Source organism: Hyaena hyaena, unplaced genomic scaffold, assembly GCF_003009895.1.
Source record: "Hyaena hyaena isolate Hyena2069 unplaced genomic scaffold, ASM300989v1 scaffold_317, whole genome shotgun sequence".
NCBI lineage: Eukaryota > Metazoa > Chordata > Mammalia > Carnivora > Hyaenidae > Hyaena > Hyaena hyaena.
In genome coordinates this window covers 1,225,568-1,297,387 of record NW_024080950.1, presented here as the reverse complement: position 1 = coordinate 1,297,387, position 71,820 = coordinate 1,225,568, and the positions used below count along the sequence as shown (strand labels likewise).

Here is a 71,820-nt window from a genome sequence, read left to right as displayed (position 1 = left end):
TGCCCCCAATGACCTCATTCAGCCTTAATTATCTTCCCAAAGACCCTGTCTCCAAATATAGTCACATTGGAGGTAAGACTTTAATATATGGGGGGAGGAGGACACAGTTCAGTCTATTGCATATATCAGTGTTCATAGCATTAGTTTGAATAGTCAAAATGTAGAAATAATCTAAATGTCTATTAATTGATGAATAGACAATCAAAATGTAGTATATACCTACAATGGGATATTATTTAGCCTTAAAAAGGAAGGAAATTCTGACACATGCTACAACATGGATGACATTATACTGAGTGGAATAAGCCAGACACAAAAGGACAAATATTATGATTCCACTTATATGAACTCCTAATATAGTCAAATTCATAAAAAAGAAAGTAGGATGGTTATTGCTAAGGGCTGGCAGGAGTGAAGAATTAAGAGTTCCTGTTTAAATGGCTAAGGAGTTTTAGTCTGAGAAGATGAAAAAGTTCTACAGGTGGGTAGAAGTTGCACAGGTGGTAATAGTTGCACAACAATGTGAATATATTTATTACCACTGAACAGTATGCTTAAAAATGTTTCAAATGGTAGTGGCACTTGGGTGGTTCAGTTGGTTAAGTGTCCGAGGTCGGCTCAGCTCATGATCTCACCATTTGTGGGTTTGAGCCCCACGTTGGGCTCTGTGCTGATAGCTTGGAGCCTGGAGCCTGCTTTGGATTCTGTGTCTCCTTCTCTCTGTCCCTCTCCTGCTTGTGCTTTGTCTCTCTGTCTCTGTCTTTCTCTCTCAAAAATAAACATTAAAATAAAGTGTTTACAATGGTATATTTTATGCTGTCTCTATTTTCACGCCCATACACCAAAGTAACTTGTAAAAGCAGAGACAATAAAAATCAGTGTAGATTTTTTTTAAGTTTAAAAAAATCCCTATAGACTCCTTTGAGAATCTAATGAAATCTTTGAATATTTCCCTACTGCAAACTGCAATTACAAATAAATATACAATTTAAAAAAATCATTTCAGAGGGTTTTATGGTTAAGCGAAATAGCAATGATAGGTTACTAATGTTAGCATTAAACATTTGAGTAGGTAAGCCAAAGATTGTACAACTGGGTTTTTAAATTTAATTTAAAGTTTTAAATTTTAGTTTATTTATATTTAAGAGAGAGAGAGAGAGTAAATTGGGGAGTAGCAGAGAGAGAGGGAGAGAGAGAATCCCAAGCAGGCTCCACACTGTCAGCAAATAGCCCAATGTGGGGCAAGAGTTGGATGCTTGAGCCACCCAGGCACCTCACAACTGGGTTTTTAAGATATATTTGTTTTATTGAAAATGTTGAAGAAATTTGGAAACAAAAATAAATGTAGACAATCCTCCTATCCTAATGGTTGAGATAGTTTTATATTCACATTTTAATCTTTTCTGCTGATGTTTTCTAATTATCATCCCCAAACGTTTGTTACAGGTCTTTTCTATTTTACATTCCTTATTCATTATGGGTGCATTATGATGATTTACATTTGTAGTTTTCTGATTTTTTTTTATTTTTTAAAGAAGGTCCCACACCCAGCATAGAGCCCAAGGCTGGGCTTGAACTCATGACCCTGAGATGTAGCCCCCAGCTGAGATCAAGAGTTTGACACTTAACTGATTGAGCCACCCAGGCTCAGTTTTTGTATTGTGTAAAACCTCCGTTTTGAAAGCAAACTTCACCTTTGTAATTTTGATGTCTTCCTCAGTGACTGGAAGAGTTGCTTATGTTCCTTAAAAGTATTTTTTGGTGAAGAAATAGTAAATGCTGCCTGAAGTTCAATACTTATTGTGATATATTACTGTCTACATAGCATGAGATATTAAAAAATAGGAAATAATTTATTAGTAAGAAATATTTTGCCAAGTGTTTTTTAGTAAGTTACAGATATACAGAGAAAGGAGCGACAAAGTGAAGTCTACTCTCAAAAATATAAAATGAGACTTTTAATGGTGCATTCATGGACAGTTGGTCCAAAGTTATTTCTGAGTGAATTTCCCTAAAATACTTTACTTCAAGGCAGTTATTATAGGATGAAATATTATACACACTCAACAAAAAAATATTATTTCAATGTTTTTTTTTTTTTTAAATCTAAAGGCATTTAATTACTAGGAGACCTGTGTTCAAATCCCATAAGTAAAGGAAAAATTTTGTGGTATAAAACCTGTAATATTTTAACTAGTTCTTTTCCATATTTTATCATTTAGTCTTAGAATTATTTTTTATTCTTAATTAATGTAAATCTTTGCATTTGTTTCCTTTTTAGGTCCTTGTCTATACTGATGGTCAACATATCTTCTTTAATATCACAACGTTTTCAAGACCAATTAGTGAAGAAAACAGAACATCTTTTTGATGCCATAGATTCTTCCCAGGTCAACGTTGCAAGAAGAATAGTACAATTTCTTCGAAATATTAAATATAGTTATTACCCACTATTAGAAAGGTGTAATACGGTGTTTTTAAGCAATATGAATGACCTTGATTTGGATTCCATCAGTAAAATACTTAGTCTATACTACTCTCTACAGTTTCATAGTTTTGAATTTATCAAAATGGCTAAAAAGAGGCTAACTGAAATGATTCCTCTGTCCGATCACCCTGATAGCTTTGTAAAACTGTTTGTAGCATTGGGACCCATGGCAGGACCTGAAGAAAAGAAACAGTAAGTTCAGCTAAAAATGCTTTATTTTTCTTGTTGAGACCCTATGAGATCTTGCAAGCTTAGACCTCCTTGCAGTCTGGAAGGCACAGGTGTCATCCCATACAGTCCTGGAATGGAGATATCTCTTATATCTGCTCCTTGATTCTTTCTCTTGTTATTGTAATTTACATCTCTAATTCTTAGTCTTACTGCCACATTCTGAGAAAGGACCAATAACTTCCTGGTGGTGGCCAACACAAAGGATGAGGGCAATGGATATTCTCTGTGGAGAATACCATTTAAGTGCTTTTATTCTCCCTTCCTGGGCCATATGATAGGCTTTACACACAGGTATAAGACTCTCCCACCCCGGGTGTGGAATATTCAGAATTATATTAGTGCTAACAGCGGACCATTCTCTGGTTTGTGGTCCTCATATTTGTTATCAAAGGCATTTTTTAAGCACCTTGGTAAATGTTCCCTTGTCAGGTTGGAATGAATTTTATCTGTCTCCTATCTTTTAAGAATTTCCAGTTTTGCCTGATGCTGATGTAGGTAGGACTATTTGGAATATAAAGATGAGCAAACAGTAAGTTAATGCATGATTACTAGGTATGAGCAAAGAGATAAGTATGATTAGTAGGTTCAGTTAAGCAGGGGTTCTAGGAGTTGCATAATAGAGGTATCTACATCATTACTCTGTTAGCAAAGGATACAGGGAGAGTTTTAATTTTAAGAGTCCTTTGAGTTATATGAAAACATTTAAGGATACATTTTAAGAGACTGTATGAAGATGGGAACAAGGTGATTACTTAAATAGCTTTTATTGGAATTTTATTATTTATTTATTTAATTTTTGGTCACTAAGTACTATTGGAATCTCATATTCTAAAGCAGTACAGAAGTTGAATTTAACTGAGTCTCTGCCTTCAAGGAGTTTATATTCCAATTGGGAGGCTAGAAATGTGTATACAATTTAATTGCATAAATACCATGACAGCGCAATATAGTTATGAATAAGTACTCAAATTAGTGATAAAGATAGTAGACAGGAAAATGAGAGAAAAATGTGGACATAAATGGCTGGGAAAAGCTTTGAGGGGAAGTTGGGTTTGAAAATGTTTGAAACGGTTGATGAAAAGGATGGCGTAGAGCTATCCAATATGAATAATTCTAAATTATTCTAAAAGATACAGTTATAAATAGGTAGTTGTATTAGTGCACAATTTTGGATGGTTTCAAAATGGATCATCTTTGTAAATTTTCAGTTTATAATGTCACAGTAAGTATTTGGTGGGTAAGATTTCTGTTAATATGCAGGTATAGTGACTTCCTGCTCAAATCTTACTCAATTAATGGCGATATTGTTAAAATGTCAGTTTTTAGTTCTTTAGCTCTGTAGTCCTGAATAATTTCACTGATTTGTTATGTTTTATAATGATTGTAACTTTATCTTATTTGAAAATCAATTTAAAAACCTTTGTCTGTTTTTTAAGAGACAGTTTAAGATTAGATTGAACTGAAGCCTTAATTCCTTTGATGAAAACAATGTATTTTTCTTTATTCAATAATATTTATGTTATCCCCCATTATGTGGGGAGAAAATTGGAATTATGTATAGAATTCAGTTTTTGTTTCTATTTCTTTCTATTCATTACCTAAGAACTGTTATTAAAAAAAAAAACAGTAAGTTCATAGGGTAATCATCAGTTATTCAACATAAATATATTTCTCTTTGCTTCTAGACTTAAATCAACTATATTATTGATGTCAGAGGAGCTAACCAGTCAGCAAGCCTTGGCAGTGGTGGGAACAATGGAAGAGATGGCAAGCAGAAATTCACATCTGAATAAAAAGTAGTCTTTCCTGAAATTCATGGCATTATGTCTAGTTGTCATTCATAAGTAACTTTTATTTTAAGGATGCCTTATATTTCTTTCTATAATTAAGCTGTTGGTTTTGAAGAAATAAGGATTTAACACGTAAGACATTGTTAAACAGCTTGTTTTTTTTTTTTTAAATAGCTTGTTTTTTAAAGTAGATATTTTTAAATTGTCTATAGTATTTTTCATTTCATCTGCTACTATTGTTATTCTCAAGCCAGACCATTATAGTCTAGGAAAGTGGAGGGCATCTGTGTGAACTTGAATTGTTTCACACCACAGTTGTTACCTTGAAATCATATCTCCATATATTGTCTTTTTTTTACTTGAAAAGTAAGAAGAAAAAAAACCACATAGTTCAGACTGTATATACTTAATGTTTTATTATCAATTATATGTTCCTTTAAAAATATTTTTATTTATTTTTGAGAGAGACAGTGAGAGATAGAGAGAGAGAGAGAGTGACAGAGCATGAGTGAAGAAGGGGCAGAGAGAGAGAGGGAGACACAGAATCTGAAGCAGGCTCCAGGCTCCGAGCTGTTAGCCCAGAGCCTGATGCAGGGCTTGAACTAACAAGCTGTGAGATCATGACCTAAGCCAAAGTCAGACGTTTAACTGACTGAGTCACCCAAGCACCCCTGTATGTTCCTTTTTAAAGTATTTCTTCTGCCCCATTTCTTGGGGCATTTCTCATTGCTTTTAATCAGTTCCATTAGAGGACCAGTGGATTTAAGGTAGAAAATTAAATCAGTTTTGCTAATTGTTAGTAAATATTGGTAAAGATTTCTTTGTGGGATAGATGTGGAATTTGATGGCTGTTTTGTGTTTTTTTATTTAGAAAGTGAAACTTTATGCTTTTCCCTCCATTATTTGTAAAATGTTTATTTATTTAATTTTAGAGGAGAGAGAGAGAGAGAGAGAGAGAATATTCCCACACAAGTGGGGAAAAGGCAGAGAGAGAGGGAGAGAATCCCAAGCAGACTGCCCTGTCTGTCAGTGTAGAGCCTGACATGGGGCTCAAACTTACAAACCATAAGATCATGACTAGAGCCAAAATTAAGAGTTGAACACTTAACTGATTAAGCCACCGAGGTGCCCCCCTCCTCTTAATATTAATAATTAAATATTATTTTATTCACACTTCATTGATAGCTCTTATATCATTCTATTTTATTGTTTACATTTCTTTTTTTTTTGAAATATTTTATTTATTTTTGAGAGAGAAATGGAGACAGCAGGGGAGGGTCAGAGAGAGAGGGAGACACAAAATCCAAAGACAGGCTCGAGGCTCGGAGCTAGCTTTAGCACAAGGCCCAATGGGGGGCTCGAACACATGAACCATGAGATCGTGACCTGAGCTGAAGTCAGACACTTAACCGACTGAGCCACCCAGGTGCCCCTATTGTTTACATTTCTATCACCTTGAGACAGCTGTGCAAGAATAGAAAACCTTATTTCACTCATTGCTCTCTTTAGCACAGTGTGTGCCTGGTATGAAAGAGCTTCTCAGTAAATGTTTAATAAATAAATGAATGAATTGATTATACATTTTATCATTCATTTTAGGATTGCTTCAATTCTGCATAAACATTTGGATAACTATAAACCAGTAGAGTTATTGAAGATAACTCGAGCACTGGTTTTTCTCCATTTTCAAAGTAAAGAGCTGTTTGTGAAACTCAGAGAATTACTGCGTAGGTAAGGTTAAAATCAAAGTGTTTATTTATTTTACAATCTAGACTCAACATTTGTTTTGCTTGATTATGTAGAGAATTGTTGGAACTTTTGGAGGCAGAATAAAGTGGCTTATTATTTAAAACATTAACACACTTGTTTCCTCCAATGCCCATTTTGCAAATGCTCATGCTTGGTATATTTTGAATGGAAGCCAGTAGGATGAGGGTTTCCCTTGGGCATGAATAACAGCAAAAGCTGAGGCGTTTTCCTTTTATGCAGGAGTGGAATAACTAGGAAAAATTGGAGTTGCCCATCAAGGCAAAACTTTATATTTAGGGGCCTTCAGTCTACTTACTTGCCTATTTTACTGCATGTTAGATTTTTTTTTTTGTAATGTTTTATTTATTTTTGAGAGAGAGAGACAACGTGAGCAGGGGAGGGTCAGAGAGAGAGAGGGAGACACAGAATCTGAAGCAGTCTCCAGGCTCTGAGCTAGCTGTCAGCACAGAGCCTGACACGGGGCTCGAACCCACAAACCATGAGATCATGGCCTGAGCCGAAGTCGGACGCTTAACTGACTGAGCTACCCAGGCGCCCCGCATGTTAGATTGTTTTAAGGCATATTAAATGTTTTAATTTCTAATTTTTAAAATAAGATATTAAGAGTAATGTTACCTAAGAAAGCATTTTTGTATTGCACTTTAACACTTTCTGCTTTTCTATGGATATCACATTAATATTTCAAGTAGGAAGTTAATCAGTTTTCCATTGATGTTTATGGAAATGGACTCAAAATGGAATTTTCCATTAAAATTTTTTTTTATTTTACCATTCAGAATAATGTCTTGAGTGAAACTAAAACTAGATTAATCTTTTCTGTACTATTTGATTTAGTTTGGGATTCCTGGAAGACCAGACATGGGATTCTATGCCATAATCAAAATTTTATTATAATAAAGGGATATGCCATTAAGGTTAAGAAGGATTTAAACTGAAGAATAGAAGGTGGCACTTTATCAGGTGAAAATTTAGCTTATTAGGTATGTTAGTAGAAAGTTCAGTCTTCTCTTGAAGAAATAACTTCCTTCTTATCAAGGTATTTATATGCAGGATTATTGTTTCCTCACCCTTTTGATATTTAGCATGGACTTTTATATAACCTCTGAATGAAGAATTTTATGTTCTAAATTATCATAAACTGGCCCAGGGACATGATTTGGTCTGCACAGTGTTTTTTAAACAGTTAAATTACACAATAGTGTTTGCCTATAGGTATGTTAACAGAAAAATAAGAGCGTAAGTGGGAACGTACAAGGGAATTCTACTTTACCTGTGATGTTTTATTTCCTTTATTGAATGACTTAAAGCAGATATGACAGTGTTAAAATTTAGTAATTCTGAGTAGGGATGGCTCTGTGTTTAAAATTTTATCAAAAACTTAATAGGGGGATGTTGTATGGAAATCACAGGTGCTCACTTTCCCCTATTTCAGTGCAAGCAATGTCAAGTAGCTATTAGAAGGAACACAATTTAATTAAACTGTTCACATAAATGTTTATATAAATAGCTCCTGAAACCATTCAGGGAACACAGGGAATTCATATACTAAAATAATATGGGTTTTTGGTGGTTTTTTTAAAACTATATTGAAATGTAATATACATTCCTCCTCATTACTCTGCTTCCCCTGTTCCCCAAGTTAATTACTACACTTAGTTGTAACTGCATGGATTAGTTTTGCCTATTTTGTGTCTGGCTTCTTTTAGCTCAGTATTCTGTTTATGAGATTTACCTATGCTTTTGTTGTATGGTATTCTCTTTGTAAGAATATAACCATATATATATATATATTTAATTTATAACCATATATATAAATATATATATATTTAATTTATTTCTGAGAGAGAGAGAGAGACCGCGTGAGAAGGGGAGGGTCAGAGAGAGAGGGAGACACAGAATCTGAAACAGGCTCCAGGCTCCGAGCTAGCCATAGCAGAGCCCGATGCAGGGCTTGAACCCACTAACTGTGAGATCATGACCTGAGCCGAAGTTGGCTGCCTAACCGACAGAGCCACCCAGGCGCCCCAAAAATATTTTTATTCATTCTGCATGTGATGGATGTTTTGTTTCCAGTTTGGGGCTGTTATGAATAGTGCTGTTATGGGGTGCCTAGGTGGCTCAGTTGGTTAAGCGGTTAGGCGTCCGACTTCGGCTCAGGTCATGATCTCATGGTTTGTGGGTTCGAGCCCCATGTTGGGTTCTGTACTGACAGCTAGCTCAGAGCCTGGAGACTGCTTCTGATTCTGTGTTTCCCTCTCTCTCTGACCCTCCCCTGCTCATGCTGTCTGTCTCTCTCTCGAAGAAATAAATTTAAAAAAAATATATAAAAAAAGAGTAGTACTGTTATGAATATCCTCATACATATCTTTTAGTAGACATATATATGCACTTCTGTAGATATTTACCAAGGAGTATAATTGTTGGTTCATAGATTAAATATATTTTCATCCTCAGTAGATCCTGTAAACGGTTTTCTAGAGTGGCTGTACCAGTTTATATTCCCACCAGCAGAATATGAGCATTCCTATTCCAGGTCCTGCCAACCCTTGTATATTTTTATTTTCTAATTTCAACCATACTGGTGGGTATGTGGTGGTATTGTAAGTGAACATGCATGCGCATGTAAGTTTTAGAATTTGAGGTAATCTTTCCAGGAAAAATGTCAAGTGGAGGTTGAAGAGATTGTATCTGTTGGGAGTTTACTTTTAGTCAAGTATCACAAGATTGGAAAATATTGAGAGTTATCTCCCAGGTCAGTTCTGCCAACAGATACAGCTTTGGGGGCTTTCTTTCTTTACATAAAAGGGTGTATTTATTTTTCATGGTTATAAGAATAAAATATTCATTTAGTACTAATTAAATACCTACTTTGTGTCAGGAACTGGGCCAAACATTATCTAACAATTATTTTGGAAATTTTGGAAAATAGAAAAAAGTATAAAGAAGAAAATAAAAATCATTCCTAAACTCATTCAGCCACTGACAACAGTTTTGTTTATTATTTGTGATATATACTTATGTGTGTGTGTATAAAAGTTTTTTTCCCTCTTAGTTGAGAATGCAGTTTTGTACTTTTTCCCCCACTTAGCCTTACCCACTTAGCATTTTCTCACATCATTTAGAACTAGTCATAAATCTTTTTTATGACTGGAGATTATATGATTGCACCATAATTCACTTAAGTGTTCTCTCATTGAATATTTAGTTTTCAAAATTTAGGCGTGTAAAAATATAATGAATTAATGTAACACAAATCTTTGCTAGCATCTTGTTTATTTTTCTTTCATAATCCTATATATTTAAAAAATTTTTTAAATGTAATGTTTATTTATTGAGACAGAGACAGAGACAGAGATAGAGAATGAGTGGGCGAGGGGCAGAAAGAGAGGGAGACACAGAATCCAAAGCAGGCTCCAGGCTCTGAGCTGTCAGCACAGAGCTCTAACACAGCACAGGGCTCTAACCCATGAACTGTGAGATCATGACCTGAGCTGAAATGACTGAACCACTCAGGCACTCCTACAAAAAATTTTTTTTAAATTGAAGTATAGTTGACATTGCCCACATTTTAGATTATTTTTTTAGTCTAGTTTCCTAGACTATCATTGACCATGTCAAACGATATAATTGCTTTTTAGGTTTAAAATGCTTGTGTCGATGCACCCTTGCTAGCATTGACTATTATGATTATTTTAATATGCTAATTTAATACTATAAAAAGTAGCTCAACAACTTTAATTCAGATTAGATTTTTCCTTCTAGTATGTCTAAGCCAAAAGATTCTTTATAGCTCTCAGTTTTTTATTTGCAACTTAACAACTGCTGTCCTGGTGGCAGGAATCTTACTTTGGGGGAGTAAGACTATTACCATGGGAATTTGGAGAAAAAGGAATAGAAAATGGGGTCACTTGTATGTTCTGTGTTTTCTGTGTTTTTAAGGTTGGACTTCCTACATAGCAGAAGTGGAAAGGGAACTAGTGTTACTAAGTGATCACAGTATGGCAGGGCCTGTACTAGGTCACACCGGCTCCTGACAGGTCAGGTCAAACACTGAGCCCAAATCTGTTTCAAGCAACAGCAGTGGAAACATTGTTCTGACACTGAACTTTGGTTTGCTAGGAACTATGGTCTCATTTTTGCGTAAAATATTTAGGATGTGCCTTAGAAAAATCTTAAGACTTCTCTTAGTAAACTTTTGTGGACCTGTCATCTTTGAATGTATCTTAAACTAACTTGTATTTTAAGCCTGCAAACCTGATAATTATAATAATGATTATATATTCAAACTTTAAATATACTTCATTTTTGTTGCTGATTTATTGATTTTGTTCATTTCATTTTATCCCCCTTCCTTTATAGGCATTTGGAAATGAGTGTTACTGCTAGTGAGATTTCTGTCCTGGTCTCTGCCCTTTCTCTTCTTCCATCTCCTCACCTAGATGAGGTGGGAATATCTCGAATTGAAGCAGTTTTACCACAGTGTGACCTAACTGACCTGAATGGTTTCGCCACATCTGTTCTAAGATGGATTCATTATGATCGCACATATCTGGAGAATACTACTGGGAAACAGCTGAAACTACTTCAAAAACTAGATCACTATGGACTTCAGAGACTACAAAAATGCACCAATTTGAATCTGTTATGGAAAGAACTTAAATCTTTAAAAGGAGACTGGTTTGCTGAGTCACTTCTTGAAGAAGCAGTTGCTGCTTTACATCGTTTGATGGATGAAATTAATTACAAAAATGTTGCTGAGATTGCATCTTTTATATCGAAAACTAACTACCTCAGTACTTTGCTACTTGATAGGATTGCTTCAGTGGTCCGTCAGCAGATTGAAAAGGTGAAATTGAGTTTTATATAGTTGTCCATTTCTAAAAACATAAATGTTTATCATAAGTATTTTGAGAACTTAATTGGAATTTGAAGATTAAAAATCAAATTCTAGTGTCTGGTTCTGCAATTTGTTCCTCCTCTAAAGTTTCTTCCTCCAACAGTGTAGATTTGAGGAGGTTAGCAGTTATCTTTTGGTTCACTACAATATTTTCAGGGTCTGTAGTCAAGTTTCATTGTATAGAAGGAAATACTTAATAGTAATTGTATTAGGAAAGTGGAGTATGAATGATTTTTGTTTTCTTTTTTCTCTAATCCTGTGATATTACTTTTACTAAGAATGACTCCATTCAAAAGCATAAGTGTGAAAAATGAGAAAAATATAAGGTGTACATTGATTTGTGTATTTTTAAATTGTCAGTGTGTTTTCTTAAAAATTTATTTCTGGAACTTGTAAAATGTTGCTTTTTGGATTATGTGAGAAGAAACTCGCTTATTAAAATCTTGCTTATATCTAATAAGGCTTTTACTTATGAGATAATATTTCTCTCAAATTAAAATAAAAATCTATTGTACCTGGCAGTCATTAAGTTTTGGATGAATGAATTAATAATGAAATTAAAAAATTAATCAATGAGGGGCGCCTGGGTGGCTCAGTTGGTTAAGCATCCGACTTCAGCTCAGGTCATGATCTCACAGTTTGTGGGTTCGAGCCCTACATCGGGCTCTGTGCTGATGGCTCAGAGCCTGTTTCAGATTCCGTGTCTCCCTCTCCTTCTGCCCCTTCCCCACTCATTCTCTGTCTCTCAAAACTGAATAAGTGCTAAAAAGAATTAAAAAATAAAAATTTAAAAGAATTAATCGATGAAAGAGAAATAAACTCTAATGATTATAATATAATTAATTTCCTTAATTATATTATGAGTCTATGTAATGTCCTGATATGATGGAAATTAGTGATACTGTTTCCTATTCATTTTAATGACTAATGAATCCTGGAACAGGATTTTATACCTAAGAAAATTAATTTGCAGATTATCTGATTAATTTTTTTCTGCATTGAATCTTAGAGTTACTAGAAACCAGTGGTAGGATTAATAATTAATAAGCAGTGCTGCATTTATCATTTTAGTGTAGGCATGTTCATTTAACTATGGGCATGTTAGAAAAAGATGTCTACCCAAAAATGATAATTAGGTTAAAATTTCATTTTGTTTTACTGAAGTTTAAACTATAACATTTTGTTGTGTTTATACAGATCCACCCTTTTGCGATCCTTGCTATTATTCTTCCATTTAGCATCTTGAACTATGATCCACCTCAAAGTGATGAATTTTTTGGAATTTGCATTCAACATCTGAATTCTCACTTAAGTAGGTATACTGTTTGGTAGTACATTGAATAAGTAGGGTGCAGGATACCATTGCCACTGTGGTAAGAGATATCCTTCATTTAAGGGACAACCATAACAGCCATGAGTTCTAGACCTAAAAAAAAGTTTGTACCCATTGTGGAAACATTTTTATTATGAAAAAATGTCAAACTTGAAAAAATGGAAAGAATCAAAGAGCCTCTATGTACTCAGTGGGCAGATTCAGTAATTGTTAACATTTTATCATATTTGCTTTACTATTTCTTTCTCTTGCTGTCTTATTTTTTTTCAGAGCCATTTAACAGTAAGTTGTAAGCGTTGTGACCCTTTGCCCCAATTGCTTCAGCATATACCTCCTGAGAATAATGACCTTTTCACCACAATACTATTATCACACCTAAGAAAAGAGTAGTCCCTAATGTCTAATACACAGTCCGTGGTTCCCCAAATACCCTTCAGAGTGGTTATTTTGGACCCAGGATCTAATCAAGGACAACCCACTGCATTAGAATGATACCTCTTTAGTCTCTTATAGTCTAGATATTCAGGTTTTTTATCTTTCTCTTGTCATTGACTGATACTATGATATGAGAACCGTGTCTGAGACTACTTTGTCTGCAAATAGGCAAGTAAAATGGGCTGTTGTGACATGTATATATTTAGCCATGAATGGACGTATGCATATGTGGCATTTCACATATACCCGTTTTTAGTAATGGAACTATATGTAGAAAGAGGAGACTTGAATCTGAGACTTAGAGTGTGCTCTCCTGGTTGTTCAGTCTTGAATCAACAACCAGAAGGAAATGAAAGCACATCCTTTTAATAAATAAATAAATAAATAAATAAATAAATAAATAAATAAATAAAAAGGTTTAAGAGAAGAAAGATTGAGAAATATAGCTTTGGTTTTTGAAGACTGCTAAGAGAATGTTTGGAACATTCTGAGAGGCCTTTATAAGTAAAATTTTAAATAATGGTGTGATAATTTTATTTTGAACAAATATCATTTTGACAGGTTACTATTAACCTCATTTACAATTTGATTTTGATTTATTAAATAGACTCAGCAAAAAAAAATCCAGAAGAAAAGGTTTAACATTTTTGTTGTCCTTTCTAAGAATATTGCTGCCAGTAGGGACTCCTTCCTTCTCATCAGAAATGTCTCTTGGATGAGGCAAATCAGCTAAATAACCTCAATCTTGTAGTCTGGGACATGTGCCATGCTTTTGGGGGACAGGAAAGGGAGGAGGTGCTATATGAAACCTGAGCTTCACATGTGTCTACACTCAGCTTGGATATTTGAGATCCCTACAGAGCAGCACAGTATAGTAATCCGGCCTCCGCTTGCTGCTGTTTGACTTTAGGCAAGTCATTTAACTTCTCTGTGCCTCTGTATACTTATTAACAAAGAAGAGATAATAATTGTTCCTGCCATATACTGAGGTGAGATTTCAATGAGTTAATATATATATAAAGTTCTTGGAATGATACCTAACACATTCTCTCTTATTTAAGTTTATTTATATATTTTGAGAGAGAGAGCATGTGCACACACAAGCAGGGGAGAGGCAGAGAGAAAGGGAGGAGCCCAGTGTAAGGCTTGATCTCATGACTGCGAGATCATGACCTGAGCAGATATCTAGAGTCGGTGGCTCAACCGAGCCAGCCACCCAGATGCCCCAATACCTAACACATTCTGAGCAATATCATATTGTTATCATCAATTTATAAAGAGTAGGATCACTTTTTACACACACTATTGGCCTTTGGTTTTGAATTCTTTCTCTTTTCAAAGCCACTTAAAACACTTTTTATGGAAGTAAAATAATAATAATACAGGAACATTTACATATCCTTAGCATGTAGTATGAATTCATACAAATCGAATCACCCAAGGAATATGACCCAGGTGAAGAAAGTGTTCCCACAGTATCCTTCTCTCGTGTCCCCCTTTCCTCCTCTATACCTACCCAAAGGTAAGCAGTTCACCACTATCCTGTCTCATAACAGTATAGATTAGTTTTGTCAAGGCTATGTTTGTATTAAAAAAAAAAAAAGCTGTGTTTGTATTATTTTTTAAAAACCTGGTTTGACCTGAATAAAATGTGTACTTATGTATATGTGAGGTGGCTGTACATTATAAATTTTTTAATGTTAATTTTGTTTTAGGTGTAATGGATCCTCTCGTGTTAGTGTTTCTTGGTTACTCTTTGGCCATACTTGAATATTTTCCAGAAGATCTGCTGCAGACTATTTTTAATATCAAATTCTTAGCCAAACTGGATTCTCAACTTCAACGTATGTATCTACAATTTATCAAATTATTACTTGTATTTTACATCCAAGTTTCAACCTTACCCCTACTGAAGCACTTAAATGTTAATATATGTCTTTCTGTTTATAAAAAATTTCCTGCTTCTTGCAGAAAACGTGGAAAACAGAAAAGTATAAAACCAAAACTAAAAGATTACTTGTAATCGTACCACCAAGTGAAACTACCACTTTAAATAATGGGTTGGAGTGTATCTTTCTTTTCTGCCTCTCTTCAACTCCTATGTGTATATTTATGTATCTATGTATTTTAAAACAAAATTTGGATTATTTATATATTCACTTTTGTATGTTTTCTTTGGTCATACTTTTTGGAACTATTTTACATATATTTTGGAACTATATTTTGAACAGTTCTGCATTAAGTATTTTTTGATGGCATGATTTTTTTTAGTGTCTATATAATCTGTCATGATATGAATGTGGTAACATTTGTTATGATGTAAGTTGTTTCCAATTCTTCATTATTATAAATAACAATTGTTATACATGAATTGTTGACCTGATCTGTGTTTCTTTAAGATAGGTTCCTAAAGTGAAACATTAGGTCAATGAAAATTCTTTAGTAGTATTTTTAAAAATGTAGTTCTAATATTTGTGATTACTGAAGACGACATAGGAGTTGTTCCTAACCATGCCACTGATTAATTTAAAAATATAAAGCATGTGTGTGCAAATGAAATGATCTTATGAGAATAAAAATACTAACAAATAATGGGGATAAATGAATGTGAAAAACCTGTCAAAATCCATTAATATTTTGTGTTTGCTTTCAGTTTTGTGTTCATCTCTAAATATGAGGGTCCAGTTACGTCTTATGGAATTAAATAGAGCAGTCTGCTTGGAGTGCCCTGAATATCAGATTCCATGGTTCCATGACCGTTTCTGCCAACAACAGTATAATAAAGGTTTGAGTTTTCTTTGGGTCAGACAGCAAAGTTTAATTCCAAAGTTAACTTTAGGCAGTACCTTGCTAAGCCTAACCATGACACCAGTGTTGCTGTGAGTACCATGACCTGTTTAAAGGAACCATTTGGTAGGTAAGATTTGTGTTAGAAGAATTTCTTAATATGTAGGACCCTAATCCTCTTTTAGTAGAAAACACAGAACTTGTATTGTTCTGATTTTAATATCGTTGCATATGGTATTATACTGAAGCTCTTGTTGAAAATACTAATCTCTGTTTTTCAGTTTGCAGAATTGGGATGATTTTCATTAAAAAATGGATTAACCTATTTTAAGTGAAGTAATTATTTTTATTTTCATAAAGATATTGGCAGCATGAATGGAGCACAACAGCAGATTTATAAAATGTTAGTGGAGGTGTTAGGAGGAACCAATTGTGTAAAAGCCTCGGTTCTTACACCTTATTACCACAAAATAGGTAAGTCTTTGGCAGGTTATTAGGTACTTGCAGAATACTAAAATAATTTTTTTTATAAAACCTAAAAAAATTATTTATTAGTTATTTATTTTTTGAGAAACAGCGTGTGCGCTCTCTCTCAAAAGTAAACATTAAAAAATATTTTTAAAAATTCTAAGCAAAACTCAGATTCAGATTCACTAAATGTTCCTAAATATTTAAAAGTTTTTTTTCCTCTCCATTAAGTACCCTAAAAGTCAGGGAAATGATTTTTCACAATTTCATCATTTTAAGTTTCATCACAAAAACTAAGTTGGATTATTAACCTGGATAAAGATTTCCATTGGTGTGTATGCTCAACTCTAACCTGGTTAACCTTGTTTCTCAGTGGTCTGGTTGTAGAAGGCATTCTGACCTCATCATAGATGACATAAAGTTGGTGGGTTAGCTGATAAATTGGAGGGCAACATAAGATTTTTTAAAAAAATAGCTAAATTCCGGGTACCAGGGTGGCTCAGTCGGTTAGGTGTCCGACTCTTGATCCTGGCTCAGGTCATCATCTTGTGGTTCGTGAATTCAAGTTCCACATTGGGTTCTGTGCTGATGGCTTGGAGCCTGCTTGGGATTTTGTCTCTCTCTGCTCCTCACCTACTTGCTCTCTCTCTCTCTCAAAAATAAATAAATAAACTTTAAAAATAGCTAAATTCAAATGATGGACTTAAAGGAAAAGATGAGGTTTTAAGAAGATTAACATAAACTTTCCAAATTTAGGATTAGAAAACTTCTGCATATATACAGGATGTTTATACAGGATTATAAGCTTGATATAAACTAATACTGTAAATGGTTGCCAAAGATCAAATACTATTTTAAACTATGTTATTAAGAATAACAAGAAAGTTGGTAGTCCCACTGTATTCAGTCCTTAAGACATATCTTAGTATTGTATTCTTCTTTTGAGCGTTGAATTTTGTGAGAGACAGTGACAAATAGGGCCTGGAAACACAGGATCTAGAAATCATGTCTTACAACTGGAGAGGACAGCACTGCACAGATTCAGTCCCTGAGCAAGTTCCTAAACCTCCGAACTTTATTTGTTTCTTCTACTGTAAACGGGGATAATAATGCCCACTTAATAGGATTACCTGACATATTGCATGAGAAGCATTTAGCACTGTCCTTGGAACATAGTGAGTGCTCAATAAATTTTATTTAACAAAAAAGCTACAAATGTTTAATTTGAAAACTGGACGAATTATGGTGGGCATAGCATAATGTTTGAAGGATTGCTATGTGAAAGAAGAACTGGATATTTTTCTCAAGGGTAAAAATATGGAAAAAAGGAATATTTTAAGTCAATATAAGGAGAGTTTTATGAAATATTTGTCAAAAAATGAAATAATGGGCTGCCTTGTGAAGAAGAAATGTTTGTGGCAGAGGCTGGGTGATCAGACGGTGTGTGTGTGTTTGTGTGTGTGTGTGTGTGTGTGTGTGATTTTTGTATTCAGCTGAAGGCTGACCCAATAGTCATTAATATGCCCTTCTTGTACTACAAAATACATATTCTCAGTTGTTTGGTTTTATATTAGTCAGGATTATGTTGGCTATGAGTGACAAAAATCCACAAATAATAGGAACTTAACAAAGTTTATTTCCTTCTCCCCAGGGCTGGGATGCCAGCTCCATGAACATTAAAGATCAGGATCCTTCTATTTTATTATAATTTACAACCTCAACATATAGCTTCTACTTTATAGTCCAGAATGACTCCCTCTACTTTAGCCAACACATCTATAATCAGAGCAGAAAGAGGGAGGGAAGAAAAGGGAAGGGTATCCCTTTAAGTACAGTTCCTTGAAGTTGCATATACCTTTTTTTTTTTGAGAGAGAGAGAGAGAAAGAGAGAGCGAGCATGAGCTAAAGAGGGACAAGAGAGAAAGGGAGAGGGAGAATGCCAAGCAGGGTCCATACTGCCATCTTGGAGTCTGACTCAGGCCTCGTTCCCATGAAGCATGAGATCATGATCTGAGCTGAAATCAAGAATTGGACACTAGTCAACTGAACTACCCAGGCACCTCTGCACATACCATTTTTAATTATACCCCTTGGCCACAGTTGGCTATGCATGAGTTTAGAAAACGTGGTTTTTATTCCTGGTTATCATGTACTCAGCTAATTCTATTATTAAAAACGAACGGAAGCATTAGGCATTGGGGAACAACTTACACTCACTGTGAGAGGATGGTTTTAAAAGACTGACATATATCTTCCTTGGCTTACCATGGGGTTATATCCCAATAGACCCACTTTATATTGGAAATACCATAAGTCAAAAATGCATTTAACACACGTAACATGCGGAACATCACAACTTAGCTTAGGTTAGCTTACCTAAAATGTGCTCAGAACACTTATATTAGCCTACAGTTAGGCAAAATCATCTACCACAAAGCTTATTTTACAATAAGGTGTTGAATGTCTTATATAATTTATAGAATATTGTACTGAAAGTGAAAAACAGAATGGTTCTAAGTGTATCAGTTGTCTGTCCTCTTGCTGCCCAGCATCAAAAGAGATTATGTAGTGCATGTTGTTAGCCCACACAAGACCCAAATTCCAAATCTGAAGTATGGTTTCTCTTGAATGCATAATCACTTTTGCACCACTGTAAAGTTGAAAAATCATAGGTTGGGGACTGTCTGCATACTCTTATTAATCTATACTGTTTAAAATATATCTGTATTTTTGGGCACCTGAATGGCTCAATCAATGACTCTTGATTTCAGCCTAGGTTATGATCTCATGGTTTGTGAGATTGAGCCCTGTGTCAGGCTCTGAACTGACAGGAGCCTGCTTGGGATTCTCTCTCTCCCTGTCTCTCTGCCATCCTCTGCTCATTTTCTCTCTCTCTCCTTCTCTCACTCACTCTCTCTCTTTTTCATAAATAACTAAACTTTAAAAATATGTTTATTTTTGACAGAGATAGTATGAGTGGGAACTTAGGAGGGGCAGACAGAGAGACAGGATCCAAAGTGGGCTCTGTGCTGACAGCAGAGAGCCGGGTGATGGGGCTGGAACTCAGGAACTGTAAGATCATGACCTGAGCCGAAGTCCGATGTTTAACTGACTGAGCTACCCAGGTGCCCCAATAATTTCTTAATATCACATTGCTTGTCAATGTTCGAATGTCTCAATTGTCTTTTATATGTTTTATTTTACTGTTTATATTTTTGAAGTCGGGATCCAAACATTACATTTTTAAGTTCTACTTTCCTCTTTCCCCGTTACAGTTTATTTATTGAAAAAAAATTATTTTCACATTCTAGACTTTTCCAATTGCAACCTTGTTTTATCACATGCTCCTGTATCCCCTCTTTTTTTTTTCTATAAGCCAGTCTTTAGATCTATTTAAAAAATTTTAATGTTTTTTATTTATTTCTGAGAGAGAGAGAGAGAAAGTGTGAGTGTAAGTAGGGGAGGGTCAGAGAGAGAGGGAGATACAGAATCTGAAGAAGGCTCCCGGCTCTGAGCTAGCTGTCAGCACGGAGCCCAACGTGGGGCTCGACCCCACGAACCATGAGATCATGACCTGAGCCAAAGTCGGATGCTTAACTAACTGAGCTACTCCGGTACCCCGACCAGTCCTTAGATCTAGAGGCTTGAGTAGATTCAGGCTAGATTCAGGTTGGGTTTTTTTTTGTTTGTTTGTTTGTTTTGCCTAGACGATTTCATAGGTGGTATTGCATCATATCAGAAGATATACAATGCTGGTTATCCTGTTTTTTATTATCTTAAAGATTAATCAGCTCATCTATTAGAAAGTTTTCCACCTACAGATTTTATTAGCCATTAAAATTATTGTCTAAATCCATCATTCATTAGGGGTGGTAAAGTAGTGATATTCTGTATTTATCATTTCTTCTGCATTAGCTGGAGTTTATCTAAAAAGAACTTACCCATATCAACTATTTAGTTACTCTTTTGTACAGTTCATACAAGAAAGACATGATACATGTTTGAACCTTTGCCTTCAGATGAGTGGGTTTAGCTTTCTTCAGATGTTACCAAGAGATTTAAGAGGATTAAAATAAAACTTAATGTGATTTGGCCTGTACCAGTGCTAAATATAACTCCATGCTAAATATAGTTTAGTAACACTTGCTGGTTGATTTGTATTGATTGATTTTCAAAGACAGGTGCCATTGGACTAGATCTTATAAAACAAGTTGGATAATTAGGGAGGTAGATCTTCTTATACATATTTAAAATATATCTTTAGGGCACGTGGGTTGCTCAGTCATTTAGGCTTCTTGATTTCGTCTCAGGTCATGATCTCCTGGTTTGTGAGTTTGATTCCACATCAGGCTCTGCACTCACAGCACAGAGCCTGCTTTGGATCCTCTCTCTCCCTCTTTTTGCCCTTCCTCTACTCACGTTCTCTCTCTCTCTCAAAAATAAATAAATTTTAAATTTTTAAAAATAAAATATATCTTTAAACCTATACCTGTAGGAATTTACTTAATTCATACTGTTGATTCCTGTACTTCCTTATAGATTTTGAGTGTATCTTGGATAAAAGAAAAAAACCTCTTCCATATGGAAGCAATAATATAACTTTGGGAAAATTACCAGAAATGCACTGGGAGTCAAATACCCAAATAACTGGATCAAGACTGCCACCAGGAGCTGAAAGGTACTAACTTATTTCTTAGTTTCAGATTTTGTTAATTAAATGCTAAGTTTGGCATAATTTAACGAACTCCATTATCAAGGACTGATTGTAGGAGAATCTGCTGCTCATGTATCTCAAGCATTCTGCCATTGCTTTTCCTGTGTCTTCTGCCTTAATGTCTGTCCTTTGGTGTCCAAAGCCTACCAGTCTTTCTAACTAGAGTGCTAACCTTCTGACTGTCCTCCATGGAAATAAATAGTATTTTCTTTGGAGCTCCCATACCTCTCTACTTATCTGATAGCACTTAGCCACTTTCTACACTGCATTACAATTACTTAATACATATCACATGTTTTGTTAGACTATAACCTGTGTCTCTTTATGTTTGTATCCCTCAGAGTGCTTTCCATAGGTAGTTGCATAGTAAATATATATTGGACAAGGATACAAATGAATGAAAGCATGGAAATTTTTACTATAATATGGTATAAATTCTAATGAGTAGGCTTATTTGTCGCTAGTTACCAATTTAAGTAGAATAGTGACTTAGCATACTCATTTATATTCATTTGGCTTTTGTTAATTTATGAAGATGTAACTTTGCTCCTGAAATGCTTTTAATTATTTGGTTTCTCATTTTGATTTCAGAAGTAAAATTTTTTTTAATCTTATGTAGGATTGCTTTGGAATTTTTGGATTCAAGAGCTGTTTGTAGAAATGTCCCTTACTTAAAGGGAAAATCTGCTATGAAAAAACGACATTTGGAAATTTTGGGGTATCGTGTAATTCAGGTATGATATACTCATGTAGTTCCGCCCCTAAAAAACTCAGAAAACTAGATCTAGTACATGTGTTTCCTTATTTTTGAAAAATTGGGTATAATTAACATATATTGTTATATTCATTTCAGGTATACAACATAATGATTCAATAATTCTATACATTACTCAGTGCTTACAATTAAGTATAGTGATCATCTGTCCTCAAACCTTTTGCAGTCTTCCAGGCTAAATTCCCTCTGCTCTACTTTTCATCTCCATAATTTATTTATTTTGCAATAAATAAATTTGTACACTTTATCTGTTTCACCCATCCCCCACCCATCTACCATCTGACAACCACCTGTTTGTTCTCTGTATTTAAGAATCTGGTAAACATTAAAAAAATTTTTTTTTAGTTAAAAATGGGGCGCCTGGGTAGCTAGTCGGTTAAGCGTCTGACTTCAGCTCAGGTCATGATCTCATGGTTCGTGGGTTTTAGCCCCGCACTGGGCTCTGTGCTGACAGCTCAGTGCCTGGAGCCTGTTTCAGATTCTATGTCCCCCTTATCTCTGCTCCTCCCCTGTTCACAGTCTGTCTCTCTCTCTCTTTCAAAAGTAAACATTAAAAAAAAAAAAGAATCTGATATTTGGGGCTCTTGGGTAGCTCAGTTGGTTAAGTGTGAGACTCTTAATTTGGCTCAGGTCATGATCTCATGGTTGGAGACCAAGCCCTGTGTTGGGCTCCAAGCTGTCAGCAGAGATTTTCTCTCTTCCTCTCCCCCTCCCTTGCTTGAAATGCATGTACATGCGCATGCTCGCTCTCTCTACCTCTCTTTCTCTCTCTCAAAAAAAAAAAAAAAAGAACTCTGGTTTTTTGGTATTTTTTCTTTGTTCATTTATTTTGTTTCTTAATCATACATGAAAGAAGTCATATGGTATTTGTCTTTCTCTGTCTGACTTTTTTAACTTAACGTTATACCCTCTAGGTCCATCCAGTATGTGTTCCCTTTTAATGTAAAAGTTCTAGAATTACCTTTTTTTTTTAATTTTTTAAAAATGTTTTTTATTTATTTCTGAGAGAGAGACAGCATGAGCAGGGGAGGGCCAGAGAGAGAGGGAGACGCACAATCTGAAACAGGCTCCAGGCTCTGAGCTGTCAGCACAGAGCCTGACTCAGAGCTCAAACCCACGAACCGTGAGATCATGACCTGAGCTGAAGTCAGACGCTTAACCAGCTGAGCCTCCCAGGTGCCCCTAGAATTACCTTTTTTTTAACATTAAAAAAAAGTTACATTGAAATATCTCCCAAACAGGCATTTGCCTTGTTTTTTTGAATAGGAAATAAAAATCACTTATTTTATTGTCTTTCGAAGATCTTTTGGTTTTTATATTTATCTTATGAGAGAGAAGCACTGTGGAGATGGGTAGAGATAGAAGAGAAGAAGGCCAGTGAGTATGTAGAAAGGTACACGGTTGGTATTGCAGGAGCAGGAGGAAGAAAACAGCTGTGAGGCAGAGGAAGGTATCTGGCTCTATTTGGGCAAAAGACCCACTTGACTTCTAAAAATGGTTTATGCTTATGTAAGTTCATTTAATAGGCTCTCATAGTTCGGCTCAGTAGTGCTTACAAGTCTCCCGTGATGCTTTTTTGTTGTTGCTTTAAAACTTTCACTCAGACTACATGGCTTATTTTACAGATCCCGCATTTTGAATGGAGCTCTATGGTGTTGTCAACAAAGGAAGCTCGGATGGACTACCTGAGAGAATGCATATTTGGAGAAGGCAAATCATGACTGTAGCTTGTATTTAAAATTAGTGATGCTGGGGGGCACCTGGGTGGCTTAGTCAGTTAAGCGTCCGACTGTCGCTTAGGTCATGATCTCGCGGTTCGTGGGTTCGGGCACCGCGTCGGGCTCTGTGCTGACTGCCAGCTCAGAGCCTGAAGCCTGTTTCAGAGTCTGTGACTCCCTCTCTCTCTGACCCTCCCCTGTTCATGCTGTCTCTCTCTCTCTCCTAGAAATAAATAAAAATATTTAAAAAAAAAAGATAAAATTAGTGATGCTGCTGGTGTATCACATCTGAACTTATTTTAATTAAGTGGCCTCACTCAGTTGAAAAATAATACAACAGAATTGACTGATTTCAAGATCAATTGAATACCTAATAAAATAAACAGACATTTTACTTTCTCTAATACTTAATACTTTCTCTACTATCTGGTTGAGAAATTGTATAAAATTCTTAATATAAAAGACTTATAGCTTTTAAGAAACTCAATAGTTTACAATTCATTCTTTCAGTGCCTGCTAAGTGCCAGTAACTGTTTTAGGTGCTGAGAATACAGCAGTGTATATAGTGTATCTGTCATGGGTGGCCAGTGAGGTAGGAGGGAAAGTCATAGGTACAAATACTTCCTAGAAGCCAAGTAGAGAAAGCATTTCAAAGAGCACAAGGTGAGCAGTTGTATCAGATGCTGCTGATGGCTCAGGTAAAATGAGGACTGGGAAATGACCTTTAAATTTAGCAACATGAAAATCATTGGTAACCTTGAAAAGAGTAGTTAGGTTTAGTTGAAGTACTTATTTAAAATACTATTATTTTGCATGGTGTGAAATGCAATATATAACAGTAAGTAAAAAAAAAAAAAAAACCTAAGCACTTTTAGAATAAAATGATTAGATTGATAAGGATTACAAATTGTTTCCTTTGAATATAAATGAAAACCTAATTATTGTGTACTTTGAATACAGGGAAATGTTGGTTAAATTACCCTGACGTACCTTTCACTTACTGTTACACATAATGTGACTTCTCGTGTACCACATCTCATACTCTCCTTCTTGTAGGTGGCCCTACCCAAATGGTTTTCTTTACATATATATTCTTATATATTTTTGTTTGATGATCTTTCTATTTAAATAACTGGAGTTGTTATAAACAAAAGCATTCTTTTTTTTTAAGCATTCTTTTTTTCATTGAGCTATAATTCATATACCATAAAATTCAGTGTTTTGCAGTATACAATGCAGTGGTTTTCTAGAATATTCACAAGTTTGTGCAACCATTACCACTATTTAGTTCCAGAACATTTCCATCATCCCAAAGCACTATTTTTACAACTTAATCTCATGTCTGTGTAGGTCTGCACTCTCTCCCCAACATGAGGCTTGAACTTACAATGCTGAGATCAAGACCTGAGCTGAGATCAAGAGCTGGACGCTTAACCAACTGAGCCATCCAGGCACCCCTGTCTTGCTTTTATAGTAAGCACTTCCTCTTACAGTTTTATCACTCAAATTTGCATCTCTAGACACCATAATTTGCCCCCTCGACCTTTTAAATATGTCTTAATCTAGAAGTATCCCACACGATCCCTTTCTCTTCCAAACAGTTTATCTGCTGAACAACCTGTAGAGTTCCCCATCTTCAGGATTTGTTGATTATATAATCATAGATAGTCTAGAGCAGTTTTTGTCAATATAGAAAAGTAGCCAGGATTCTACTTCAAAGATCCAAAGTAAAACTGATTTTTATCGAATATATTTCCATTTTTATGGTAGAGACAATAACACTGTACCAACACTCATCTGTTCTTTATGAAATTGCTTAACAAATAATAATGGAATACTCCAAATTAGTTCCAAGACAGATTGCTCACAAAATGACATGTGCAAGGATAGAAGTCAAACATGTCTATAAAAGCATGTGAACGGTGAGTGGTTGATGACTTGCACAGAGTTGAACGTGATGGCTGTGGACACACCGAGGAGTCAACTTAGTGTGTACGCTAACAACAGCTTGAATATTGGGTTTCACATCCCAGAAAATGCAATTATACAGTCACCTTTCTTTTTTTCTTTTTCTTTTTTCTTTTTCAAGTTTATTTATTTTTGAGAGAGAGGGAAAGCATGCACACACACATGAGCAGGGACCAAGCAGAGAGAGGGAGAGAGAGAATCCCAGGCAGGCTGTGCGCTATTAGTAAAGAGCCCCATGTAAGGCTTGATCTCATGAACTGTGAGATCATGACCTGAGCAGAAATCAGAATTGGACACTTAAATGACTGAGCCACCCAGCCACCCCAGTCACCTTTCTATCAGAGATTTGCAAATAGATAGCTCTTTCATAGAAAATATAGATAAAACTTAAACTGACAAATACACACTCCCCCTCCAGTACCTCACTGGCCTCAACTCTGCCCAGGAATTTAAAGAATCGGTTCAGGGGCGCCTGGGTGACTTGGTTAAGCGTCCGACTTCGGCTCAGGTCATGATCTCGCGGTTTGTGGGTTTAAGCCCCGCATCGGGCTCTGTGCAGGCAGCTCAGAGCCTGGAGCCTGTTTCAGATTCTGTGTCTCCCTCTCTCTCTCTGCCCCTCCCCTGCTCATGCTCTGTCTCTGTTTCAAAAATAAACCAAAAAAAACCAAAAAACAAAAAACTATAAAAAAAAAGAATCAGTTCATTTCCTAAGGACAGTCTCCAACCCTCCTACCACAGATACTGTAGTTAATGGCTTGAAGACTGTGGTTAACTGGTTTTAAATAAAATTTTTAAAAACTTAAATTTTTTTAAAGTTTATTTGTTTTGAGAGAGCGTGGGAGGGGCAGAGAGAGAACCCCCAAGCAGCCTCGGCACTGTCAGTGCAGAGTCCAATACGGGCTGGAACTCAGGAACTGTGAGATCACGGCCTGAGCTGAAACCTGGATGCCTAACCGACTAAGCCACCAAGGTGCCCTCCCCCCAAAATTAAATTTGATTTAAATCACAAACAATTTACTAGTGTCACAAAAAGAATGGAGAAAAAAGAAAGACCACCTGAATTTGACTGCTTAGAGATTTTTCCCCTTCAAATGAGACCCATTTATTATACTTTTTAAATAGCATTTCCAAAATTCTCTCATAGGATGTCATCTTTAATATAATGCATAGGAATCTTGTCATTATCTTGAAGCACAAGGGAAAGTTTTTGATATTTTAAACATTAAAAAAATGTAGATGTACATATTTCATTCTCCAATTTCATTTATAATAGAAAATGAATGTAAAGTTACCATAACAATGCAAATGAAAGAATTAGTAAACAACTTAAATTTAGAAAATTTCTTTACAATCGAGACAGATTAACAAAAGAAATAATCTGTTCAACTTACTATTTGATTTCTTACTAGAAAATGGTTTTAAACAATGATCATTACATTGAAGATTCAATGACTGAGGTTTTGACACCCACTACTAACCTCATGGACAGTAATTAGTGAATAATTTCTACATGAATCTCTGTATAGGCTTTTGAAAACGTAATAAATTAAAGCCCTATTATCCAAACAAACCACATTCCATTCTATTGTTTTTTCACCTCCCAGTTTATAGTTTAGACAGTTTGAAAAGGTTTAAACGTGTTGCTAGGCAACTAGCTCCTGAAGCATAACGTATTTCCTTCAACATCCCAGCCCATTCTTTTTTATCATCTTCATACCTGATGGAGGAAAAAAAAAAAGTAATCAATACGTAGTTTTTAAATAGATAGTTCTGTACATTTCCTTGTATTAAATATTTGAATGTGGGTCTTTGAGAAAACCCTATTGGCTCCTATCCAGAAGAGGACACGCCTGACTGGTACAGTAACATTTGAGTTCCTCCTCAAATATGCTTTCCCTGAGCCTATGTCTGAACTACTGCCATGGTATTTAATCTGGATGCTTAGGCAGTTAAGCCTTCTCTGGGAATCAAAGACTTTTCAGAGATGAAGAGTAATAGTTATGCAATCAATTATTTGCATTTGGACTAATAAAGATGGCTGGTCTCTATGTCAAAGTCAGAACTGGAAAGTACAGGGACAGCTAGTCACCTTGATTATAATTTCAGTCATTCACATACAGTTGTGCCCAGCATGCCAGCTGACGCCAGTGATCACTCCAGAAGAATTCATTCCCTTCTGCCTTATTGTCCTGTGTGAGTACTGTGGGATTTTTGCATTTGATGTTAGGTAAGAACTAATGTTAAGTTGTTCCCTCAGGGAATATTCACCGTTATAAAGATACAGGAACTTGAATTGCTTTGAAATATGTGTGCCTCTACTCTGCCTGGTGCCTGGAATGCCTTCTCTGCATGAGGAATTCCTAAATGCTGCCCTCTCTGAAGCCTTTTTTGCCTTCCTCAAGCAGAGTTTGTAGCTTTCCCTTCATTTCTCACAGTGTCTTTTATATAGTATTTATTATAGCAGTTATCATTCTATTTAAAAATTTCCCCCATATTTATGTCCTCCACAAGCTCAAGGGTATTTGAGGGGAAACAATGTATCTTATTCACCTTCGTATTTTTCCCACACCAGAAGCTATCAATACTTGCACATACCCCCAAATCATTCAATGATGATGATGATTTAAAGTAATAATTTTTAAAATTAGCTGACACTTATGTAAGATATATGCTATCTGACTTAATTTTATCAATAATCCAAATTGAATTTTCAAGATTTGTACTGTGCACCAAGTGAATTTTATGTTGAGAAAAGTAGCGAAAAATATTTTAACCACTAGTAGAGGGAAGAACCTTAATTATCTGTACAAAATTTCAGGCAACAGATTAAAAGATAAAGAACGGTTTTAAATGACTTAATGAAAAAGTGACCACATTTATTCAATAGCAGGTTAAATAAGGCTTAAAAGCATTTGCTTCCTGACAGTTTTATTTTTACTTTAAGCTTGGTCAATTCTAAATAATGGAAAGAGTTCAACAAAAAATACAAGAGTGGAGGGTTTTTGGTTTTTTACACATCACACTAAGAAGATCTATAATGTCATATACCGATAGTTTTCATCTCTTATTTTCATCTCTACAAGTGTGAGTAGAGATCCCCCAGGAAGTTGAGGACAAGTGGGCAGCACCTTTCTGGAGATCAGTGGCTTTCAACTTTGTTTTTTTTAATGTTTCAAGTCTTTATTTAAATCCTAGTTAGTGACATATAGTGTAATATTAGTTTTAGGAGAATTTAAGCAGCTGTCAGCTTTAGTGCACATCTGAGTCACCTTGAGGGAGGTCTTGCTAGAACACAGACGACTGGACCCCCCACCCCTAGAGTTTTAGTAGATTTGAGGTAAGGCCTGAGAATGTGCATTTTAACAAGTACACAGGTGGTGCTGATGCTGCCTTGGAAACCACAGCAGATCACTGGTTCTCAAACTTGTCTTACACATTTGGAACCACCTAGAGACATGAAAAATATTGATGCCTGAGTCCTACACCCAGAGACTGATTTAACTGGTATGGAGTATGGCCTCGGCATGAACATTGTTTAAAGTTCTCGATGTGATTCTAATACACAGCAAGATTTGAGAATTATTGCTCTGGATTTTATCACCCAAGTGGAAAACCATTTTGCATTTAAAATTTTACAGCCAAGCAGACAGCGATGAATGCATTCTTGCCTTTCCCCAGTTTAGCGGTTCCCAAACTTGTCTGCACTTTAGAATCATCCAGGGGTCTTTTGGAAGTTTCTAAGCTCAGACCATACCCTAGAAAATGAAATCATAGTCCACAGAGGTAGGACAGAGGTGTTGACACCTTTTGAAACTCCCTGCGTGATTCCAGTGAGCAAACAACTTTGGGAACCACTGTCGTAATTGCAAAATAAAACATAATCAGAGAGGCTCCCACTTTCAGGCTCCCCTCAGTAATATAAAGGCTACTTTTAGCAGGAGATGCCCTACTTTGCTGCCTACAACATCCTCCTGCTGAAGCAACTTGGCTTTTGACCCCCGTTAGGAATGATAATGGCTCATGTGGGATTCAGTTGATTGATAGCACCATTCCCTAACACCAGTGTTTCTCGACCCTGGCTGCATAGCAGAATCACCTGCAAAGGTTTTGGGGCCGAACTGCAGAAATCCCGATTTAATTGGCCTGCATTAAGGTCCAGGTGCTGGTATATTTTAAAAGCATCCCAGGTGATTTTTTAACATGCAGTCCAGGGTTAAGAATCACTGCCTATTCACTCTTTGGGCTTATCCCAGTTTTCCAAAAATCCTAACTTTCTCAGCCTTCCATTATTTCATTCTTTTTTTCTCTTCTGCTTCCAGCCTTTTTCCATCTCAACTTCTCCCAAAGTCTAGCCTCTTTCCTCCCTGGAAATCGCTGGTTTCTTTTCACTCCTCCTCCTCTTTTGGGGTAGAGGGAGAGGAGTAATACTTAACTTCCCTTTATAGCCACTTTTTCCTTGCCTTCTATACCGCTATTTACTATTATAACAACACAAGGAAATGATGTTTGATGCATAAAGTAATTCCAGTCTGTCAGCCTTTCAGCTCACCAGGGAATAAGGCATGTGCTGGGTGAAGTATAGAAGGAATAATATCCACTTTCCACTCTCAGCCTTGATGGTCTGCCTTCACTGATAGCTCTTCCAAAGCTATCCCTACAAATGTAAATGTGTGAGCAAACCACCTGGGAGTCTTGTTAAAATGAAGATACTGATTAAGTTTGAGGTGAAGCCTGGGATTCTGCATTTCTAAGAAGCTCTCATAAGATGCCACCACTGCTGGTCCATAGACCATACTTTGCATATCAAGGTTGCAGACAATTTGGTGACAGGCCAGGGAAGGGCATCCATACTTGAGAGTGGGGGCTGGCCTTTAAGCTGAGAGGGAAAGCATGAGTTTGGCAGTTTCTGGATGAGTGTATAGTATGAACTCATTAATGCTAACTTCAGGCAACTGAGGTCTATTTCCTATAAATTTTTATAAGCAAGCACAGTGCCCAGGCTGAAGGCAGCAGGTGCCATTTGACAGACACATGTGGCATCCTAACGGTAACCAGACATCTGCATACTGTATGCCCTGCCCCAACCGTGTGACTCTCTATGACACAACCTAGACTTCTGCTCCCAAGACTTCCTGTATGCACCCTGTCTCCAGAGGACATTCACTGCATTAGAAACTATGGTAAAATTCACCACCCCCCACACACTGTATAAATACTACATTCATTTTTAAACTTAACTTTAAAATACTCAACCGAGTAACAACTGCAAGTATCATAACTTGGGATACCTTCCCAGCATTTATCTGAGAGGTAAATGGATTGCTCCTTTTCACTTGTTTCTTTTTTAAAAAGCTTTTGTAACTGAATCCTCACAACTGAAAAACCATTTAAATTAGATTCAAAATAGAACTAATGAATTAATGGAAAACTCAAGAAGTTAAATGTTTCTTCAGAACTCTTAGGAAATAAAGTACCCTCTGGTGGAAAGGTTTGAAAGCAGCCTTTGCTCTACTGGATGCCTAGTGTCTTACACTTTCAGAGCTGGAGTAGAGCTTTATTAATCAACAGTCCGAATCTCATTTTACTGGTTAAGAAACGGGCCTAGATAAATTCTTTCCCAAGCACACAGCTAATTAGAAGCAGTACTTGATCATCAAGTAAGTGGCACGTGCAAAAGTTCAATTAGGTTCGAAAAGTATTAAGTATACTACCAAGCATACTTGTTGGGAAAGTCTGGCCTACTCTTTACTGAAAAATTGTTTGTTTCATCAGTTATCAGTTATTTGATTTAATATTTGGTCCAGAAGAATTGGGAGTCAGAAAAACTTACTTCCATATGTCATTGACTTCAGTGGGTGCAAACTCTTTAGACTCCAGCTGAATCATGGCAAAACCACCGATGGCATACAGGGATCCAGCCAGGCTGACCAAACTGATGGAACTTCTCTCTTGGGGAAATTCAGTCATTACTTCCCATCTAGGAATCAATTGAAAATACAGTTAATGTAAAACCTAAGGAAAGGCCAGATTTATGAACAATTATGTGAAATTATAATTTAAAAATTCAAGTAGCAAAGGCATCTAAAATTAGATGATTAAATTTGCTACTGAAAAATAGCTAAATGTGTCTTTATTTGAAAGATGTAACCAGATTAAATATAAAGTCCTCACTATGTCAATCTTGGAATATTTCACCTTTACCAATTAGCATGTTCAGCAACAGTTATCAATTATGTGTGCCGTAAACTGGGGGTTTGGTGCCGTTCAAGGGCTCCTAGGTCTTACTGAGCTGATTTCATTTGAATGGTAATACAAGTTTTTGAAACCTCTGATTTCCATCATTTCTCAAGAAATTTCTAAATCCTTTGCAGTAAAGGCAAGTAATTAACCTAGTTTAGAAGCTAGAGTTGGCAATTTTCTTTTTAATGACTTCATCTTTTTAAATAAAGGATTCCAGGGAACTTTTTAATGTGTAAAGCCATATGAAATAGGACAACTCATGATAAAATCAATCAAATCAGTTGGAAGTATCAAGAATCTAGAATGCATTAGTTGTTTTGGCAACTCTCTATTCTATTGCTTTGGCATTAAAAGTGGACCTTTCTCTAAACATATTATTTATTTTTCTAACTATACAAATAGCACATATACATTGTAGAATACCTGGAAATACAAAAAGGTATAGAAGAAAACAAATACCACCTATGATCATACCCTCCAGACATAATCATAAGCAACATTTTAATGTCATTTTGTTTTTTTCAAAAAGCATACAAATTTAAATATAAATGTCTAAACAAACACATGAAAAAGCTAAGAACATAGAGTTTATAGTTTTGTGTGCTGCTTCTTTAACTTCTTATGAGCGTTTACCCATATGATAGTTTCAAAAACATGATTTTTAATGACCATTTAAATCCCCTCTCATAAAAGTTCCTTGGTGATTTTCACATACTAAAGTGAATTTTGTGGGGTGACTGGGTGGCTCAGTCAGTTAAGCGTCTGACTGCGGCTCAGGTCATGATCTCACGGTTTGTGGGTTTGAGCCCCACATCAGGCTCTGTGCTGACAGGTAGCTCAGAGCCTGGAGCCTGTTTCAGATTTCTNTTACTATTCTTTAAATATCCAATAAAAAGCACTGACCTTCATTAAGATGCAGATTTTTGCACTGGTTTCAGATAGCTTCCCCGGAGCATCCTCTCCTCTGACCATACTAACAAATGAATAAAATAATTTTTTTTTTTTTGGCAGAAGAACATTTTCTTCTCCAGTGCCGTATGTTTTATTCTCTCTGTATCTCCCTCTCTCTCTGACCCTCCCCTGCTCACATTCTCTCTCTCTCTCTCTCTCTCTCTCTCTCTCTCTCAGAAATAAATAAAACATTAAGAAAAAAATTTAAAAAATAAAGTGAATTTTGTAATCAGGCATACATGGTTCCTTAAAAAAATGACAGTGCTCTAATTTTTCTTCATTGATAAACTAGGAGTGTAAAAACTATATACTTATCCAGATGAGTGAATTAAAAAATTTGAAATAAGACTAATTTTACATAAAGAATATCTGTCAAATATCTTTTCATATTAACTTTAAGCCAATAAAAGCTTATAAGTGAAAATTTTAAGGAAAATTATTATAAAGAGCATAAAAGAATTAAACGTTTGAAGTATTCGTGCTTAGGGGTGCCTGGGTGGCTCAGTCGGTTAAGCGTCTGACTTCGGCTCAGGTCATGATCTCACGGTTCGTGGGTTCGGGCCCCGTGTCGGGCTCTGTGCTGACAGCTAGCTGAGAGTCTGGAGCCTGCTTCTGATTCTGTGTCTCCCTCTCTCTCTGACCCTCCCCTGCTCATGCTGTCTCTCTCTCTCAGAAATAAATAAAACATTAAAAAAAATTTTTTTTGAAGTAATCCTGCTTTACAAATATCATAAGCTAAGTGGAGGTCTTTTCATCCCTGAAGAAACTACCTATTTCAAATCAAAGCACCGTATGGAGACATGTATATCCATTCACGTGTATATAATTATTCAGAAGTATTACCTTTGAATGACTAAATTCATAAAGTTAAGTACAAACAAGGATAAATTGAACACGCCAACATTAACTTGAGGATTATGTGTTCCAAGTTGCAGGCACCCGTAATGCATCAAAATGTTAGGCATTTCACACCCTGGAACAGCAGACAGAACCCCGGTACTTATCTTAATCCTTGCCTTCCTGCCCTCCTCTCCCCATGTCCTAATCAGAAAGCTTACTTTTCATCCAAAATTAAAAAGTAGAGTGATTCATATGCGCTGGTAAGATACAGCAACTCACTTGTTGGTTATGAGGTCAAAAGCTTCTACTGAAGCTGAAAGACCATCTTCGGTGACGCCTCCTGCAATCACAATCTTGCCCTTATGTATGGCCACTCCGAACATGGAACGAGGGGTTTTCATTGGAGCCAGATCTTTCCAGTCTCCTTTTTTTGGGTTGTAGATAAACACTCTGTTTGTACACTTTCTGTAAACACAGAAGACAACAAAATGGTCTTTTAGAACCTTCCTTTTCTGAAAGAAGAGATTTTACTAATCATTTAACTTTGCTTCCCATCTCAGATACATAAAGCAGAATTAGAAAAACTCAAAAGTACTCTGAATCTGAACCTATGACACAAGTGAAGGACAACAGCAAAGGTGGGGACTGAAACTACGTTATGCTTAAGCATACTACTAGACGGCAGAGTACCTTTCCCTTCGGCAGCTGCCCAGAGTAGGTTTTAATCCTATGCTGCTAAATTCAACAGAAGACACAAATAGCGTTAAAAAAAATCATAAACCCTTTTTGTGCCAAGTAACAAAAATGTTAAGTTTATTTTATTGTTTGAGCCTCCTAGGAATGAATAAGTTAATTAAAAAAATAATTAGGTATGAAAGTACCTATTTTAAATTTAATTCCATAATATGATGGCTTATTTCATTTTAGCATACTACTAATATACCAGTGCATTTTAAGAAATCTGGGACTATAGATTAGACAACTAGTAGTCTGAATAGATAGGTGAGTAAGGAGAGCAGTTTTATATGCTAAATGTACTCATCTGAATTATTCTTAGTATGTTCCTCAGAGTTCCTTAATGTTAACCATAACTTACTGATGGGAGTTCAAATGGTAAATAATAATTGATCAACTGGATATATTTATGGGCTTTTTTGTTTACTTTTTGTTATTTTAAAGTAAGCTCTGCGCCCAATGTGGGGCTCGAGCTGGCAGCCACAAGACTGAGAATCGTGTGCTGTAGCAGGTGAGCCAGCCAGGTGCCCCTGGATATATCTGGTAAAGTCAAAAAGCAAACAAACAAAACTCACAATGTTTTAGGAAAACAACTTTTTTCTTTCGTCTTATGAAAGACCAGATATCTGGAGTAGAAGCATTTCCTCTAATATTTGACTATGAGTATTATTTTATAAAACTTCTTGACAAGGGCATGATACAAAATCATGTTCTTCAAATTCAGTGGTATTAACTAGTGAGATTTAGTGCTTACTTTTAGATAATGACTCATTTCAAAGTTCTTTGGCATTCGTCAAGCAATGCTGTCTTGGTTAATCATATTCTCAAGATTAATATATTCTTACCAACAAGACCTGTATGCTTCTTACTGACATATCAATTTCCTAGTTACTAATACCACTTGAAGGAAACAATTTAAATCATTTGGCAGGGTCACTAGATTTTCAAAGTCAGAATACTGCTTAATACACATTTTCCATTCCATTTACTCAGGAAAAATACCCCAAATAAGATTTTACACTAAGTTTTGTAATATGGCCTTCCTTTAAATGATGGGAATGACTGGGATTAAGGAAAATATTAACATATCAAATATGTTATCTTTGAATTTGGATAGACTGTATAAAAACCCATTGTTTTTTTAAAAAAATTTTTAAATATTTTAAAATTTATTATTGAGGGACAGACAGACAGCATGGTGGGGGGGAGGGGTTGAGAGAGGAGGAGACACAGAATCTGAAGGAGGCTCCAGGCTCTGAGCTGTTAGCACAGAGCCTGACGCGGGGCTCGAACTCACAAACTGCGAGATCATGACCTGAGCCGAAGTTGGATGCTTAACCAATTGAGCCACCCAGGTGCCCCCAAAACCCATTGTTTTTTTAAACAATTAGTCATTTATTTTTATTTTATTTTTTAATTGAAGTATAACTGATATACCATATCATATTAATTTCAGATGTACATCATAGTGATTTGATATTTTTATACATTATGAAATGATCCCCCTAGGTAAGTCTAGTTACCATGTGTCGCCATACAAAGTTGTTACAATATTATTGACTACATTCCCTATGCTGTATATTACTTTCCCTTGAGTTATCTTATAACTGGAAATTTGTACCTCTCAGCCCCCTTTACCTATCTCACCCGTCCCCAGCACCTCCCTGCCCTGGTAACCACCAGTTTGTTGTCTGTATCAGTGAGTCTGTTTCTGTTCTGTTTTTTTTGTTTGTTTGGTTGGTTTTTTTTTTTTTTTTGCTTTTTAGGTGCCCATTGCTTTTTAAAATCACATTTCCTGTGCTATTTGTCATTTTAACTTAATAATAACCATTAATTATTAACTCAGAATATAGAGTTATTTCTAGCACATTTCCATATTCTACTCTCCCTTCCTGCTTTGCCCTTATAATTCTTAATTCTGGCTCCCTTTCCAGGATTATCTCTATTTGATAAGCAGCTTGGGCAAATGAGCACAAGCCAAATTAGGCAGAGTTTTCAGGTGCAGGAAATTAATTCTCACTATTTAAGCTGAAAATCTTCATTTTACCAGACAGGCTCCTGACTTAACTGACTGACTTCTGGAGCATTCTGAAGTCATTTCTCCCTTTAAGTAACAAGATCTTTTTCCTAATTATCTATCTCTTGAGAAGTGCCTAGAAATCAAGTTATATGAACCTTCATCCTGTTTGTCTCACAAGAAACGGCACCAGTGAGGGTACCAGATGTAGCTGTTCTGTTTGATCTGTGCCTCTTTGTGACCATTTTAAAATATTTTGACTATCAACTCTGTCCAGGAGTAAATTAGTGAAACATTGTTTAGGAAATAACTGCTCTCTTTTCTGTCACCATGCTCTTCAGTTTTAAACTCACCTATCTAAATTCTCTCTTATGAATGTAAAGTACAAATCCATGATATTTTAATGCACTATTGCTTTAGCCATTATATTTTAGATATAACATTAAAATGGTACACCTAATTTTTAGCTAGTTATGGCCAAAAGACTAAGAAAGCCCACTGGCTTTAATGTAGTGAAATATAATGAAAAACTAGCCAAATTAAAGACTTGATTATGGGGGCGCCTGGGTGGCTCAGTTGGTTAAACATCTGACTTTTGGTTTTGGCTCAGGTCATGATCTTTTGGTCGTGGGTTCGAGCCCCACATTGTGCAGAGCCTGCTTGTGCTCTCTCTCTCTCTAAATAAATAAATAAGTAAATAAATAAATAAATGAATAAATAAACTTAAAAAAAAGAAAGACTTGATTAGGCTCCTAAATGCTGCTTTTCCACTGTAAGAATGCTTATGATAGAGGTATCATGCTACTTCCTAGCAATATGCTGAATATCTCCACATTTACTTTAGCAACTTTTATTTTTTGATACTTTAGCAATTTTTAAATTTTATGTAGCTTCCCTTGAGAAATCATTTATAATACCCTCCAATAGCTTTTCAGAATTTTATTTAGAAACTTTCACTTCAAAAATATTACAAGTGAGAACCAAGTCTCATTTCAGTCCATAGATTCAGATGAAAGGTGGGAAGAACTCTTGCAATAAAAAAATCATTTGGAGGGGTGCCTGGCTGGCTCAATCAGTAAAGTATGCAACTCTTGATCTCAGGATTGTGAGTTCAAGTCCCCATTGTGAGTAGAGCTTACTTACAAAAATGTTAAAAGAAAATCATTTGAATGTAAACCATAAGGAGAATTTAGGTACTTACTTGTCATCTGTCTTTCCTCCGAGACAATATATATTTCCCTTATGTGAAATGACACTATGGCCATAGACTTTGATAGGCAGTTTCTTAACTTCATTCCACTTTGCAGTCCTGCAATGAAAAGATGGTAGAATTTCTATGCTTTAAAAAACTTTTTCTGTGCTTTCAGTTAACTCTAGGTTCTAAAGCTATGAATACGTAATAGGCATTCATATATGCGAATGCTTAGGAAACAGGAATGTCATGCCAACTTACACGGGATCATAGCATAATACTGAATCCAGCGAAGCCTCTGTTTGAAGGTCTTTGCCTGCAACTACATAGATTTTGTCATCTACCTCTCCCAGACCGAAGAGACACCTGGCTGATGGCAGAGGTGGAAGTCCAACCCATTCAGATGCTATGTTATCAAGCTGAAAGAAAAATATATGAGGAATTGTGTAGCTTGTTAGAAAAGAGTTACAGTTGTTCCAAGAAATATGCTATATTCTATGTGTTGTTTAGAATACACTGAGATAGTGGGGCGCCTGGGTGGTTCAGAATGTTAAGCATATGACTCTTGGTTTTGGCTCATTTCACAGTTTGTGAAATTGAGCCCTGCATCAGGCTTTTTGCGAATGGCATGGAGCCTGCTTGGGATTCTCTCTCTGCCTCTCCCCTCCATCATAGTTTACATCTGGATTATCAAGAAAAATGAGAATTTCTACTCGGTTTACCAAAATAGCTAAAAGTATCAAAATCTGGAAAAAGAAAAGAGAGAACAGAGTCACTAGAGGTCAGTTAGAACTGTGAAGTTTCGGGGCGCCTGGGTGGCTTAGTCGGTTAAGCGTCCGACTTTCGCTTAGGTCATGATCTCGCGGTTCGTGGGTTCGAGCCCCGCGTCGGGCTCTGTGCTGACTGCCAGCTCAGAGCCTGGAGCCGGCTTCAGTCTGTGACTCCCTCTCTCTCTGACCCTCCCCTGCTCACGCTGTCTTTCTCTCTCTCTCTCTCCTAGAAATAAATAAAACATTAAAAAATTAAAAAGAAAAAAAAAAGAACTGTGAGGTTTCTTGTCAAGCTTTCTTCCCATGTCGTCTTGTTCAGGTTCAAAAAAAGCATCATAATACTGTTAATAGCGCATTGGGGAGAGAGATGTTGTGGCTGTGGGGAGGGTGTGTATGAGTGCCCCCCGAATGCTATATTTAACATGCTCCCCAAGCCGGCATCCAGGACAGCTGGACCTGTCGCTCAGTCCACAGACAACTGGGATGTTAGGCAATATCTTTTTTCTTTTCTTCAAAATTGTGTAGGTTTCTCTCTGTTTCCCTTTATGATTTCTGACATAGGCAGGTGTTCTAGCTATAACCTCCCAGCCTTTTGTTGGAAGACATTGGAAAAACCCTTGTCTCTATCTCTTTTTAAAATTGTACTAGGAAGTAACTTGCTTGCGTTTTCTACTGCTACTTCTGCAAGCCTCAGACAGCTCTCTAGGTGCCCATGCTCTCGTAGGCATGGTAATTACCAGGTAGGTAATTCTGGTGTGGGGGGCATCAGGTTCAGCACTTACTATTGGTGATTTTACATTTTTCCACTTTGCATTTTAGGACACGAAAGCGTGAGAAAATTGCTTTTTGAAGGAGTGCAGTTACAGATTTGTTGTCCGCTCTAATGCTATGTCCGTGTAACAGAAGAAGGAATAAACCCCAGAATAATTGGATTCAAGAGTAGGTGCAGATAATAAAGGCTGCGGTCAAGGGAAGGTCTCTGTAGAAGCCTATGTATAGTTCAGCTCGTAACTTTGGTTAAAGCAAAGTACTAATTAAAACTCGGTAAGATGAGCAATTTAATCCTCACATGTGCATTGTTAAGTCTGCATTCACGAATTTTAACATCTAGGTTGTGACCACTAACGTTTTCATTTTTGAAAAAAAAATCCTTTCATCAAGAAGGTGGTGTGTAGTATAGTAGAAATAAGAATGAACATTTATGAGGTTTTGACTCTGTGACAGGCTGCATGTTGAACTTTACACAGGTAATTTCATTCAGTTGTCCAGGATTATTATCTCCATTTTACAGACAAGAAAACTGAGGCACAGAAAGGTGAAATAACTGGCCCAAGCTCACAGAGCTTTTAAGTGATATTTACATACAAGCTATATAAAGCCATTGTTTGTTTTTTAAAAATGGGAAGAGCAGCCATCATGATCCCAGACTGGTGAGCTGACTGCCCACGCTGTATAGCACTGTCTGCATCGCCATCCTCTCCCCAGTTAGGGCACTTACTACAGCAGATGCAACAGTAGACTGTCTACTAGGCTCTTCTATAGATGACCTGTCAAGTCGTTTAACCTGTCTGGCTCCAGTTTCCTCATCCTTATAATCAGGGTTTGGACCTAGATTACTTTAAGATGAGATCCTGTTCAAAGATTTGATGAATCTATTAATTCTATGAAAAACAAAACGAACAACACTCTCTTATCCAGGTAAAATATTCTCATAATCTATTTATAGTACACAATCAAAGATCATATTACTCCTAACTTAATACATTTTAAACGGATGTGATCAAGCAGAAAAACATAATATAAAACCTGAAATTCTCATACATATATTTTCTTGTGAGTCATAAATAACCCTTCTTACAGTCAGGTGTGTTTATCCTGGCATCTTGTTGCACTATTTGTCCCTTTTAAAGAAGCAAGGCATGGGCAATGACAGAGGGTTGACCTTTTCAACTTTGTGTAACTGTTTTTGTAGCTATAAAGAGCATCGAACAGGTTTCTTGAACCAGAAGTGAGAGGCTGTGCCCATAAAAGTAAGAGTAGTTGGCGATCAAAAAGAATGAAATTTTGCCATTTGCAACATGGATGAAACTAGAGTGTATTATGCTAAATGAAATAAATCAGTCAGAGAAAGACAAATATATGATTTCACTCATGTGGAATTTAAAAAACAAAACAGATGAACATTGGGGAAGCAAAAATAAGATAAAAACAGAGAGGGAGACAAACCATAAGAGACTCTTAAAGACAGAGAACAACAAACTGAGGGTTGCTGGAGGGGTTGGGGGTGGGGGAATGGGCTAAATCGAGGGCATTAAGGAAGACACTTGTTGGGATGAGCACTGGGTGTTATATGTAAGTGATGAATAAATAAATTCTGTTCCTGAAATCATTATTACGCCATATGTTAACTAACATGGATTTAAATTAAAAATAAAAAACGAGTAGTAGCAGGATGGAAGAGAATAAAGATAACGCTAAGTATTCCTTGATCTATGATTTCTAGATACCTGTCTGTCCATTTGTGTTTTGATGTCATTTTTACTTCCTAGAAATAATTACTGCCTTTTAAGAGTCTCATGCTCTACCGACTGAGCTAGCCGGGCAGTTTAATTACTGCCTTTTAAGTTCAATTTGTCTTTTCTGAAATTTCACTGATTTTAAAATTAGAGCTTGGGAAATTTTCTGGCATGCATTCAAACACTTGGGATTATAGCTTCTATTTTACTTTTATATTTGATGGTAACATTCTTCAATGGAACTTTGAAAATTAAGAACGATTAACATGTATATTACATTTTTCAAGATTAGAAAAACCTGGTTAAAGGTAGTATTTTGTGAAGGCACAGGATGTCACACACTGAGAGCACACAGTGACTGTGGGATGACATTCTACACTTATCTTTGGCCTTTCCAGTTCAAGTGCCCATAAGCCTCAGGCCATGAGTAGTTATGACCTAAGCAGACTCTTCTGAGTTAGCTGTAAGCTACAAAGTAGCTTAAAAAATTGGCATTATTAAAGATAAAGTTTAAGCCACCGATTGCTTCATAAACTGATAAAGTATAATGTTTGATAATATGAAACAAACCTGCTTCAAACAAACTACAAAGAGTTTATTAGTTTGGAGGATTTGTTTTCTTGGACACTTCTGTGATTTCACAAAATGGATTAAACTGGAATAATGTCGAAGTACAACTCTGAACCAAATACATATATGATCACTTGTCATAAATAACAAATTATCATAAATAAACATTTCTAAATATAATTGATGAATTCAAATTTGTGACACCTGTGTAGTTTTTCCCAGAAGGTAACCCAAAGTGGGTAAATTAAGTTACATAAGTTCTCTTCATTTTCAACAAAATTATATTTTAGGCAGTAAAAGTAAATAACAGATACAATTTTACCCTTAAGAAACTTCAAATCTGCTTAAGAAAACCTGAAAAAAGGCTGAAAATTTGATCAATTATAATTTTTTGTAATGTGGAAAGTCCTACAACTTAGGGAAATATATTAAACTATTTAATAGATTATAAGATTCAAGTTAGGTTTTACGAAAACACTGGGTTTTGAAGGATTACAGTCGCCATCAGCTATAAACTTAACATTGTGGGTAAAAGAGTATAAAGAAAATCCGAGTCATCACTTACACATTAATTAGAACTTCGTTCTTCACCAAACCTTTCGTTAAATGTTAACAAGCAGTTAAATTAACTGATCTAAGTACTTCTGTCAGCTCTGTAAGTAGCAAAAGTGCAAGGGACATTGGAAGAGGACATCAAGTAGAGTAAAATGCAAGCAGCCTGAATAATTCACACATCAGGTAACTGGGTAGTAAACAGCAGCCTTTCCTTTATGCCTCTACTTTTATAAAACTAGCCCTTCTTACCTGGAAGAAGTAGGACTGTAGAGGTTGATCTTTATTTTCTTCATCCACATATAGTCCTCCGACCACATACACCTGATTTTGTTGGGTAACTATGCTAGAATGATTTCGGGGAATCTGTTCAGCAAGCGCAGTGAGGTAGCACTCATTTTCTGTGGGATCATAAGCCACGGCAGCTGTGTCATTCACCAAGAGGATGAGATCTTTGACAAACATTCCATGCCTGGGAATGTCATTCAGGTAACCAGGAAGTAAATCTTCATCACCAACATCACCATTCACCTCCCCAGCCCCAGCCTTCTCTGCATTTTTGCTGGGTTCTGGGAGTTTACCTGCAAAGGCATCTTTGAGAACTTTGATTTTTTTCTGGAGTTCTGGGTTGCTTTTAATTATATCATCTTTCTCAACATGATCTTTAAAATATTTTTCTGTCATAAGGCGAAAACGGATACAATCAAACACTTCACTAAGGTTTTTGACCCTGTTTTCCTTGTCTGTTCGCACCCATTTCATCACCGCCTCAAATACTGCTTCTTCCTTCTCCACATTTAGGCTGTCATTTGAAATGACTGAGATCAGTTCCTGCGGAGATAGTTGCATAAAGTCCTCTTCCTTACAAATCTGTACAAAGCGATCAGACACAAATTCACGGGCAGAGATAGCGAGTCTTGGGCAGTCAAGAAGAAGTCCTAATCTTAAGATGGCTAGACAGTTACCAGGAGCAAGTCTTTTCTGAAGATAAGAAACACAGACAGTGAACACCGAGGGGATCTGAAAGCGGCTGGCCAAGGCAAAGATATCTTGCACGTTTCCATCGTTGAGATCAATACTGGCAGAGTACAGGTACTTGATGATTAAATCCAGCACAGCAGGATCCACATTATCTAATACTACCTCCTTTTTTTTCCCCTCATCAATTTCAGATAAAAAATACTCACGGAAGTAAGGACTACAAGCTGACAAAATCAATCTGTGACAAGGAAGACTTTTGTCACCTGCTTTTAGGGTGCAATCGATGAATTTTTTTTCTTCCAGGAGATCTTTTAGACCATCCTGAAGAAGGGTGGATTGGTAAAGCCGCAGTTCCTCTGTGAGTTCCCGCTGGGAATCCATTTTGTGAGTAACCTGGGTAAGGAAGGGGACACTGAAGGCCTTAGCTCCTCGCAGCACACAGGTCTAGCTGTAAAAAGGCAGATCAGTGTGCTTTGCCCAGCTTGAAGCCTTTGCAATTTAATCCTACCAGCTAAATATAGATACCAACTCTAACAACGGGAATTTAGGAGAGCTAGTTTGGAAAGAAGAGTTGTTCTTGCAGCTGTTATAGATTGAAGGGAACAACTGGAACTTTTAATCACTAAGGAAACAGCTAAGAAACAGATTTAAACGAAGTGGAAAGCTTTAAAATACATAAAGCATTAGAGCATATGCCGATAAAAGCATGTTTAAATAAAATGGTTTATTGAGCTAACAGAAAACTGAATCATAAAAATGAGTCAGTCTGCTAAATATGGTCCAGTGGCAAACTCCCTGGCTGTCTGAATTAATGAAGCAAAGGTCAAGAATATGAGGTGAGTTCATCTGAATACTCATAAGCAAAATCTCTTTTCCAGTAAGTGTTACATACAAATTTTTATTTTCTCTTTAAAACAGTGGGATTTAGAATTTCCTTTTATAAGGAAACTTAAAGACTTCTATTTATGTATTATAATGTTATTTTTTAAAACCTTCAATAATAATACTCCATCATAGCTGAAAAAAATAAATGCAGAGAAACTGCTAATTTTCTAAGACATTCTGAATTATCTTTATTCTCAACTGGAAAAACCCTAATTTGTACTGAATTAAATCATAAAATTATTTAATTTATTCATACCCTGCCTTGCTCTTCAAAGGATCCAATGTGGCAAACAATAATAAATCAAGTAAAATAAAGGCAAAAGGTTAAAAGGAATCATCAAAACCAGATAGAAATAGAAATAGTTAAAAGTCAACACTAGGGAAAGAAAAAACTCAAACAATTTGATTACTAAAGATATTTTAAATGTTAAAAGATAACCTTTTATTAAATAAAAAGTTAAAATACAGCTATAACTCCATGAAAACAATGTCATCAACAGACCACAACAGACTCAGGAAGAAGTGCTTATATCACCTGCATAATTTGGAAAACAAGACTATATAATGAAAAAAAAAGAATATATAACTGAAATCATAATTTAAGTTCTTGATTATAAAAGAACACCATATTGGTTAGGGAATGCAGAAGTCATGATTTGAAAAAAAAAATTGATCCTTTATATGCAGTTGACATTATACGCCTCTTCAGGAACTATTTGATTACAAAATTATATTGTTACATTTTCTGAGCTCAGTGGGGTATAGAAATACTGTATAATTTCAAATTTTGGTATTCATAAAAATGTTCAAAAGAATATAAGCTCCATGAAGACAGGAATTTTTTTCAGTTTGCTTTGTTCAATGCTATAGCCCCAGGGCCTCGTGTGCTCCATAAATATTTGTTGAATGAATAATAAATGTCCCCAGATCAGTGACTTATGTATTTTTAAACTTTAAGATCTCTATCGATGAGTTAAGGTCTTTTATTTTACATAACAGTGAAGTCAAAGGTACTGTCAGCTGCTAAAACAACAGCTGAAAGAAGAGCTCATTGACTGTTTTTTCCATTTATAGATGTCACTAAAGGTTTTAACACACTAGAAAAGACGAACAGCTGCTCCCTTGTTTAAACAATAAATGACTCATTTCTCTCTACAAGTAACAACTAACATTTGAAAAGATTAATGAGTCAGATGCAAACACTATGATATGACATTTAAGAGTCCTTACTAGTAAGCAATTACAAAGTCTGTTTTGCTTGAAAAACTATTTAAATATATTCCTGACAGCATTTTGTGACCTGTATAAATTTTTCAAACAACCTTTCCCCCTTTAATATAGGTTGTTTATTATAACCCATCCTTTAAAAATGTACACATCTTTTCCTTTTTAGGCAAAGAAACCAATGTATAGCTTTTGTTCACTGATTTTTATTAAACTCAGGCTGGCACTTGGTTGTAATATGTGTTTATGCTTGTAACATACCGCTGCATCTCATTCTAAATGTTTCTGAACCACTCACTCCTTTACCTCTAGAGAAAGAGGGCTCCTTCAGCTAATTTCAATGATTTGACAAAGGTTCCTTACAATGTTTCTTTATACCCAAGCAGCGACAAACAACACTGATGGCAGAGAAGTTGCCAAATCTTAGCTAACGAAGAAATCAGAGAATACTCTATTTTTGAAAACTTCAAAGAAGTTTCAATGAGTACAAACAAGGAGAAAGTCAATAAATGAATTATTTATTTACAAACTAAAAGTATTTCCTTACAAAATAAATGTGTTCTTGTCAAATGTATACTGAAATAACTTATAAAATAGTGCCCAAAGCATTACATAAGGGTTGATACACTTTTGATACACTTCAGAAGTAACTATAATTTTTAGGTTTTACAGAAATGGTCACCTCAGCATGACAAGTTTAAAGGTCATAATTTATATCAGAGTTGGCTTACATTTGGAGCTTTTTGATAACTTATTTAAACCAGATTTTCATAATTAAAAAAGCATTATTTTGATAACTCCATAAAAATCATCTTATTCTTTTAAATAATGCTTTCAAAACATTAAATGGTGCTACATAAGTTCTTTATTAACCCAAAATGATACAGTCATTTAATATCTGCAGACTAATAATTTACAAGCATTAGGTACAAAATAAACATATTTACAAACCAGATACATTTTGATTACAATTTTAAATATAATTTTTAGAAAAGAGGCAACGAAATCTTAGACAAATGAGTTTTTCCTTAATCATTAAAAAAAAACCTTTCTTAAAAAGGTTTTTCTGTAAATGTAAAAACTATTCCGTGCTTTATAGCAGGCAACTAGTATCTTTAATCTTGAGATATCTTTAAATAGAAATCCAGCTCAACTCAAGATCAACTCATCACTTCCCAAAGTCCCTGTAGGGTGAATCCATCCTTCAATTTCTCTATTGCAAGCCCCAGTTCTTCTGAAAATACAGGTTCACGATCTTGTTGCTTTTTGTGAGATAAGAGGATGACATGGGAATAGAGAAGGAAGGTGGGCAAGGAAGAGGAAAAAAACAAAAAATAGGATTCACATAAGTTTTGTGAATACTAAACACTGGAATATAGAAATTTTTTTTTTCATACACTATAGGTAAAATGTCCTTACCTTATTGCCATCAGCAAAATAAGCCTAAAACAAAGAAAATTATATTTCACATACTCAACATGTAATAGGTTAGTGGACTAAGAAACAGGCAATTAATTTAAAAAACAACTGTGTAACTAAATATATTTCACATTCTGTTACTATGTGTTACTACGTGTCTAATGGTCTTCTCATCTATCTTTACTATGCTAGTGGCAGATTTCACTTGTCAATCATTAGTAATGACTATAAGCTTTAAGCTCCAAAAAATGTGCTTTGTAATTAGTATATAATTAGCATTGTTAACTTCAAAGGGGATAAAAAGAATGATTTAAAAGCTATAAAATTTCATCCCTACTTTTGGTTTAGAAGATGCTGGCAAAAACAAAACAAAGTAATCAGTGCTTCAATGTATCAGCAAATGCTTACATATGAGGTAGTAGTAGTAGTGTATAATTAAATATTTTACACGAATTTCACACTTGTTTAAAATTATTTATTCCCAGAGAGGTATGCCAGTCAGATTTATACACCACAATATATAGAAAGCATTATTATTATTCTGGCCATTAAAGCTAAATAATATAAATTTGGAAATGGGAAAGTTCAGTGTTCAAATATCCTTTTAAAGATAATAGACCAATAAGTTGAAGGGAAGCCCATCTCATAAAGATGAATTATGAAAAGTATAGATGTTTAAACTAATTTAATTAACTACTTAACATGTTCTATTTTTCTGAGGTATGGAAAATCTTTCACAGATCTGCAATCCTCTAAATAAATGTGTTCTCAAACTATTTCCCAGTTTGGTAATTTAAAAGCAGTTTCACTCAAAGAAAAAGTCCCTAACTTAAAAAAAGATTACTTTCCAACTCATGTTTAAGATAACTCTCAAATATCTCAAGATCTATGGTGTTTTACATACTTAAGCCATTAGTTAAACATGACTCAGATTTTAAAAATCACAAGATTTTTAGTAGCTCTTCTTCATCATGCTCACCACAAAAGCGTCTGTGTGATCATCAGAGTCTATTTCTACATCATCTTGAATCTGTTCAACTGTCAGAGCTTCAAGGGGCTGTGGCTAAAAATCAGCAGATGTTAAAATGCATCAGAGATAATATTAAACAAATACTCTTAGTAAAATGTGCTGTGAGAATCATAAATATTTGTAAAGGGATAAAACAACTGCTAACTACTCAAGTCTTAGGAAAATCACTGCATAGTTTATATTGTTTATTTGTGTGTGTATGTGAGAGCGAGAGAGGGAGAGAGAGAGAGAAAGAGAGAGAGAGTGATAGAGAGAGAGAGAAACAGGGGAGAGAGCAGGGGAGGGGCAAAGAAAGAGGAAGACAGAAAATCCTAAACTGCTCTGCACTGCCTGCAGAGCCTGAAGCAGGGCTTAAACTCATGAGCCGTGAGATCGTGATCTGAGCCGAAATCAAGAGTGAGACGCTTAACCAACTGAGTCACCCAGGTACACCGTGATTTATATTCTATTTAAATTACCTTGAGTAATAAATCAGTTAAACTTTAAGGTTTTAAATATGAAGTCAGAATCATCAAAAATAATAAAATGACAAATTTATACATACTTACTATGATACTTCGAGATATCCTTAAAGAAAAACACTCTCATTGGACTTTATCTGATTTTCTTTCACATAGTCTTAAAAAAAACTACGTTTGGAAAACAGCAAATTTTCAATTTTCCTCAAAACTGAAATGGTCATTAAATAGAATTTGTGAAAAGTAAAAGAACTATGATTTGCATGGACTATTCTAATGGTAAAGCAGAATAAAATATGGGCTGATATTCACTTTTCAAGTATTTTAGTATCTTTGGTGTATTAGGCACTATGCTAGCACTATCAAGGGTAAAAACTTTCTGTCCTTACCCATAAAAGGTCTGTAATCTCATGGGAGTGGAATAAAGGATAAAACACAATTACAAATAACTAAATAACTAAAAATTGCCATTTTTATTAGTCAAAAATGGGCAAAGATTAATATCATATGGTTTAACCAATGAAGAGTAGCTATAACAAATGCAATTTATCTATTACAATAAAAATGCATATAGACAACACAACTTCTGGCTCGTGAATCCCAGAAATTTTCATGATGGAAAAAGTGGCATATAGTTAGGCCTTAAAAGGCCTAAAGGATGAAGATGACTTCCATAGGTAAGATTAGGGGAAAGGATATTCTTGGCAGAGGGGACCAGCATCAGCACAGGTGAGTAACCACAGGATGTGGCTGAAGAATGATGAATAATCCAGTACTGTCAGAATACAAGAGTCCCAGGAGACTGAAGAAGCCAGCAGGGCTACTGTATTGAACGTCAAGGAGCATCATTCACACTACATTTACCATGTTCTCATAGTTGGGCAGTGCACAGGCTGAACAACAGATATGGTGGCTGTACAGATAAGGGAGGAAATGTAGACTGGTGTCTACTGAAATTCTTTAATACCAGCCCAAAGAATTTAGACTTTATTATATTACAGGTAATTGGTGGGAGGGGTGTGTAGGGTAGAAGTGCATTGCTTGACAAGAGTGACCAGATTCTCTGAGGATAGACTCAATATTTCAACCACATTCACAGTTATGTGACTGTGTATAAGTAACTTAATCTAGCTAAGCCTCAATCTCCTTAACTGTGAGATAAGGATAATAGTACTATACTTCAAAGTACTGTTGGGAGGATTAAATGAAATGATGCATATAAAGTTCTTAGAGCAGTGAATTGGAACAGTAAATGTTCAATGCAGCCATTCAACATCTATGAGTATTCACTAAGGGCCTATTATGTGTTAGTTCTGATTGCTGGAGATACGATGGTTAAGGAAAATAGATGAAAATCCCCAACTTCATGGAGATTATTTATAGCGGAGAAGACTATGAGGGTTACCAAAAATAAAACAAGCAAGCAAGCAAGGATAAGGGACAAAAAAAAAAAAAAAAAAAAAAAATGATGGAGGCTGCTGTTTTAGATGGTATTCAAGAAAGACCTCCCTGAAGAGGTGACTTTTGAGTAGGGACTTAACTGAGATGACAAGAGTGAGTTATTATGGCTGGCTATTATTATGCACTGGGGGGTCAAAAAAGAAGAAGAGAGAAGAAATGAAAGCAGAGAATGGTGGGAGAACTAACAAATTGAGTGTCCCTCATGTGCCAGGCATTTCATGGACATGATCAAGAACTTTGTGAGAGAGATTATCTTCATTTTATAATGAGAACATCATAGCTCAAATTTCCTTAGAATCACAAATAAATGGTGATATTGGGGCTAAAGCCAGGTTTGCCAGGTTCCAAGAACCATGCTTGTTCTACCATTATTATGCAAGGAAAAATCATTACAATAATTGTGGTCTGAATGTAAAGAAGGAAATAGGAAAAGGGAGGAGGCTGTATGATTGACTGAATGTATGAAATAAGACAGTCAGAAAAATAAAAAAGGAAATCTCTGAGGTTTTGAGCATGGCTGACTTTGACAATGCTGAAAATAAATAGATACATCAGTAGGATGGTGCTTTTGAGAAAAATGATAGCATTTTAGGTATGCCAAGTTTGAGGTATTCAAGTCCCAGTGTATCTTACTGACTTGGAAAATTATTTACTTACTTAAATAAAGATAAACTTTTAAATGAGAAATTCAATTTATGTTATTTGGAATGCTCATTTATGTGGAAGTATTCATGAATATTTGCAGCCATGGTAATGTGAGAGAACGTGTCAAGGTCAGAATAAAAGGTGTGGGGGGGCGTGTACAGAAGTGTGTGTTGATGGACCTGGAGGAAGGCTGACATTGCTGAGGAATGTACAAAAAAGGCCAAGTGAAAGGGAGAATGCTGAAAAGTGCCGGGTGGGAAGAAAACAGAAAAGAATGGTTAAGGAAATGAAACACATGAGCGTATGTATAATGCAGTCAGCAATCCAGAGAGAAGTTTCAGCTGGAAGGGAGGGGGGTACATAGAGAATATTACAGAGAGAGAAAAACTATGTGCAAGGAGTGCTACCAGGCAACGAGGGCCTGGCTGAAGTCAGAGGGTGTGGACTTGAACTTAGCTGTCCAGCCCTACTTCTTGATCTTCTCTGGTTACGTGCTGTAGTCCAAGAGCAGCAGAGATGGATAATATATCACGTGCTGTGTGATATGGCTCAGCATGCTGAGTACCAGCAGGGACACTGCTGAAAGAGTGGGTGGCAAGCGCACCAGTGTACAGTGAGGGCCCGAGCAAAATAACAGACAGCAAGGGCACCTGTGAGAAGACTAGCCCGTGAGTAAACCAGAGACAGAGCCTCTGGCAAGGGTCCTGCTGATAGAGCCGACAGTGAGGACATCTCCGATGGAGTGGCTGGCGAAGACACCAGTGATAGACCAAATGACAAGGGTCCTAGCTGGAGAGGCTACAGAATAAAGCTAACGCCAAAGGAGAGAATTCATGTACCTGGAGAGCACGGTGGGTTTGGGGCAAAAGCCAGAAACCATACAGAAAGCAAAGAACAGACATATGAACATGATATTCAAAATATTTCCTAACTGGTACATCAGCGGCACTGAGGAATAGGGAATGGATCTGGGCCCTATTGATGGAGCTGACTCCTGGAGGTACTATCTTGTAGGGCTCTGTGGGAAGAGCATGGATGTGTAAAGCCTATGAGGTTTGCCCAAATGCTAATGGGAGGCAGAAGTGGAATAAAAATCAAACAGAGTGAGAGACTGAAGTCTGTCCACACGATAGGAGCCTTGCACATGGACACTTCTCTGAATAAACTGCTCACGCAGGGCAGGAAGGATGACGGAGCAGCCAGTGAGCAGACAGGTGGATAGCCGCAAATTTGTGATGGCCAAGGTGGTTGTGCTCACTGAGCAGTCTGTACATTCATCATCTTAAACAAAGTTCAAAGTTAAATTGTACACATGTGTTTATGTGTGAATTTTATAGACCGTGTAAAAGCAATTCAGCATACTCTGTATTTTACATACTGAATGAATTACCTTTTCTTCCATCTCATAATCCACTCCAAATATAGGACTGGCAGAATAGACTTTGTGAAGTGAGTTGATTTCCTTAACTGATTCTTGTAGTTTTTCCACAGGGTCTATTTTAAAGCCAAGAACATATCCTCCACTCTGTAAGAAAAAAAAAGAAAAAAGAAAAAACAAAAAACAAAAAACAAGCCTGGGAATTGTATCTACAGTATATGATAAACTGTAACTCTAATTTCCTTATTTCAGAGCACCACAGGTAAGCTACTTTTTTTAATTAAAATTTTTGTAATGAAAAATTTAAAGCACATACAAAAATAGAAAAAACAGTACAATAAGCATCTATGTAGCCATCTCCAGCTTTGACAAGTAGCAATGTATGGCCAACTCTGTTCCATCTTTAACCTCCGTCTCCCCCAAATCTCCTCCCCTTACCCACTGAGGATTATTTTGAAGCATATCCAGGTATCACATAATTTCATCTGTAAATATCAAAGATGATATTTTAAGATTAAAACAATACACTGTATATTGTGATGGCCAAGGAAACAAAGTTTTTCTTGAACTAGACCTTGAAAAAGCATAAACCGTATATTAATAGAAGAAAGGGAATGGCCTAGCTGAGGCCATCTCCTTGAAGAATTAGGAAAGAAACCTGACCATACTTAAAAAATTAAGTATCCAGCGGCTGGCTAGCTCAGCCAGAGAAGCATGTGACTCTTGATCTTGGGGTTGTGAGTTCAAGCCCCATATGGAGTGTAGGGATTACTTAAAAAAAAAAAAAATCTTAGAAAAAATTAAGTAACATACTATGAAAGGTGAGAGCATATACTTTTGGGTAAATTCTGGTTTTACAACAAATTTACTAGCTATCTGATGCTGGGAAACATACTTTCCTTTTTAAAGCCTCAATTTTCTAACCATAAAACAGTTATCTAATTGTATTAAGTAAAATAATGTATACATGACATTTGATACAGCTCCTGGAACATAGCAAGCACTCAGTAAATGGAAGCTACTAATCTGTAGGCCAAGAGGAAGGAGTAGACATTCATATTTAAACTTAGAATTTAGAAGAGAAGTGATTTTACAAGTAAGTAAATGTTTTATTTAAATGTATTTCTGCAAAGAACTGGCCTAATGGGGCACAGCAATTATAATTAGATACAGTATAATCTGCATATGAGAGTATAAAATCTCAGGGTGCCTGTGTGTATATATTTATATATATCTGTGTTTCTCAATAACATTTTGTGAATCAGACCTGAATCAAAACCTATTCCCACCATTTACTAGTTGGTGAGACTGTGGGCAAGGTTCCTAACTTCTCTAAGCCTCAGCTTCCTTAAATGTAAGATGAGGAAAAAATAGTAACTGTATCATAGGGTAGAGACTGAGATAATGTATGAGAAGTACAGTGACTTAACTCTGTCATTAAAAATGATAATTATGGGGCACCTGAGTGACTCAGTTAGTTGAGTGTCCAACTCTTGATTTTGGTTCAGGTCATGATCTCACAGTTTGTGACATGGAGCCCCATAACAGGCTCTGCACTGACAGCGAGGAGCCTGCCTGGGATTCTCTCTCCTCCTCTCTCTCTGCCCCTCCCCCCCCCACTCTCTCTCTCTCAAAATAAATAAACATTAAAAAATGATAATCATAATGATGATAATGGTTATGTCTGCCCAACAAAGAAACATAAGCAAGGTTCTTCCTTATGTGGACAATTACTGTATGACTTTAAACTTTTCATGTAACTTCATGTTATAGCTAATATTTTTCTTGGAAGTAAACTGGTTACTATATAAATAAAACTAAAAATATAGATGGTCACATAGTTTGAAAAATCTATTAAAGATTAATACAAATATAAAATATCTTACCTGCTGAGAGCTTTCTATGACAAGAGCTAAACCAAATTTTGAATCTCTAATCTTTATTGAACGCTAGATGTAAAATGAAAAAGAAAAAGATGCTTATTTTTACTATCTGATAGTAGTGATTCTTTAACACAAGTTTTTCAACTTCTATACAAACTACTTTTCATAATCTAAAAAACAGAATTCTCTGTGTCCTTCATTACACTCCCACGGAGATCAAGTAAGTTAAAATGTTTATACTAGAAACAGGCAGCAAACTTGTTAGGAAATAAAAAAGAAGACATCTCTGAAATATGCACAAAATTATCTGACTCAAATATCCCCCACAATCAGGGAGTCCACAACTTTTCTGAGTATTTTAAATCAAAGGCCAGCAATCTTTTAGTACTGGAGAGCCAGCATCTTTTATGGTTCCTAAGGTTGGGTTAGTTTTATAAGTCACATGAATATGACTGTCCTAGTGACAGACTGTGATGATATCAGATTGCAAGTTGTTTGGACCAGGCTGAATTCATTCCAAAAGCCATTTTTGGTAACTATATTCTTAAATAACAAAAAGTATCGTATTTGAAGAACAAAAAGCACAGGCCTGTTTACTACTCAGTAATTTTTTAGTGTAATACAGTTTAGGTCAGGCAAGCTATAACATACGTAAATGCACATAAAACAGCAATGAACAATATAAACACCCATTTATCAAATACCTATGCATATTCTATCTTCCCAGCCATTATTATAAAGTCTTAGATTTCTTTAGATGGCCAGAAATTATTTTCTTCCTATCAGTTTTTATGATTTTCTGTTTAATGTGTTGCTTTTCTCCACCAGACTGACAACTCTTTGAAGGCAGGAACTGTGTACTGGTTCATGATGTTCATGACTATATCCCTAGCACCTAGCACAGAGTGGTTGCTAAATATTTGGTAAATTAACAATCAGATATTTTAAAGTAACTCAGAAATCAAACAATCTGGCAAAAGATAGGCTTGAGACTTCTGCAAAGAATCATCCTTCTTGTAAACCCAGAAGTCTTTTAAAAAATGACATTTTCCAGATATCATATACATTGCATCTATTCAATAAATAGTTGTTAATGAAACTGCTTAATCTTAAGACTACTTATATCCAACAATAAGGGTGATTATCATAGGCAAATCACACAGGATTTTCATTAACTGTTTTTATGTTCCACCTAATGTGCACTAGAGTCCTATATGTAATTTCCTTATGTAAATGAAATTCTTCAGTTTATTGGAAATTACTATTTGTTTCACTGAATCACATACTTATAGCAGCATCAGCAGAAGATAAAATGAACCGCCTTTACTCTCAAAACAGACTGGTCTCAGATGTAGTTAGTTCTTATTCTGGATTTAAAAAAAATTGTTTTTAATATTTTATTTATTTTTGAGAGAGACAGCATGAGCAGGGGAAAGTCAGAGAGAGAAGGAGACACAGAATCTGAAACAGGCTCCAGGCTCTGAGCTAGCTGTCAACACAGAGCCCAATGTGGGGCTGGAACCCAGGCACCATGAGATCATGACCTGAGCCGAAGTCGGATGCCCAACCGTCTGAGCCACCCAGGAGCCCCTTATTCTGGATTTTAACAGCTTTACTGAACTTAAGCTAAAATCATTATCACTAAAAACCATCTTGAGTCCTTTCACCAAACCTGTAGTATGAATCTAGCTTGTATTAATGCTGTTATCTGTAAACAGTGAAAACAATTCATTCATAGAATTAAAGAATTCATTCTGCCTTTAAAAACAGAAAGTATGAGGACAGCCAAAACGAAGTGTATGGAGCAGTGTGCTTAAGACTTGGAAAGAACCACTATACATCCACTTCATGAACAGGTTATGGAAAACTTTAGTAGCTAATGCCCTCTGACTGGAATCTAAGAAAGACATATCTTTAAAAAAAGAAAAAAAGAAAAAAAAAAGACATCTTCCTTTCTTAAAAAATTTTAAAATCCTGTATATTTCTCTCTTAGTAGCAAGTTGATAATGGTGGGATTTCCCTTGAATATAAGTACAGTTGGGTCTTTTCTATGCTGAAATTGTAAATTCTCAACATTTTAAAAGTCTGTTCTCAGCTACATTGCTGCCACTTAAAAAGAGGGAGAAAGAGGGGCGCCTGTGTGGCTCAGTTGGTTAAAGCGCCCGACTCTTGGTTTTGGCTCAGGTCATGATCTCACAGTTCATGGGCTCGAGCCCTAAGTCAGGCTCTGCGCTGATAGTGTGGAGTCAGCTTGGGATTCTCTTTCTCTCCATCTCTCTCTACCCCTCCTCTGTGCACTCTCTCTCTCTCTCTCAAAATAAATAAACTTGGGAAAAAAAGGGGGGGGGGATAGAATTCATCTAATCCTGAAAGTTCCATTAACTACTGAACAGAAATAATTTCTTCTACGTTAAAACAAGGTCACCAAAATGCATGCACTTACAATTTGTAGATATGGTATGCTGACGTTAAAACTGTCATTCATATTTGCATGCCACACAATTCTCACATTGGTAATAAAAAAGGTTCCTAAATTTCCCTGTGAAAGATGAGATACATCAATGATCATTTGTCTGAATACTTACTCTTTATTTTCTAAACACCAGAATAATTCTGATTATCACAATAGCAGAGAATACCAGAACTGACTATCATGGAGTATTAATGACTTCATTATTAATGACTCAGTACAACTAGGTGACTGAGGGCCTGGATTCTGAAGTTAGACTCTAATCATTATGCCCTCAGTACTTACCAGTTGCCTGAGCACGAGTAGATTGGTTCTTGGTGCATTGTATCAAATGTAAAATGGAAATCTGATTAAATAACCCCTATAAATAAAGCTCTTATCACAGTATATAGCATATGGTTAAGAATTCTACAAGTGTTAGATCTTACTAGGACTATTGTTCAAAACCTGGAATAAGTTAAGACAAGGGAGTTGTGTGGTAAGAGACAGACAAAACACATGTGATAACTTCTATTAGTCCATAAGAGTTGTTTTATGGCTCTTCTACACTAACTATAAATCAAACTGTTTACCAATTACATGGCTCTTCAACATCTACTCAGAATTACTTCAGGACTATAGCTAAAAAAAATCTATATTACTTAATAGCATGGGGCCAAAATTAGCTCCCTCTACTTCCTCCCCACCATATACTCCCAGAGGAATTTATTTTATACTTTGAGGTTGGGCATAAGACATTAACTCACAAATCCAAAACCTAAAAAGTCCTCTTCTGGGATGAGCAGGTTTGAAACATGAGAAAAGACCACTTATTGGGGCACCTGGGTGCCTCACTCAGTTAAGCATCTGATCAGGTCATGATCTCACCACTTTATAGGTTGGAGCCCTGCATCAGGCTCTGCTCTGGCATTGGGGAGCCTGCTTAGGATTCTCTCTCTCTCTCTGCCTCTCCTCCCACTCACAGTCTCTGTCTCTCTCAAAATAAATTAATTTTTAAAAAGATCACTCATGGGGCGCCTGGGTGGTTTAGTCGGTTGAGCGTCCGACTTTCGCTTGGGTCATGATCTCGCGGTTCGTGGGTTCGAGCCCCGCGTCGGGCTCTGTGCTGACTGCCAGCTCAGAGCCTGGAGCCTGTTTCAGTCTGTGACTCCCTCTCTCTCTGACCCTCCCCTGCTCATGCTGTCTCTCTCTCTCTCCTAGAAATAAATAAAAAAAAAATAAAAATAAAAAAAAATAAAAAGATCACTCATTTCTCAATTAAAATTAAGTTAATAAACATATGTATAAATATATATATTTCCCTCATCCACTCTCATTTTGCAAGAAATTGTTATACAAAAAATTTCAACCCCCTTATTCCTGGTCCACATCCCATTAAACAATAGTAAGTCTAACTTTATAAGAAATAATATTTATGTCCTCTTTCCTCTTATTTTAGAAGAACAGAACAACTTGCAGTATTCCTAAGGATTTTTTAAAAGAAAGGGAGGTCATATTTTATTTTATTATTCTTCAATAAACATAAATTAGGTTGACAGTAACATCCATATTTTCAATAAAACATTTCTGATAATCATGAACATTTTAATTAATTAATTTAAAATGCCAGGTGTGGTGCTAGACAGTAAGGATCTAAATAACTATGAACAGAGTAATTACACCCCTACCCTTATAAAGCCTACAATCTAATGTGGGGGTATAGACAAGCTCTCTATATTAGAGCAGGAATAATTTGAGATGGCAATTAAGCACAGATAGCATAAGCAACACAAAAGGAAGGTTTCAGAAAGTGACATCTAGCCTATGACCTAAAGCTAGGGTTTGAAAACTACAGCCCGTGGGACAAATCTGGCCTGCTGCCTCATTTTGTATGGCCTATAAGCCAGGAAGAAGTTTTACATTTTTAAGTGGCTGGAAATAAAAATAATAAATAATAATTTATCAAAAAAAGAATTCATGACACATGAATACTATATGAAATAGAAATTTCAGTGTCAATAATAAAGTTTTATTGAAATGCAGCCATGGTCACTTGTTTACGTGTTGTCGTGGCTGGTTCCACGCTACAATGGCAAATCTGAGAAGTTATAACAGAACTAGTAAGACCTGAAAAGCCTAAAATATTTACCATCTGGCCCTTTAGAGTAAAAAGCTTGCTGATTCCTGATGAGGAGTAGTTATTCAGATGGTCAGCTGTCTATATACTACAGAACCAATATCAGAGTTTAAAACTAGAAATTAATTGTATTTTAAATTTATGATTCAATGTTTAGCAAAAAGCTCTTCATTCAAATGTTATAGCTTTACTCCAGTGGTTATGAGTCTAATCTAGGTTGTAACACACACAAAGGCTGGAAACTATTCTTAGTAAGACACAAATTTTCCTCTAGAAATTGGTTTGTTACTTATTCCAACTATTTGTTGCTTGTATGGTCTTAACTGCATGAGCAAAAGAAAAGTTACAATAATAGATGTAGGAATCACCAAATTAGTTATATGTTTAATCCCAAAAGACCAGATTAAAAGGCTTCCATGACTGTCCGCCCTATGGCTCTCCTCCATCAGCATGAGTTATCAATAACTGGAGGGTAGTGGAGCATAGACGGAAGAGGACAGCTCTCAGATGAACTAGATGTGTGAGATCACTTAATTTTGGGGGCCTGAGTTTTTAATCTATAAGTGAATGGAGACTGAACTACATAATCTCCAAGGTCTATTCCAGCTGTAAATTCTATATAGAACAAATGTTGCTAAAAAGAGCACAAAACCATAAATATTTGAAAATCAGAATATTCTTTTATATCAAGAGCTATAATGCTAACTTATCAGGAGATGTAATGCTTATTTTAACAGAGTTAAATGAACATACTAGCTCAATGAGAAATGGAAAAGTAATTACTAAATTCACTGACACAAAAGGTTCATTAGCTTTTTGCACAATACCTGATCACTGGATAAATTCCATACTCCATTGATTTTATCGTATACATGTTCTTGTGGTAATAATCTTAGTTGCTTGTTTTGAATTAGTGCACTTCTTAGTTTAAAATCACGATACATTTTAGAAGTTTCATATGCTCTATAAAAAAGAACAAATACTAACCCACCTTGAAAAATGTGGTTTTCCTAGGTTATATTTACCTACCTATCAAAATATACAGTTAATACTTTATATATATATATATATAAAGTTAATACCTTATGTACATCACTCAAGTAATTATTATAATAAGTTTAAAATTTTGCTTTTCAGTAAGTTTTGGTGATCACAGTCTTTTATAGACTTTATCATTTTGGTATAGTATTTATAAATTTTATCTCAGTAACCTAGTTTTAGATGTCTGATTTTTAAGACAACACATATACAGCACAAATGAGAGTAAGCAGATTTTCTCTCTGAACTGAAAAACAATGCCTATCTATAATAGACACGGAAATTATTTTCCCTTTCAAAATGCTTCCTTCCATTTCTGTTTTAGTCAAAGGCACCATTATTCTTTTGACATAAACAGGAGTCCAATTACTTTTCTCATTACAACATGAAAACATTATGACCACATCCACCTCTATACAGAAAACTGGAATGAAGATGTACCAGCTCCAAAAGGGACCATACGACAGTGTGTATCTGTGTGTGCGTACGCAAAATTTCTCTTTGTTTTTTCTCTGTGCCTTCCTATTGATAAATAATAATTTTCTTCTGTATTTCTTTCTGTATTTCTTCTGTATAGAATAATATAATTATTCTATAAATAATTCTGTATTTATTATTTGTTTTGATTAGTTTTATTATACCTTTTTGGATTACTTTATTATAACATTTGAATAGTTAATTCTACTTTTATTCCACAAAATTATACACTAATTTACTCATTTAATAAAACTAAAGGATTTTCTTGGCCTGAATAACTTTAGAAGTCACTTACATAAATCATAATATTCACTGTTAAACTTGTGACTTTTACTTTATCTAACATGTAAATTGTGAAAGAGGAGGGGTGCCTGGGTGGCTCAGGCGGTTGAGCATCTGATTTTGGCTCAAATCTCAATCTCACAGCTTGTGAATGTGAGCCCTGCGTGCTCAAACTCTCTGCTTTCAGCAGACCCCACTTTGGATCCTCTGCCCCTCTCTCTCTGCCCCTTTCCTGCTCACTCTCGCTCTCTCAAAAATAAATAAACATTTTTTTAAAATTCTGAAAGAGGAGGATTTGAGCATTTGCCTATAAATCTTAATTTTTGTTACTGCTGTAATCAATGTTTAACCAGTGGAAAAAAATGGAAACTGTTTATGCTGCGAGTTATTTGTGGGGGAACTCTTATTTTTACACTATCGAAGGAAAGCAGTTTCTATGCTTCCTTCATACTCCTTTTCATATTACATCTCTAAGTAAAGTGAAACAAAGAGCTAAGGTTTAGGTATATGTCCAACAAAACTGGGAACCAGGTATATGCCCAACAAAATTTGAAAAATATTCATAATAGCTAAAAAGTAGAAAAGACCCAAATGTCTGTGATTTGTGAGTAAACAAAATATGTCCATACAATGTAATCCTATTTAGTTATAAGGAATGAAGTACTGATACATGCTACAACATGGATGGACACTGAAAACATTATGTAAGTGAAAAAAGTCAGATATAAAAGGTGCTATATTTTATGATTCCATTTATATTAAATGTCTTAAGTAGGCAAATCTACAGAGACAGAAAGTCAAACAGTGGTTGCCAGGTGTTATGAGGAGGGTTTCTTTCTAGGGTAACAGAAATATTCTGAATTGGATAATGATGATGGTTGACAATCTTGTGAAATACTAAAACTATCAAACTATAAAATGGTAGATTAAAATGGTAGATTTTATAATGCTATAAGAATTATATCTCAAAAAATGTAAACCATTATGTGGATTAAAAAATCATTGAGGCTGTCTGGGTGGCTCAGTTAGGTGAACGTCCAGCGTCAGCTCAGGTCATGATCACATGGTTTGTGGGTTTGAGCCCATATCGGGCTTGCTGCTGTCAGCAAGGAGCCTGCTTTGGATTCTCTGTCTCCCTCTCTCTCTGCCCCTCCTCCTCCCCCCAAAATAAATAAACATTAAAAAAATATTTTTTAAAAAATCATCAACAAAATGCAAAATCAAATAATAAACTAGGAAATTAAGAAATAAATTTTCAACATATATAACAGATGAGAGCATAATTAAGAAATTTATAATAGAAAACTATAAATAGCCAAAAAAAAATTTCAACATCACTAGTAATAATGAAATGCAAATTAAAACAATAGTATATATATTTGTGTGTGTGTGTATAAATTTGTGTATATGTGTATTTTGCCTGTCATCTTGGCCAAGCTTTAAAAAAAATCATAGTACTTAGGGCTGGTTAAAAATAAAGAGCTAAAGTGCTCACTTCGGCAGCACATATACTAAAACTGGAACAACACAGAGAAGACTAGCATGGCCCTTGCTCAAGGATGACACGCAAATTCGTGAAGTGTTCCATATTTTCTGCAGTTACTTAGTGAACTGCCACTCTTTGGGGATTGACTTGGAGGAAATGATATGAGTCACAGTACAACATGTGGCACTGAATAATGAACTTGCTAATTTACTAGAAAAATATTCCTATAAAGCAATCTATGAGAATGAAGTTGAGTGACACTTGAAAGTCTATGTGCACATATGTTGTTTCTACATAGCTTGGAAATGAGAAAATGTCAACTTTCATTTCCTTATAGAATAAAAAGAAAAGAAGGGTGCATGGGTAGCTTAGGTCATGATCTCATAGTTTGTGGGTTTGAGCCCCACATCGGATCTGTGCTGACAGCTTTGAGCCTGGAGCCTACTTTGGATTCTGTGTCTCCCTCTCTCTCTGCCCCTCCCCTCCTCACACGCTGTCTCTCTCTCTCTCTCAAAAAATTTTTTTAAACAGCTAACATAGTGAAAAGAATTTAGCAAATAATAAAACCAAAACCACCACACAAAACAACAACAAAACTTTTTAGGGAAAATACCCAAACATGCTTTCTACTTCTAAAAATAATCTTTTTAATTCATTAACTGAATTGTCCAACTTGGTTATTTAAATTGAATGAACTTCCTTGGTAGCTAATTTAATAGAATATTCTGTAGAATTTCTTCTTTTAATATTTTATTTATTTTTGAGAGACAGAAAGAGAGAGAGAGAGAGAGAGAGAGCAAGCAGGGGAGGGGCAGAGTGACAGGGAGAGAGAGACTCTGAAGCAGGCTCTAGGCTCTGAGCTGTCAGCACAGAGCCCAATCAATGCAGGGCTCGAACCCACAAGCTGTGAGATCATGACTTCAGCTTAAGTCGGATGCTTAACTGACTGAACCACCCAGGCGCCGCTTCAGTAAAAATTTTTTTTGAATCTTCAGTAGTCTTCTGTGTTTTATAAATACTTAAAAGTGTTTATTAAATTATAATACAATATGTTCTTCTATATATCTTCAAGATATTGTAATTTCTTGAGCTTGGAGGAAGATAGTACCACACTTATAAACTTTATCCTCTAAACCTCTGTATCATAGAATCACCTTAAAATTATTCAATAACCCATACCTGTGTACTGCAATCACAGAAGTAAAAAGTCTCGGACTTCCAGGAACCAAATTTGTAAATATAAACTCAAACCGAGTACTGTTACATTTTGTTAGTATATAAAGAGCTTCAGTTTGGCCTCGTAATTTCTGTAAGAACAAGTTTATTTAAAAGTTCAGATTTTAAGAGCAATTCTCATTTACAGTGAAAACAAAGTTCTGTCTCTTCACTACATACATTTCAATAAGATTGTTCAGACTTACAGAGTTAGCAGTCCTTGTTGTAATGCTCAATATGCAGTTGTAACCGATAGCTAAAATTCAAGCAAAGAATTTCAAGAACATGATAAACTGAGAGAAAAAAAAAACTCCTCTATATACAGAACTTTTAGTTTTAAAAATTAAATATATATAAAATAAAACATTTTTACAAATTTCAGTGAAATAATTAAAAAGAACTAGGAAATCAATTCTGCCTCTTTGTACAAATAACGTTCATAGCATGGGAGAAAGGAAGTCTGCTTCTCTAAAACCTATATTGTATTATTTACTGAACAGCTTAGCACCACTACCTCAAGAGAAAAAGTCTAGCTAGAGAGTCTAAAATAGTTATAAAAAAATAAGTAAAATGAAATTTAACACAATGGAAGATTGCAATTTTATTAGAAGTTAGATTTCTCTTCTTTGGAATTAGTTGAAACAGGTCATAGCAAGTTGTCAAAGATAAGTAAGGAACAAAAGCAAAAGCGAAACCATTAAGTGTAAAAGCACTAATCTCATGCCCAAGAGACAAAATGGACAGAATGAAAAACATTTCTTTTGCATAATAATACAGTCTGTGGTTAGTCTAGGATTGCTAAAGTTTTTTTTATCAATTACGTTTTCCATATATTTCATGGTACAGATTTTTTGGTATCAAAAGCTACTGTGCAAGTTCACTTGACAAAGCATTTTTATTCTTTAATGTTATCTAACAAAAATACTTACAAAGATTGACTCTGGGTAATGCCAAAGAGTGCCAGATAATTCTTAAATTTGTTACTAAGAGTCTCCCTAAAAGCAAACAAACAAACAAAAAAACAAGTTACCTTAGGTAAGGACCATTTTTGCAGTACAGAAAGAGGTAGACATAAAACTTATGGCTCAGTATCAGCAGTAATCCTCAGAGATGTTTTCATACATTTAGCAACTGAACATGTTTATTGTTCATATCTATCCTATGTAAAGTACACAGTGCATGATTTGGAATCCCAGAGAAACAAAATCTGATAGTTACAGAGGGAATACAGGTATTCAATGCCAAAAGCTTGGTTTAACTCAAATTAAAAGACAGAATTGTGTACTAGATTTTTGTCTTGGTGGAAATTGTTCCGGGGGGCTCCAGCAGGTCAAAAATGCACAAGTGAGAATGAGTATGGGATGGTATAATTACAAAGTCATTCAGTGAAATCACACTTCTCAAAGGACTTTCATATATACACTATTCCCTGCAACAGGAATACTCTCTTAACAGTTCTTATTTACATGAGCCACACTTACATGCCCATTTTTTTTTTTTTGCTATAAACAAAATGTTTTTTGCTTATATGAAGTTATGGCCAGGCTGAAGTGTGCTTAAGGCTTTAATGCTTTTCATTCTAGCCTCAGACTGACATTCTTACACTGAAATGTGGAGTTAGATAACTTCCTTTCCCAGTGTGCCTTATGAAATAGTCATCCCTATAAATGCTCTGAGAAAAAAAAGTCAAGTAAATCTGCGCATGGAAAACTATGTGTCTTACAGATTTATAATGCAATTAGCATATTAGGATAGTTTTGAGATATCCTGAATAAAACTTAACTCTGTTTGAACCAATATTTCTTCAACAAATAACCACAGAATTCTTTTGATGAGTAATCTATAGCCAGGTCATACACTTTCCTCTCAGAAAACCCCTTCCCAAGCACCAAAATATAACTGTTCCCGTTTTTCCTAATCTCTCAAACATTGAAATATGGCTATTTCATTCCCATACTACTTCAATGTGCAAAGCTAATCTGATAATTTCATGTCAGGCTACTTACAGTTGAAATGGATTAAATGTGCTAATCTTTGGGGGTATTTATAGTTTGGTGCTTTTTTAAAAAAATGTTTGTTTATTTTTGAGAGAGAGACAGAGCGTGAGTTGGGGAGGGACAGAAAGAGATGGAGACACAGAATCCAAAGCAGGCTCTCGGATCCGAGCACTCAGCCTAGAGTCCGATGCAGGGCTTGAACTCATGAGCTGTGAGATCATGACCTGAACCAAAGTCGGATGCTTAACCACCTGAGCCACCCAGGCACTCTGGGGTATTTTAGTTTTAACATGAGTCTCCTGAACTTTGTAATGCCTTAATTTGGTCATTTTCAAACCGCTGAAAAGGAAGGGAGGGAGATGGCTAGAACACAGGAATCCCCTTCTCTTTTCTACCTTCTTATTAACCAAAAGCTCAGCACACTCCTGTAAAATGCCATTTTCTGGGGAACTTTTTCTGAGATGTGTACAAATACAGTTACTTTTACAAATAGGAAGATTTCAGGCACTCTGATGGAGACTTTTGGCCAGGGAGGTGTCTTGCCCTCTTTACTCCAAAGTACTAGTATGTGATTCTGTACTTAATGAGCACTCAATGAATTGAAAAATGTTCTATTACCCATAGTCTTTGTTTGGACTGGTGGACGGACTGTCACCTAAGAGTTCCTGTCAGTCTGTATGAGAACAACCAAACCTTCTAAGGGCTTCCTTAAGTTAATTCAGGTTTGTTAAGATCTAGCCATCTAGAGATTATTATTATTCCACCCTCAAAGGCACAAACTAAGACTTCTTATTTGCTGCAAAATCTTCATACCCCACTTTTACCTGGGCCTGGCTGATATTAGGAGCATTTCATAAATGCGATCTAAGGAGTCTTCTAAGGATGGGCCCTTGCCATTGACAGGATGTGCCTACAGGCTGGTAATGACAGGTTCACTTCACAGGGAAGGAAGGCCCACAACGAAACCTGATGTTCACATACCACTCCAGAACAGACCAGAAGAAAGACCCAAAGAGCAAGTGGCCACTTGAAAGGCTGCAGTGAGCCTACTCTGCCAATAAGGGTTACTATTCCGTCTCTAGGATTTACTGATCTTCCTTCTCTGTTCTAAGGGTTACTATTCCTTCTCTAGGATTTATTTACTGATCCTTCTTCCTGAATGAGGTCTGTTCCTTTTCCCCACACTTACTCTTCTCTTGAATAAGAGGTTTATGACTCATCTTCTTAAACCTCCTTTCCCCTAAAAAGCCTTTTCAGATCTGCTAAGCTGCCTACACATCCCCCCGCCTTTTTTTTTCTTAAACAACAGTAGTGACGCTTATAAGACCCAGTCACTGGACATGGCTCCATGTACAGCTGTATGAAGCCTGGGGTTTTTCAAAGTTACAGCCTTTGGGATTTGGTTTGGGGTGGGAGGGACTTGAGAGTCCAGCTCTGGCTGTTCCTCAGTGACAAGTGACATACGTAGATGTCTCACATGATTTTTCAGTGCTTAACCTACAAATAGGCTTCACAATACAGCACTAAATTTGCACTCCATATGTCCATCTCTAGGTGTCAGTCTTGAGAAATTGTGAATTGCTCTTAGAGTTCTTAAAAGGAAGCATGGCTCCAGGTAGCAAAGCTATGACCTACTTATGTTCCACTATGTTATATTCTTTCATGGGGAGGCAGATTCAAAAGTCAGATCTATCCCGTGCTCCTCACAGAGAGGGATCCTAGAGTTTTAACAGTTATGTTGGAGAAAGTAAATGTCAAAACTGGGATTTATTGAAGGACCAAAATTCTGAGGAAGAACCTGTATTCCCTGGCTATAGGTTTCATACCTATTCTTTCTTCTAAGTCTGAGAAAAGTCTTATGCAGATTTAACTCTTTCACTTTCACATATAATGGTGTTTCGTATCTTATTCTCCAGCTAATATGACTTAACATTTGTAAATCAAACCAGAAATATAAAAAATATTAGGCAATATACTCACCTCTATCCCCATTATTTCCTTTGGTGTCTTCAATTGAATCTAAACAATCAATAAGGGCTTCTCCAGGTCTTGTTTTCATTTGTCTAAAATAAATATCAAGGCTTTAATTTTATAGCTACAACTATACCCACTTACAATCTAGTTAGGCAGAAGAGACATATACATATAAAACAGCCAACAGTTTAAATGATACAGTACCAAATGCTCATGCATTTGAAAATAAGGTCTTAAGAACTTCTAGAACCTGGAGACCTGTGGGGACTGGAGTGACCAGGGACATGCAAAGAAGTCAGAACTAGAATGAGAGGTAGGATTTGGAGAAAAAAGAGAGGGGAGAGCCCATGATTAAAGACCAGAAATAAAAAATGATAAGGGAATGTGGGAAGATCAGGCTGGAGAAGATCCATGTTAAGAGGTGGTAAAAAAATGTACGCCACTACCTCTGAATGCTAGTTGGATAGGTATGAGCCTTGTCCTGTGGACGACGGAGAACTCTCAGAGGTTTCTTAGAGGAAAGGAGGTAAGGCAGTTATGGAAGGATCAAGCTAAAGGAAAGCATCGTCAGGCCTTGGTAAACAATTAGATACAGGGAATAAAAGGAAATAGGCTGAAGTTTGCTAACTGACAGAATGCATCTAGAGTGTTCAAAAACAGAAACCTAGCAGAATATGTGGTACCTCCTTCTAACACATTTTCCGTAGAGCTGACTTAATTAACTACTGAAAATGCAAACATGGTCATATACCTTCTCTGCTTAAGAGTCTCCCACGTCATCCCACTGCCTAGAAAATGAAGTCACAAATCCTCAGCTAAACATTTTACAATCTGGCTCCTCTTTCTGGTTGTTCCTCCGTCCTCTACTTGCCAACTCTGCCTTCTAGCCAATGACATTTGTACTTCCAAGACTCTGGTCCTAATGTTTTGTTTTATTCTTTTTCTTCTTTTTTTTCTGGAATACTCTCCTTCTATATACCCTAATAAGACCCTGCCCAATCTTCAGGGCTGAACTGAAATATTATTTCTTCTTTCATGTCTTCCCCAAGCAGAATGAACTATTCTGTTTTCAGGCATTTACCACATTAAAAAAAAAAATAGTTGTCTATGTGTATCTCCTGCACTAAAATGGGAGTATGTGTGTCATCATTTCTAGCTATCAGCACAGTAAGTGGCACATAGTAAGCATTTGATAAATATTTAATAAAGTGGAAATATTCACGAAATGGACCTTGTTTGGATTAAGAACCCTCCAAGAAAAACAGAAAGTCATACATTGTGAGCAATAAAGAGCTGTCGTTTATAATTTTATAAATTCCCTTCCCTCACAAGTTCTTAAAGGATCTAAGACCATGTTAGTATTAGATACCTAGCCACATGTAAGCTTGACAAATTAATATTTCATTTTCTATCCAAGGTTTTGTTCATGATAAGGAATTATAAGAAGTGGCTAAGAAGCTTCATATCATTACCCAAGAACCTTAGCTTTACTGTTTTCCATTTTAGGTCATTTCCCCCCTAAACTGTGGGTAGGAAGATACTCTTTTCTCTTTAAGGCATGAAATTTAAAAAAGCCCCCAGGTTTCTGTTGAGAGGTTCCAAAAGTTAGCTCCTTCTTCCTATTGGTGATTTAAATGAACAGTAAGGTGGAAACTTATCATGGTAATAAAGTTTGCGTGGTTAGGAATTTTGGGAAATGCTTACTCCCACCTCCCTTGTTTTACAGACCAAGAGACTCAAGCTAAGAACGGTGAAGTCTAAGGGCCCACAACGTGTGTCGCTATTCCAGACCTAGTTTTAGAACCCTGCGCTCCTGAGTCCCTCCCGAACGTTCCTCCGCCACACGACACTGGCAGCCCAAGCTCACTTGGGCACACCGGACGCCCATGCCCTGGATGGCCCTAGACGTATTTGGGCTCGGCCTCCTGATGAGTCCCCCGGGCAAGAACGCGGCCACGGACCGCACAGGACTGAAACGCTGTAATTTAGACGCGTTCCCGCAGGGGCCAGGCGAGCCCGGGGTCTCCCGGGGAAAGGGCAAGAGGCGCAAACCTCCTCCCGCTCTCGCGAGGGCCGTGAGGTGCGGGGGCGCAGGCTCCTTCTGAAACCTCGCTGCGGCGCCCTCTACAGGCCCCGGGAGCGACTCACTGCGAGGAGACGTCGAAGCGGACATCCCGGTCTTCCCAAAGCGCGTCCAGCACCGACATGGTGACCGAGGCCCAACGCAGGCACTCTCGACTGCGGCGGAGGCCGAGTGGCGTCTCACTGGTTCCAAGGCAACGGGTCGCCTGTGTCACGACGTCTACGGCGGGCGCCGAGAGCCAAGCTTCCTGAGGTAGGGTGCGCGCCTTCCCCGGGCCTGTCGCGTCATTAAGCGGATTTGAGGCTCCAGGCGGGATGGGGAGGTTCAAAGAAGCCAAGCTGGCCCCGGCCCAGGAGCTTGTGCTTGACCTCTGAGTGACTTTCCTAGACTCCAAACGCACATCCTTAAGCCATTACACCTCTTCCCCCATATTGCTACAGTCAAGAAATTTAGACTTAAAACTCTTAATTCTTTACCTGGCCCCGCCCGATCTGGGCCCGCCCACCTGTCCGATGTTTTGCCACCCTCTCCTTCTGGCCACCTTCCAGAGAGGCAGGGCCCTGTTTCTCTGCCTGAACTCTCTTTTCCCAGATTTCTGCATAGCCTGCCCTCTGTCACTTAAGTCTCAGCTCAAACGTCAACTGAGACAGTCCCTGATCTGTCACTGTACCCTGAGCACCCAGACGAAAAACAAAACAAAACAAAACAAAACAACCCTGATCTATCTAGTTCACTCTGAACAGTGCCTGGCACAGAGTAGTCACTCTATAAAAACTTTTTGAATAATTCAAACGACTTCCTTTCCTCGGCTTATGACAATTACTTAATTCAGTGGTTTTCAAAGTGTGGTCTGGGGATCCCCGGAGTTCCTTAAGATCCTTTCAGCGCACCCACAAGGTCACACTATATGCACGATAATAGGAAGACCTTATTTGCCATCATAGCCTTCATTTATTTGTTGTGTGTACAGCGGTGTTTTCCAGAGGTATGAGAATCTAGCTGTCCTCTATGAAGCCAGACATTAAGAAGATTTACAAAAATATAACACAATGTTACTCTTCTTATATTTTTGGATAATATAATTATTTTAAAGTGTTATATGTACGTTAACATATGAGTTTATTACTTTTTAATGAATTAGTAAATGAATTTTTAAATGTCTCATTAAATATCAATAGATATAATCCATATAAGCAAAAGCTCTTTCAGATGCTCAATACTGGTTTTTTTAAGAGTATAAAGGGGTCCTGAAATCAAAGGTTTGATAACTGCAGATTTAATTTATCTAGAGCTCCTCTGGATTAGGCTCTGTGCCAAATACTAGAGACGTGGAAGACTATACATTAAAGAAAGTAATGGAGACAGTGGAACATAATGGTGGACACAAACTAAGGTGGCCCCCAAGGAGTCATATTCTTATATAATCCTCTCTCCTTAGATGTGGGCAGAACCTGTGACTTGCTTCTAGCCAACAGAATATGGCAAAGGTGATGGGATGTAAAAGTGATGGGATATCATTCCCATGATTATGTCATTATGTAAGACTTGATCTTAGGTGATGGGAACAAGACTTTCCTGCTTGCCTTAAAGAAGCCAGCTGCTATGATATAGCCTTGAGGGACGGCAGCTTCAACCATATAAATGCAAGGAAAGGGAATTTAATGAGCTTGGGACAACAACCTAATGAGCTTGGAAGCAGATCTTTCCCCAGTGAAACTTCTGATAAGGCCTTTGCTCCAGGAAAGGTCTGAATTGCAGCCTGGTGACTATAAGCCGAAAACCTAGATAAGCCATGCTTGGAGTTTTGATCTACAGAAACAGGGAGACTGTAAATGTCTGTTGATTTAAGCAGCTAAACTAGTAGTAATTTGTTATATGGAACAATAGAGAACTAATACAGGTTGTGGGATCAAGAGTGGTGCTACTTTAACAGAGCAGAGGCTAAGACCAGCAAAATTCTGTTAGGAAGCTGGCTGATTATTCACTTGCAAAATGTGCTACCTTTCATGAAGAGGCAAGGATGGAAGTTTTGAACTGGAATATCTCTAACTATTTACCCATGCCTGGCCCAGCATTTTGGGATGGGAGTGTTGGAGACAGACAACTGGTCTCTTTAGTTTCCCAGGCCTGCCAAGAGGAATTGTGCTTCACGGAACTGTACTTAATGGATTATATGCAGGAACATTATTTAAATCACATATCAATGATTTAGATGATGAGATCAAGGATTTTGAGATGAGGGTGTAGTAGCACAAGAGGGGAACCTTGGGAGAGAGCATATTTTTTTTCCTTTGGGAGGAGCACGAATTATTGAGTGCCAGAGGGCAGACTGTAAGCAGAATTCTAAATTTTTTTAACGTTTATTTACTTTTGAGACAGAGAGAGTCAGAGCACAAGCTGGGGAGGGGCAGAGAGAGAGGGAGACACAGAATCTGAAACAAGCTCCAGGCTCTGAGCTGTCAGCACAGAGCCCGATGGGAGGCTCGAACCCAAAGACTGCGAGATCATGACCTGAGCCGAAGTCAGACGCTTAACCGACTGAGCCACCTAGGCGCCCCTGTAAGCAGAATTCTAAATGGCCCCTAAGATTCCTGTCCTCCTTATATGCATACTTTATCTAATCCCCTTCCCTTGAGCATGGAAGAATCTATGAATATGAGATTTTGTTGTATAGCAAAGATGAGATTTTGCAGATGTTTAACATCCTTTGAGTTCATCAAAAGGGAGACTATCTGGGGTGGGCCTGACCTTATCAGATGAGCCCTTAAAGGAGATATTTTTTTCTGCTGGCTTTGATGAAATAGTAGCCAAGTTTGTGAGAAAGCCTCATGGCTAGGAACTGAGGGCAGCCTCTAGGAGCTGAGAGCCTGCGAGAAAACAGAAACTCCAGCCATCTAACCACAAGGAACTGAATTCTGCCAACAGCCTGAATGAGCCTGGAAGAGAACCCCAAGCCACAGATGCAATCTGAATGGGATAATTAGATCATCCCACTGACACTTTGATTTCAGGTGAGATCCTAAGCAATGAAGTCAGCCCAGACTCCTGACTGATGGAAACTGTGAGATAATAAATTTGTATTGTTTTAATTTTCTAAGATTGTGTAATTTATTGTGTAGTAATATTAAATTAATACACTGACATTATAGTAGGACCTTCCTAATCATAATAAAGACTGAAATGAAGACCCACTTTTCAATGCATTTATAACTGGAGATTCATATTCTTTATTTCCCGGATTTTCTTGTCCTCCTGCCTTTATAAGAATGTTTTTCATGTGTATGTGTTTTTACTTTTTAAATAAATTGTACCAAAGTATAATTTACATAAAAATGCATCTATTTTATTTAGGTGTGCTCTTTGATGAATTTTGACAAGTAATCCATGTAATCACTACCATAATGAAGCTATAGAACATTTCTGTTATCCCAAAAAGTTTCCTGTGCCCTTTTGTAGCCAATCCCAGGTCCTAGAAAATAATTTGTTTGCTTTCTATTACTGTAGATTGTTTTCTTTTACATTATTTTATTGTGGTAAAATAATTATAAAATTTGCCATACT

General features: G+C 36.4%; 3 protein-coding genes, 1 long non-coding RNA gene and 1 other non-coding gene across 6 annotated transcripts in view; 3 read left to right on the top strand and 2 right to left on the bottom strand.

The window, feature by feature from the left end:
- Positions 1–23,495, top strand: part of FASTKD1 (FAST kinase domains 1) — a 44,519-nt gene extending 21,024 nt beyond the window's left edge. Inside the window, exons 5-15 of the mRNA XM_039248832.1 lie at positions 2,282–2,680; positions 4,405–4,515; positions 6,109–6,240; positions 10,639–11,125; positions 12,374–12,488; positions 14,660–14,788; positions 15,598–15,729; positions 16,092–16,205; positions 20,739–20,877; positions 21,533–21,647; positions 23,314–23,495. Of these exons, the coding sequence (XP_039104763.1) occupies positions 2,282–2,680; positions 4,405–4,515; positions 6,109–6,240; positions 10,639–11,125; positions 12,374–12,488; positions 14,660–14,788; positions 15,598–15,729; positions 16,092–16,205; positions 20,739–20,877; positions 21,533–21,647; positions 23,314–23,409 (1,969 nt within the window). The 3' untranslated portion in view covers positions 23,410–23,495. The remainder of the gene's footprint in view (positions 1–2,281; positions 2,681–4,404; positions 4,516–6,108; positions 6,241–10,638; positions 11,126–12,373; positions 12,489–14,659; positions 14,789–15,597; positions 15,730–16,091; positions 16,206–20,738; positions 20,878–21,532; positions 21,648–23,313) is intronic.
- A 3,473-nt stretch (positions 23,496–26,968) lies between these two features.
- Positions 26,969–43,119, bottom strand: KLHL41 (kelch like family member 41). The gene is made up of 6 exons (XM_039248794.1): positions 42,010–43,119; positions 37,611–37,768; positions 37,359–37,466; positions 33,685–33,870; positions 31,205–31,351; positions 26,969–27,091 (listed from the first exon to the last, which is right to left on the bottom strand). The coding sequence occupies exons 1-6, from the start codon at positions 43,117–43,119 to the stop codon at positions 26,980–26,982; spliced, it is 1,821 nt and encodes a 606-aa protein (XP_039104725.1). The 3' UTR covers positions 26,969–26,979.
- A 2,273-nt stretch (positions 43,120–45,392) lies between these two features.
- On the bottom strand, positions 45,393–68,444 carry BBS5 (Bardet-Biedl syndrome 5). 2 transcript variants are annotated; one of them, XM_039248786.1, is made up of 12 exons: positions 68,325–68,444; positions 66,183–66,265; positions 63,135–63,200; positions 62,412–62,461; positions 62,170–62,297; positions 58,535–58,670; positions 55,565–55,660; positions 53,125–53,187; positions 51,251–51,385; positions 47,246–47,329; positions 46,267–46,290; positions 45,393–46,109 (listed from the first exon to the last, which is right to left on the bottom strand). In XM_039248786.1, exons 1-12 carry the CDS (start codon positions 68,381–68,383, stop codon positions 46,008–46,010), a joined length of 1,026 nt encoding a protein of 341 aa, XP_039104717.1. In that variant the 5' UTR covers positions 68,384–68,444; the 3' UTR covers positions 45,393–46,007. The 2 variants fall into 2 exon arrangements, with proteins under 2 accessions (XP_039104717.1, XP_039104718.1); XM_039248787.1 differs by lacking the exon at positions 55,565–55,660.
- On the top strand, positions 60,992–61,098 carry LOC120242860. Its single transcript, XR_005531171.1, has one exon. It is a non-coding gene; the product is annotated as a U6 spliceosomal RNA (small nuclear RNA).
- On the top strand, positions 68,422–71,348 carry LOC120242832. Its single transcript, XR_005531170.1, has 2 exons — positions 68,422–68,511; positions 71,185–71,348. It is a non-coding gene; the product is annotated as an uncharacterized LOC120242832 (long non-coding RNA).
- Positions 71,349–71,820: the final 472 nt, after the last annotated feature.

Excerpts from the sequence above, each read along its gene's own strand:
- KLHL41 (XM_039248794.1), bottom strand. The coding sequence starts at position 43,119 with ATGGATTCCCAGCGGGAACTCACAGAGGAACTGCGGCTTTACCAATCC. Across the intron at positions 37,769-42,009 it reads TACAGTCCTACTTCTTCCAG|CTTGATAACATAGCATCTGA; the intron begins GTAAGAAGGGCT and ends TTTTTCTTTCAG. Across the intron at positions 33,871-37,358 it reads GGAGGAAAGACAGATGACAA|AAAGTGTACAAACAGAGTGT; the intron begins GTAAGTACCTAA and ends CTGTGTTTACAG.
- BBS5 (XM_039248786.1), bottom strand. The coding sequence starts at position 68,383 with ATGTCGGTGCTGGACGCGCTTTGGGAAGACCGGGATGTCCGCTTCGAC. Across the intron at positions 46,291-47,245 it reads ATCACACAGACGCTTTTGTG|GCTTATTTTGCTGATGGCAA; the intron begins GTGAGCATGATG and ends TCTTTGTTTTAG. Across the intron at positions 46,110-46,266 it reads ATTTTGCTGATGGCAATAAG|CAACAAGATCGTGAACCTGT; the intron begins GTAAGGACATTT and ends TCTCACAAAAAG.